This window comes from Arachis hypogaea, chromosome 19, assembly GCF_003086295.3.
Source record: "Arachis hypogaea cultivar Tifrunner chromosome 19, arahy.Tifrunner.gnm2.J5K5, whole genome shotgun sequence".
NCBI classification, from domain to species: Eukaryota; Viridiplantae; Streptophyta; class Magnoliopsida; order Fabales; family Fabaceae; genus Arachis; species Arachis hypogaea.
This window is the reverse complement of record NC_092054.1, coordinates 151,559,033-151,627,060: the sequence shown is the minus strand read 5'-3', so window position 1 is coordinate 151,627,060 and position 68,028 is coordinate 151,559,033. Positions and strand designations below refer to the sequence as shown.

The 68,028-nt window shown below is 36.5% G+C and overlaps 8 protein-coding genes, 1 long non-coding RNA gene and 1 other non-coding gene across 11 annotated transcripts; 3 read left to right on the top strand and 7 right to left on the bottom strand.

Moving 5' to 3' along the window:
- Window positions 1-24,236: 24,236 nt before the first annotated feature.
- On the bottom strand, window positions 24,237-25,463 carry LOC140182020 (uncharacterized). Its single transcript, XM_072228005.1, has 2 exons — window positions 24,542-25,463; window positions 24,237-24,454 (listed from the first exon to the last, which is right to left on the bottom strand). The coding sequence occupies exons 1-2, from the start codon at window positions 24,908-24,910 to the stop codon at window positions 24,338-24,340; spliced, it is 486 nt and encodes a 161-aa protein (XP_072084106.1). The 5' UTR covers window positions 24,911-25,463; the 3' UTR covers window positions 24,237-24,337.
- A 492-nt stretch (window positions 25,464-25,955) lies between these two features.
- Window positions 25,956-27,488, bottom strand: LOC140182019 (protein FAR1-RELATED SEQUENCE 5-like). The gene is made up of 2 exons (XM_072228004.1): window positions 27,402-27,488; window positions 25,956-26,805 (listed from the first exon to the last, which is right to left on the bottom strand). The coding sequence occupies exons 1-2, from the start codon at window positions 27,477-27,479 to the stop codon at window positions 26,101-26,103; spliced, it is 783 nt and encodes a 260-aa protein (XP_072084105.1). The 5' UTR covers window positions 27,480-27,488; the 3' UTR covers window positions 25,956-26,100.
- Window positions 27,489-28,965: 1,477 nt separating this feature from the next.
- Window positions 28,966-31,865, bottom strand: LOC112776140 (photosynthetic NDH subunit of lumenal location 5, chloroplastic). The gene is made up of 5 exons (XM_025820170.3): window positions 31,708-31,865; window positions 31,152-31,595; window positions 31,010-31,064; window positions 30,361-30,446; window positions 28,966-29,492 (listed from the first exon to the last, which is right to left on the bottom strand). Exons 1-5 carry the CDS (start codon window positions 31,750-31,752, stop codon window positions 29,340-29,342), a joined length of 783 nt encoding a protein of 260 aa, XP_025675955.1. The 5' UTR covers window positions 31,753-31,865; the 3' UTR covers window positions 28,966-29,339.
- Window positions 31,866-35,800: 3,935 nt separating this feature from the next.
- Window positions 35,801-36,802, bottom strand: LOC112776536 (uncharacterized). Its single transcript, XR_003190035.3, has 2 exons — window positions 36,418-36,802; window positions 35,801-35,978 (listed from the first exon to the last, which is right to left on the bottom strand). It is a non-coding gene; the product is annotated as an uncharacterized lncRNA (long non-coding RNA).
- Window positions 36,803-39,077: 2,275 nt separating this feature from the next.
- Window positions 39,078-41,186, bottom strand: LOC112779098 (exocyst complex component EXO70C1-like). The gene has a single exon (XM_025823352.1). The coding sequence runs from the start codon at window positions 41,184-41,186 to the stop codon at window positions 39,078-39,080; it is 2,109 nt and encodes a 702-aa protein (XP_025679137.1).
- A 3,263-nt stretch (window positions 41,187-44,449) lies between these two features.
- LOC112779095 (uncharacterized) lies at window positions 44,450-44,932 on the top strand. The gene has a single exon (XM_025823351.1). The coding sequence runs from the start codon at window positions 44,450-44,452 to the stop codon at window positions 44,930-44,932; it is 483 nt and encodes a 160-aa protein (XP_025679136.1).
- Window positions 44,933-50,291: 5,359 nt separating this feature from the next.
- TRNAQ-UUG (transfer RNA glutamine (anticodon UUG)) lies at window positions 50,292-50,363 on the top strand. Its single transcript has one exon. It is a non-coding gene; the product is annotated as a tRNA-Gln (tRNA).
- Window positions 50,292-51,780, top strand: LOC112775267 (delta(3,5)-Delta(2,4)-dienoyl-CoA isomerase, peroxisomal). Its single transcript, XM_025818797.2, has 2 exons — window positions 50,292-51,139; window positions 51,353-51,780. Exons 1-2 carry the CDS (start codon window positions 50,512-50,514, stop codon window positions 51,541-51,543), a joined length of 819 nt encoding a protein of 272 aa, XP_025674582.1. The 5' UTR covers window positions 50,292-50,511; the 3' UTR covers window positions 51,544-51,780.
- A 469-nt stretch (window positions 51,781-52,249) lies between these two features.
- On the bottom strand, window positions 52,250-58,306 carry LOC112775265 (coiled-coil domain-containing protein SCD2). Of its 2 annotated transcripts, XR_011876966.1 has the most exons (18): window positions 57,432-58,306; window positions 57,101-57,318; window positions 56,829-56,904; window positions 56,697-56,738; window positions 56,562-56,624; window positions 56,089-56,138; window positions 55,976-56,003; window positions 55,781-55,855; window positions 55,564-55,674; window positions 55,421-55,481; window positions 54,661-54,777; window positions 54,380-54,501; window positions 54,117-54,186; window positions 53,741-53,782; window positions 53,614-53,654; window positions 53,151-53,277; window positions 52,601-53,002; window positions 52,250-52,487 (listed from the first exon to the last, which is right to left on the bottom strand). XR_011876966.1 is itself a non-coding variant. In XM_025818794.3 (17 exons), exons 1-17 carry the CDS (start codon window positions 57,786-57,788, stop codon window positions 52,375-52,377), a joined length of 1,713 nt encoding a protein of 570 aa, XP_025674579.1. In that variant the 5' UTR covers window positions 57,789-58,306; the 3' UTR covers window positions 52,250-52,374. The 2 variants fall into 2 exon arrangements, 1 of the variants encoding a protein (XP_025674579.1); XM_025818794.3 differs by lacking the exon at window positions 52,601-53,002.
- A 636-nt stretch (window positions 58,307-58,942) lies between these two features.
- LOC112777599 (hevamine-A) lies at window positions 58,943-64,383 on the bottom strand. Its single transcript, XM_025821981.2, has 2 exons — window positions 63,800-64,383; window positions 58,943-59,642 (listed from the first exon to the last, which is right to left on the bottom strand). The coding sequence occupies exons 1-2, from the start codon at window positions 64,348-64,350 to the stop codon at window positions 59,147-59,149; spliced, it is 1,047 nt and encodes a 348-aa protein (XP_025677766.1). The 5' UTR covers window positions 64,351-64,383; the 3' UTR covers window positions 58,943-59,146.
- Window positions 64,384-68,028: the final 3,645 nt, after the last annotated feature.

Below are 68,028 nucleotides of genomic sequence, written 5' to 3'. Positions count from 1 at the left end.
TATGTGATCTTGAAGCTAGCATCAACCTCATGCCACTTTCAGTGATGAAAAAGCTTCAAATTGAGGAGGTAAAACCCACTCGTATTTCTCTTCAACTTGCTGATCTTTCTATTAAATTACCTGTAGGTGTGGTTGAAGATTTACTTGTTAAAGTAGGAACATTTATTTTTCCTGCTGATTTTGTTATATTAGACATGGAAGAGGAGGTAAAACCTTCTATTATACTTGGTAGACCCTTTTTAGCTACAGGTAGAGCTTTGATAGATGTGCAAAAAGGTGAATTAACCCTGAGGGTCAATGAAGAACAAGTGGTCCTAAATGTTTTTGAAGCCCTCAAGCACCCCAATGATTCTGAGGGGTGTATGAAAATAGATGTTATTGAACCACTTGTTCAAGAAGTACTGGAAACTGAGGTACTTGATGATGTTCTGGATCCTATTTCTGAATGTGAATTAGTTGAAGTTGATGATTCACCACCCCAAAAGGAGCTTATGAACACGCCAATTAAGGAGGAGGAAGCCCCCAAGCTTGAGCTCAAACCCTTACCCCTTTCTCTGAAATATGTATTTTTGGGTGAAAATGATTCATATCCAGTGATTATTAGCTCTTCTCTGAAGCCTGAAGAAGAGGAGGCGCTTATTTCAGTGCTCAGGAGCCATAAAACAGCTCTTGGGTGGACCATTAGTGACTTGAAGGGGATTAGTCCAACTAGGTGTATGCACAAGATCCTTCTTGAAGATGATGCTAAACCAGTTGTGCAACTACAAAGGAGACTCAACCCAACTATGAAAGAGGTGGTCCAAAAAGAGGTGATGAAATTATGGGAAGCATGTATTATTTATCCTATTTCTGACAGCCCTTGGGTAAGTCCTGTGCAGGTAATTCCCAAGAAATGAGGGATGACAGTGATCCAGAATGAAAAGAATAAGCTTATTCCTACAAGAACAGTCACGGGATGGAGAATGTGCATAGATTACAGGAGGCTCAACACTGCTACAAGAAAGGATCATTTTCCCCTCCCTTTCATTGATCAGATGCTTGAGAGGTTAGCTGGTCATGCTTTTTATTGTTTTCTAGATGGATATTCTGGATATAATCAAATTGCAGTGGACCCTCAAGATCAAGAGAAGACAGCATTCACATGCCCCTTTGGAGTATTTGCTTACAGGAGAATACCATTTGGACTTTGCAATGCTCCAGCAACTTTTCAGAGGTGTATGCTTTCAATTTTTTCTGATATGGTTGAAAAGTTTATTGAAATATTTATGGATGACTTTTCTGTTTTTGGTAATTCTTTTGCATCATGCCTTAAACATTTATCTCTTGTCTTGAAATGGTGTCAAGAATCAAACCTTGTTTTAAATTGGGAAAAATGCCATTTTATGGTTACAGAAGGCATTGTTCTTGGACACCGGATTTCAAGTAAGGGAATTGAGGTTGATAGAGCAAAGGTGGAGGTAATTGAAAAATTACCACCACCAACTAATGTTAAGGCAATTAGGAGTTTCTTGGGTCATGCAGGATTTTATAGAAGATTTATAAAGGATTTTTCTAAAATTGCTAAACCATTGAGCAACCTGTTGGTTGTTGACATTCCTTTTGTATTTGATTCTGATTGTCTGCATGCTTTCGAAACTCTGAAGGCAAACCTTACCTCTGCTCCCATTATAGCTCCCCCTGACTGGGATTTACCATTTGAATTAATGTGTGATGCTAGTGATTTTGCTATAGGAGCTGTTTTAGGACAGAGGTATGGTAAGCTTGTTCATGTCATTTATTATGCCAGTCGTGTGTTAAATGGTGCTCAAAAGAATTACACAACTACAAAAAAGGAATTATTAGTTGTTGTGTATGCTATTGATAAGTTTAGGTCCTATTTACTTGGTTCTAAGGTTATTGTTTATACTGACCATGCTGCTTTGAAGTACCTTCTAACCAAGCAGGATTCTAAACCAAGATTAATCAGATGGGTGTTGCTCCTTCAGGAGTTTGATATTGAAATAAAAGACAGGAAAGGGTCAGAAAATCAAGTAGCTAACCATCTCTCTAGAATTGAGCCTGAAGCAGGAGTACAACCACCCACAGCTGTGACTGAGACGTTTCCAGATGAGCAATTGTTCCTCATTCAGCAGGCACCATGGTTTGCAGACATTGCAAATTATAAGGCCATGAATTTTATTCCAAGGGAGTATAGCAGGCAACAAGTAAAGAAGCTATTGACTGATGCAAAGTACTACATTTGGGAGGAACCATACCTTTTTAAAAGGTGTTCAGATGGTATAATCAGGAGATGTGTCCCAGATGAAGAAACACAGCAAATTCTTTGACACTGTCATGGTTCTGAATATGGAGGCCACTTTGGTGGTGAAAGGACAGCTACAAAGGTCCTTCAGAGCGGGTTCTACTGGCCTACTCTCTTCAGGGACTCAAGAGCTTTTGTGAAGCACTGTGGCAGATGTGAAAAAGCTGCAAATCTCCCTGCCAACCATGAAATGCCACAGCAGGGACTTCTTGAGGTTGAGCTGTTTGATGTGTGGGGTATTGATTTCATGGGACCTTTCCCACCCTCACATTCAAACAACTATATTCTAGTGGCAGTTGATTATGTGTCCAAGTGGGTGGAAGCTGTGGCTCTACCCACCAATGATGCCAAGGTGGTAATGAGCTTTCTTCAGAGGTATATCTTTAGCCGGTTCGGCATCCCAAGGACACTTATTAGTGATGGAGGAAGCCACTTCTGTAACAGACAGCTGGACTCTCTTCTGCATAGATATGGAGTCCGTCATAAAGTGGCAACCCCCTACCACCCTCAGACAAGTGGACAGGTTGAAGTTTCCAACAGGGAGCTTAAGAGGATTCTGGAAAAGACCGTCAGTATTTCAAGAAAGGACTGGTCTAGGAAGCTTGATGATGCTCTCTGGGCATACCGGACAGCATACAAGACCCCAATTGGCATGTCCCCATATCAATTGGTCTATGGTAAAGCCTGTCACTTGCCAGTTGAGCTGGAGCAAAAGGCTTATTGGGCAATTAGGTATCTGAATCTTGATTCAGAAGCTGCAGGAATTAAGCGGATGCTTCAGTTAAATGAGCTTGATGAATTCAGATACTCAGCCTATGAGAATGCCAAGCTCTATAAGGAGAGAACCAAGCTACTGCATGACAAGAAGATTGCCATTAGAGTCTTCGAGCCAGGACAGAGAGTGCTTCTATATAATTCAAGGCTCAAATTCTTTCCCGGGAAGCTGAAATCCCGGTGGTCAGGACCGTTTGTGGTTACCAGAGCTTCACCATATGGTCATGTGGAAATCCAGGAAGAGAATTCTGACAGGAAATTTACAGTGAATGGCCAGAGGTTGAAACACTATCTTGGAGGCGAAATTGATCGCCAGAGATCCACTCATCTGCTGAACTAGCAGAGCTGATTGTCAAGCTAGTGACGTTAAAGAAGCGCTTGTCGGAAGGCAACCCGTTAATTTTGTATCCTTCGCTATTTTTCGTAGTAGTTTTTCTTAGTTATTTTATTTTTATTGAGTTCTTACTATTTTTCTGATCATGCAGCTATGTTCTTCCAGGAACCGAACACCTCAAGCTCTGATTAAAAAAAAAAGAATAGAGGCACACGACGCGATCGCGTCATTGACGCGAACGCGTCAACCAAGTGTGCATGAAAAATAAATTTGAACAGAGAGTTGCGCGAGAGTGGCGCAAGAATGATGCCTCTAGCACAAACAAGCCCACGCGGACGCATGGCTCACGCGACCGCGTCATTCATGATTTTTGCCACTTTACGCGACCGCGTCATCCACACGGACGCGTGACCCGAAAAATCGACGTAGAAGATGTCTGGACAGAGAGTTAAGCTGGCTTGAGGCAAGAAGTGTGCTAAAAGCACAAATTCGGTCACGCGGACGCGTGCCCGACGCGTCTGCGTCAATTGCATAAATGGCCATCCACACGAACACGTGCATGACGCGAACGCGTCGTAGGAAAATGTGGCTCTCAAGCCATGCAAACAGAAAGTCACGCGGGCGCGCGGCTGGCTTCGCGCAAATCGCACAAAATCTAGGGCACCCGGACGCGTGCCTGACGCTAACGCGTCATTATGAAGTTCCGCGACGCACGCGATCGTGTCATTGACGCGAACGCGTCGCTTGCGCCGCCCAGTGTTCTTTCTCTCTCTCTCCCAATCCAAATTCTCCCTTATTCTCTTATCCTTTTATTTTTTCTTTCATTTTAATATTTGTCTCTTCTATTTTCAGTTCTTCTTTGCTTGAGGACAAGCAAACCTTTAAGTTTGGTATTGACGCTTCGCTTATAGGTTTTCTGTCTATTCTTATGGCACCAAAGGGAGGCGAATCATCTTCACGGAGGAACACAACCTGAAGAATAAAACGACCGCTAGGATAATTAAGGTGGTTGAGTTCCTTTCATTTTTTCCTTCCCTCTTTTATATATTATGTTCCAGTTTCCTGTTATTTTTCTTTGTTTGTTGTATGATCCTTTATTAGTTAGAATCCTAGGACTAGTTTAGTCTTCATTTAATTTCTTTAATGCTGAAAAGATGTTTCATGTACCACTCACTGAACTTGAATCTAAAAATAAAAGAAAAAAAGAAGTGATGTATTGCATGAGAAATTGAGTTAATTTTAAAAATAGTCGGATTTACTTAAATGTGGTGGTATTTTCTGTGATTCTGAAAGCATGACATGAACAGTGCATAATTTTTGATAGTGAAGTTTATGAATGTTAAAATTGTTGGCTCTTGAAAGAATGATGAAAAAGAAAAATGTTATTGATAATCTGAAAAATCATAAAATTGATTCTTGAAGCAAGAAAAAGCAGTGAAAAACACAAAGCTTGCGAAAAAAAAAAGAAGAAAAAAAAAGAGAAAAAAAGCAAGCAGAAAAAGCCAATAACTCTTTAAACTAAAAGGCAAAGGGTAAAAAGGATCCAAGACTTTGATCATTAATGGATAGGAGGCCCTAAGGAATAAAATCCTGGCCTAAGCGGCTAAATCAAGCTGTCCCTAACCATGTGCTTGTTGTAACAACCCTGATTTTCGAGTACGCGAGAACTTTTCTAAAGGAACGGATTTCTCCGGAAGATCAGTAAGGGGAAAACCTTTGATATATCATCAAGTATCTCAATCCTCATTGTCATTATGTCATCTTTAAGTTAGAACTTTTTCCGAGACAAGCTCGATAACGCGGTCGCGAAGAACCTAGTTTTTGAACTGTATCAGTTGGCAGTTTTGATTCTGATTTTCGTAAATAGTCTCAGTTTGACAAACCGGACTCAATTCATGAGAGGAGAGAGATAATAGGATAATATTATCATTATATTAGTATTAGAAGATGCTTGAATGATATTATAAGATTACCTGGTCTGTTTTAGTTAAAAACAGAAAATCGGTTTAACCGGGTTTACAGTTTACTGGTGCAGCTTAGCACCAGCACTCTCTGATGACTTTAGCAATGCTAAGGCCTCATTATACATGTTCTATTCTCATAATAAATATTTTACTAGTGTCATTTATGCTAGTAGCTCAGAAAATAATTTTTAGAGATGTTTTTACAAGTGTTCCGATACACCTAGTTTTAGTAGTTATACACCTGAGATATTTTAATATTATTTTAATCCACCTCTAAGCCAACCAATCACAACTCACCTTACACCCCCAAGACCTCTAAGGCTGTCTCATTTCATCATTTTGGCCGAAATTGAAAGGAGAGAAAAGAGAGAAAACTTCATGAACACTTAATCTTCAAATCTTGATTTCTTCTGAACCAAAACTCAAATCAAAATTCCGATTTCACCAAAATGATCCTCTCTTCTTCCTCTACATAACCATGTAACTTATCAAGGTTGGATAACTGAATGTTGCTAGCTACTTGTGATGTATTTATGTGTGGTTGCTTATAACTGTTTTATCTGTTATCAGTTGTGAATTCATTATGAATGATTCCGTCTATTAATCCAAATGTTTTCAAAAAAAAAAAAACATCTCGCAAATTAACTACGTTTTTAACAGCGAATCAGGCTCATATGATAAATAATAGATAATAATTAGGAAGACAAATTGGTAGCGCTCAGTTTTCGGTATGATCTAGACATATTGAAAATTGGGTCGTTACAATTTTGGTATCAGAGCAGTTCGTTCCCAATAGAGCCTGGGAAGTGGACTGACTATGCTTCGTTGCATACTCTGCTTGTGTGTGTCCCATGCTGTTAGGGTATCTTCAAGATACATTTGGCATGAATGTCTATAAGTGCTCATTTTGGGAATGTTCGTACTTAACTTGAGATATTAAGACTGATCACCTTAATGTTGATTGTTTGGTGCGGATAAGATCTCAATGACTGTGAATAGGCATGGTTTAATCGAGCTCCAAACGATGAATTGACGTGAGCCACAACTATCTTCATAGCTGTTATGATCTTCATGGCTATGCCTGTGTGAGATTTGGATGCTGTAAGGAATGGACCAATCTTTTCGTCAGGATGGATTGAAGGAAATAGACCGCTTAAAGATAGATTTCTTGCACGCGGATGAAATTTTGAGGGCAAAATTTTCTTTTAGGAGGGTAGAATGTAACAACCCTGATTTTCGAGTACGCGAGAACTTTTCTAAAGGAACGGATTTCTCCGGAAGATCAATAAGGGGAAAACCTCTGATATATCATCAAGTATCTCAATCCTCATTGTCATTATGTCATCTTTAAGTTAGAACTTTTTCCGAGACAAGCTCGATAACGCGGTCGCGAAGAACCTAGTTTTTGAACTGTATCAGTTGGCAGTTTTGATTCTGATTTTCGTAAATAGTCTCAATTTGACAAACCAGACTCAATTCATGAGAGGAGAGAGATAATAGGATAATATTATCATTATATTAGTATTAGAAGATGCTTGAATGATATTATAAGATTACCTGGTCTGTTTTAGTTAAAAACAGAAAATCGGTTTAACCGGGTTTACAGTTTACTGGTGCAGCTTAGCACCAGCACTCTCTGATGACTTTAGCAATGCTAAGGCCTCATTATACATGTTCTATTCTCATAATAAATATTTTACTAGTGTCATTTATGCTAGTAGCTCAAAAAATAATTTTTAGAGATGTTTTTACAAGTGTTCCGATACACCTAGTTTTAGTAGTTATACACCTGAGATATTTTAATATTATTTTAATCCACCTCCAAGCCAACCAATCACAACTCACCTTACACCCCCAAGACCTCCAAGGCTGTCTCATTTCATCATTTTGGCCGAAATTGAAAGGAGAGAAAAGAGAAAAAACTTCATGAACACTTAATCTTCAAATCTTGATTTCTTCTGAACCAAAACTCAAATCAAAATTCTGATTTCACCAAAATGATCCTCTCTTCTTCCTCTACATAACCATGTAACTTATCAAGGCTGGATAACTGAATGTTGCTAGCTACTTGTGATGTATTTATGTGTGGTTGCTTATAACTGTTTTATCTGTTATCAGTTGTGAATTCATTATGAATGATTCCGTCTATTAATCCAAATGTTTTCAAAAAAAAAACACCTCGCAAATTAACTACGTTTTTAACAGCGAATCAGGCTCATATGATAAATAATAGATAATAATTAGGAAGACAAATTGGTAGCGCTCAGTTTTCGATATGATCTAGACATATTGAAAATTGGGTCGTTACACTTGTGGCATGAAGGTGTCAAGTGAAAAGCTTGAGACTGAGCAGTTAAAGTCGTGGTCCAAAGCAAAAAGAGTGTGCTTAAGAACTCTGGGCACCTCTAACTGGGGACTTTAGCAAAGCTGAGTCACAATCTGAAAAGGTTCACCCAGTTATGTGTCTGTGGCATTTATGTATCCGGTGGTAATATTGGAAAACAAAATACTTAGGGTCACAGCCAAGACTCATAAAGTAGCTATGTTCAAGAATCAACAGACTGAATTAGGAAAATCAATAACACTATCTGAATTCTGAGTTCCTATGGATGTCAATCATTCTGAACTTCAAAGGATAAAGAGAGATGCCAAAACTGTTCAGGATTGCAGTTATAAACCCCACTATAAGAGAAAACATGGGCTTAATCGAACTCTCATTCTCATGTAAATTCACATCCTAAGCTTATATTAGTTTTGGTTGCTTGAGGACAAGCAACAGTTTAAGTTTGGTGTTGTGATGCGTGAGCATCTTTCCTGTCTTTTCCTAGTGAATTTGCATCTAAATTGTATTTTAGCCACTATGGATGCTATTTTGAGTTTTGTACAATACTGTTTATTTTAGGTAGCATTTGGCGGAATTTGATGGAGTTTCTGCAAAGAAAGAGAAGAAGCCAAGGAGATGTCCAGCGAATACCGACGCGGACGCATGGCTCACGCGACCGCGCGGAATGGAGGAAGTCGCAATGACCCGATCGTGTGCCTGACGCGATCGCGTGGACTGGAATCTGCACAAATGACGCGAACGCGTGGACGACACGGACGCATCACATGCGCCACGTGCAGAAAAAGTAGAAAAACGCTGGGGGCGATGTCTGGGCTGTTTTGACCCAGTCCTTAGCCCAGAAATCACAGATTAAAAGCTGCAGAATGGACAAATCAAGTGGTCCCACCCATCAGCTGAAGACTTGTTAATTAATTCGAATTTAAATTCAAATCTTATTTTAGGAAAAGATATTATTTTAATTTTAAATTTTAGATATTTGATTTTTTTTATTTATTAGGATTAGATATAAAAGGGATCCCAATAGGGTGGTTCCAGGAGAACATTCAACAACATTATTCCATACAAATTTTCATTTCATATTCCATGAGTAACTAATCCTCCACTGTTAAGGTTAGAAGCTCTGTCTATTGTATGGATTGATAATATTATTTTTCTATTTTAATTCATGTTTTGATTTATATTTCAATAATTGTTTTCATTCTTTATTTTATGAATTTGGGTAGAACGGAAGTATGACCCATGTTCTATTCGAGTTCTTGTATAACTTGGAAAAGCTCTTTACTTGAACAATAGCTTGAAAACATATTATCCTGAATTTCTAATTGTTTGTATTTAACGGGATACGTGACATATAATCCCCTTATTTTTGGATAATTAGGATTCTTGTGGCATATAAACTAGAATTTGATCATCAACCTCTAATTGGAATTAATTGACCAAGGAATTGGCTGTTGATGAATTTTAGAGGAGACTAGGAAGGTCTAAGGAATTAGGGTCTAGTCATAAATAGTTTGCCATGAATTAAATCTTGCATAATTAAAATAGTTAATAAGAAAAGTCAATCCAGAAAATAGATAACTCTAAAACCTTAACTGTCTTCTCCATATATTATTCCCATCTCAATTACTTGCCCTTCTTCAATATTTTTGATATTGTTTAATGCCTTTTATATTGCATCTCAACACCAATTTTTGTTTGTCTAACTAAGTCTATCAAACGCTATTGTTGCTTAATCCATCAATCCTCGTGGGATTGACCCTTACTCACGTAAGGTATTACTTGGTACGACCCGGTGCACTTGCCGGTAAGTAAGTGTGGTTGTAAATATCGCACCAGTGTCCAAATAGGAAGTGGTTTACTACTTGTGAAAGCATAAATGGTGGCACAGTTTTAATGGGAAATGATCATGCTTGTAAAACTGTTGGGTTAGGTACTATAAGAATCAAGATGCATAATGGAGGAGTAAGAACCTTAAAGAATGTGAGGCATATTCCAGACTTGCGGAAAAATCTTATCTCCATAGGTTTGTTGGAGAAAAATGGCTGTAAAATAGTTACAAAAAATGGGGTACTAAAAGTTGTTCGTGGTTCTTTGGTAGTGATGAAGGGAGTTCATCACGGTAATCTTTATTCTCTTTTGGGGACAACAGTCACATGTGAGTTAGCAGTTGGAATCGGTGGAAGTAGAGATCAAACAAATTGCACAAGAATACGGCACATGCGGCTTGGACATATGTCAGAGAAAGGTCTATCATTGCTTTGTGAACAAGGTTTGCTGAAGAATATAAAGAAACCACAAATGGAATTTTGTGAGCATTGTGTGTATGGAAAGGCACATAGGGTGAAGTTTTCTATAAGCAAGCATAAAAGCAGAGGTTGTTAGACTACGTGCATACTGATGTTTGGGGCCCGGCTAAAGTTACTTCCAAGGGTGGTTCCAGGTATTTTGTTACTTTTGTTGATGATTATTCTAGGTATGTTTGGATTTACTTCCTCAAATATAAGAATGAGGTATTCGATACTTTTAGGCAGTGGAGAGCAATTGTTGAAAACCGAACAGGTAGGAAGCAGAAAACTCTACGATCTGATAATGGCACAGAGTACAGGGATGGGGCTTTCAAGGAGTTCTGTGACCGAGAAGGCATTGCAAGACACTGGACAGTTAGAGAAACACCACAACAGAATGGAGTCGCCGAACGACTGAATCGTACGCTACTTGAGAAGGCAAGGTGTATGCGCTCTAATTTCGGGTTAGGCAGAGAATGGTGGGCATAATCGGTTGCTACAGCTTGCTACATAGTTAATCGATCCCGATATTCTTCTCTAGATGGAGACACACCTTATAAGGTGTGGTAAGGGAAACATGCAGATTACAAGAAATTCAGAGTCTTTGCATGCACAACCTATTATCATGTCAAAAATAATAAGCTTGATGATAGAGCTAAGAAGGCAATCTTTTTGGGGTATCCAAGAGGGGTTCAAGACTATCGCCTTTAGAGTGTAAATGATTCTAAGTTTGTAATTAGCAGGGTTGTTACCTTTGATGAACGATCTATGGTAGCTTTGTCTAAAGATATGGTGCCAGATGATGGTGATGTTAGAAAAACTTCAAATACTCAAGTGGTGGAGATAGAGTCTAAATACCAACAAATAGACTCTAGTAATGTTCAGGTGGAGCATCCTAATGCTACTCGAGATGACGTAGAGGATGAACTTGATCATGAGGAAATTCAGCGAGAAAATGCACATGCATTACAACAGCAGCATCAGGATTCTTTGGCATCTACTAGGCCAAAGAGGAATTATAAATTTGTTCAGAAGTTCGGGTCAGACAAGCCTTTGAGATATTATGGACAGGTAAACTTGGTAGATTATGCACTCTCAGTGGAGGATGATGAGCCGGTCACCTTCAAACATGCTATCAAAGACAAAGATAGAGAGAGTTGGTTGGTCGCTATGGAGGAAGAGATTCAATCTCTTCATAAGAACAAGACATAGGATGTGGTCCCATTGCCCGTGGGAAAGACTGCAATTGGTTGTAAGTGGGTGTATAAAAGAAAAGAAGATCCTACTAAGTCAGATAGCACAAGATTCAAAGCTAGGTTAGTAGCAAAGGGATTTGCACAGAAAGAAAGTGTTGATTACAATGAGATATTTTCTCCTATGGTGAAACACACTTCCATACGGGTACTTTTAAGTCTTGTCGCTCATGGTGATCTTGAGTTGGAACAACTAGACGTGAAGACTACATTCTTGCACGGTGACTTAGAGGAAGAAATCTACATGTATCAACCTGAGGGTTTCAAGGTTGAAGGTAAAGAAAGTCAGGTATGTCACTTGAGGAAAACGCTATATGGATTGAAACAATCTCCTCGGCAATGGTATAAGCGATTTGACTCCTTTATGTTAAAACAAGATTTTTCCAAAAGTAATTATGATTGTTGTGTATACATTCGTAAGCTTCCTGGAGGTGATTATATCTATCTTCTATTGTATGTGGATGACATGCTTATTGCCTCTAAGAGCAAGGTAGAGATAGATATGTTAAAGGTTCAACTTGGTAAAGAATTTGAAACAAAAGACTTGGGTGCTGCACGAAAAATATTAGGCATAAAAATTAAAAGAGAGAGATCAAGTCAAAAATTATTCTTGAGCCAAAGAGGATACATTGAGCGCGTCATTGAAAGGTTTGAAATGAAAAATGCTAAATCAGTGGTAACGCCGTTGGCTCCACATTTTAGGCTCTGTGGTAAATAATCTCACACAACAGCAGAGGATAAGGCTTACATAGAAAATGTACCTTATGCTAGTGCAGTCGGTAGCCTAATATATGCTATGGTGTGTACACACCCAGATATTTCACAAGCAGTCAGTGTTGTTAGCAGGTTCATGGCAAACCCGGGTAAGGCACACTGGGAAGCAGTCACGTGGATATTAAGATACTTGAAGGGTACATAGACACATGTTTATGCTTTAGTGGAAAATCATGTCAAATCAGTGGCTTTGTTGATTCTGATTATGCTGGTGATCTAGATAGAAGACGTTCTACGACTGGTTATGTATATAAAATACAAGGTGCTCCAGTTATTTGGCGATCGATGTTACAAGCTACAGTGTCACTATCTACTACAGAGGCTGAGTACATGGCAGTAGCAGAAGGGGTGAAAGAAGCATTGTGGCTAAGGGGTCTTTTAGATGATTTGGGGTTGAAGCAAGATTGCGTGAATCTGAGTTGTGATAGTCAAAGTGCAATTCATTTGGCTAAAAATCAGGTTCATCATGCTTGTACCAAACATATTGATGTAAGATATCACTTCGTGGGCGATGTTATAGAGAAATGTAACATTTCTTTTATAAAAGTACACACAGATGAAAACTCTGCTGATATGTTGACTAAAGTAGTGTCAGGAAACAAGTTCCAACACTGTTTGGAATTGCTCAATATTGCTTATGTTAGGCATTACATGGAGAAATAGAGGAATTACGATTGGTTTGATCTTGAACAAGGGTACGTAGGCAGTCATTGTAAAAATGATGCAACCGGATATGAATACTACACTTCGTCCAAAATTTGAGTAGATTTCAAATTGTGAACGAGGTGGAGAATTGTGAGAATAAAAAAAAAAGACAGAGAGAAAACAAAGGGAGGCAGACAAGGATGGAAGACAGAAAATAGTAGATAGTTAAGGAGTTTTTATAGGAAACTATTTTATAGTACGCTCTCTTGTTATTTATAGAAGTCAAAATTCCGCTGCAGACTCTACAAGTTAAAAACATGATGATATATCTTTTGCAAATCCTCAAATTCTAGAGACAAGATCATGATATTTATTTTAATTTGCTGTTCATAGTTCATATTCAATTACTCATACATCTGTAGCCTATGATTTACCATTTTACCCTATAAATTTGCTAACTGTTGTATGATCAATAAGATGTCCTTCTTGATTGCACAACATATCAAAATCAAAACTTTTCAAAGTTGCATTAACTTTAATTTCATATTTGATAATGCTTTAGAAATACAAAATGAGATTTTAAAGTGATTCCAATAATACATACCGTCAAGGTGCCACGTCAAATGAAAAACTTTCATCCCATATAATTACATATGACTTGAGTCCAGTGCTTGAAATATCTCACAAGTAAACTATGATCATTGATGATAACCTCATATGTAATTGAAAACATGCCAGTAGCAGTAGCACATTTTTCCAACTCAAAAACTGCGCTAAAAGACACCTCCACAGCCTTATTTGGCATAGGATTCCACGTCTGGACTGTTAAATAGTTCAATAATAAAATAAATTTTTTTTAAAATTTTTTAATATTTACTAAATAGTTTTTATTTAATTTCTATTACAATTTAATTTTTATATATTATTTAATTATTAAATTTATTTTTTATTTTATAAATTATTATTTTATTATTCATCTATCATATTTATTAACAATTAGAAATAAAAATAACAACGAAATATATCTTCCATTAATCATGACCTTCGTAAATGTTTTGATATTGTGAATCAACTAGTTTTTTTTGTCCTTGATTCGTTACATCTATAAATAGGATAATCGTGTTTTTTGGTAATTCAATCGACGTATGGATTGGAACTGTTACGCAATCGATTGAATTGCGCTATAGAATATAAGTTTTTTCTTATTTAGTCGATTGAAATTTGTACATGATTAAAGTTTATATATATATTAGTTTAAAAAACTCATATTTTTATGATGAAATAATGTTATTTTTATTTATTTATTTAACAACCATGTCATACAAATATTATGTCTTATTAATTATATTTTATTTTATATAATTAATTTGTTTATAGAAAATATTTTTTTTTGTATTTGTTTGCATTTAGTTTATATGTTTGCATATATTAATGTTATTTCCATTCTTTAGAAGTTTGTGACATAAATTGATATTTTTTAATCCTTACGTAAAAGTTTTTTTAATTTTCTAGAATTCTCTAGAGAATTAAAATTTTATTTCATGTTTTGATATAAAGAAAAAATAGCACTCATTTCAATTCTAATGAGATTTTAATTCACATGTTAAGAACTATGTACAAATCATACTAAAATAGGTCTAATTTTTAATTCCATTTAATTTGTTCTTCTTCGTATCCCATTTGTGTAACTGCTCAAGCATCCACACTTTATCAAAGTAGAAAAAAAAAAGAAATTCCTTAAAAAAATTTAGAAAAAAAAACTGGAACAGATAACAAAAATGGCGAAATACGAAGTGTGAAGGCAAATAATTAGAGAAGAAACAGCAACGACAAGGAGAATTCATGGCGAACAATGAGCCAACAAGGAAGAAGAGCAAACAAGTGCTGTTTGAATGTCTTTTTACTGTGACTAACATGAAATTTTTTTATTTTTGTTTAAAAAATTAGTAACTTTTACTGTTATTTAATCGTAGCTAATTGAACAATTTTAATATATTAAAAATTATACTTCAGATAATATCTATATACTTTTAATACATGACGAAGATTGTCATAACAAATAAAACAAAATTTTATATATACAAATTCAATATGTTGTTGCATGATTATAACATACTAATCGATGTATTATCATACCAATCAATTGAATACGAAAATATCCTTAATCACGTACAAAATTCAATCGATTATGTTACAAAATCAATCAATTAAATTTTAAAAAAACTCATCCTATAGTACAATTTAATTGTATTGTATTACTATGCCAATCGATTTAATCAGAAAATATCATTGTTGCTTTAAGAAATTCAATCGGTTGGGTAATACTAATCGATTGAATAAGAAAACTTATATTCTATAGCACAATTCAATTGATTGTGTAATAATTCAAATCGATTGTGTTGTACTTCCAATAGATTGAATTATCAAGAAACACGATTTCCCTACCGTTTACAGATGTAACGAATCAAGGACAAAAAAATTTCATTGATTCCCATTTATTTCGTTGTTATTTTTGTCTCTAATTATTAATAAATATGATAGATGAATAATAAAATAATAATTTATAAAATAAAGAGTAGATTTAATAATTAAATAATATATAAAGGATTAAGTTCTAATTAAAATTAAATAAGAACTATTTAGTAATTATAAAAAATTTAAAAAAATATATTTTGTTATTGGACTATTTAACGGTCTAAACATTCTAAGACAGTTGAATTTTATGCCAAAAAACGTTTACTTAAATATTCAATTGCATTTGTTTTTTGGTTGATTATTTATAAGATGTTTATTTTTGAGTAATTACCTAAATTAATTTTTAAAATTTTTAAAATAGTATACTTTATTCTTTCAAATTTTAAAATACACAAAATAAATTTTAACGTTTATTTTTGTTAGATAATACGCCATCTTCTGATAATTCATACACATGGCCATTAAATATCTGTATGTACAATCTAGACAAATTTTAAAAAATCTCAAAACAAACTCTAAAAAATTTTAAAAATTCTAAAACAATCTCTTCGAATATTTTTTAGCTTTTTTCAATAACAACAACCTCTTATAATATTTTTATTAATTAGAATAATAAAATATTATTAAAAAATATCATAAATAAAGAATGCAAAAGATAAAAAATATATATACAAAAAAAATAATAATTTTATTAATTAACGCAAAAATACCATCAGAAATAACATTATTTAATTATTAACCTATAATATCTATATCAAAGTATGGTAGAAATCATAATAATAACTAAATCTATGAGACCATTATATTATTAAGATTATTATTTATATATCTAAATTTGTAAGATATTGACACCAAATAAAGTTAAAAAAATATTTTTAAATACAAAAATTTAATTTTTTTAACATAATTATTAATTATAGTAGTACAAACAACTTTAACTGTAAGCCTATTTTGTACAACATTATAACTAATGAATTTCAAAATTTTTTAAGAAACATGACTAGAACACCTGAATTTGTCATGCCATTTCTTTTTCAAGTGTTATAAAGTGTTAGGAGCTTTACATTTGAATTTTGTAAAGGTGATTGCTATGATGCTTAAAAATATTTTCCTAATTTACTAAAAAAGGTTAAAAATTAATATTTACTTTTAAAAATATAAAAGTAAATAATTATTAAATATTCAAAATTTACCATAAAAAATAAATTAGGCAAAAATTAAGTACTAAGTTAGCACCATAGAATTCACCTTTTTGTAAATCATCCACATTGACTTTATGGTTGATCAAAATTTACAAATTTGACTTCATAAATGACTTGGCTTCCATTGTATGCAAGTTCTAAAGTATTACCTTCATAAATATTTTCACAAATATTTTTAATTCCTTATGTATAAAATTTTATGTTAAATGAGAGTTCTTCTATATTTTCAAACAATGCTATTTTATTTTTTTTATTATTAAAAAATATCATAGAATATGATGTTTATAAATTAAATTAATATATTGTATAAAAAAAATAAATATGAATTTATTTATTCTATCTTTTTTTTAAATAATGTCTTTTCAAAATTAATATATAATTTATCTTAAAAATATATAAAAAATTTGTGTATATAAATAATTAAATTTGAGATAAGTAGATCGAAAAGTTTATAAATAATCCTACCTTATGCATGCTGCAACCTAGTAGCGAAACCGCAAATTTTAAATAAAATTTCGATTTGCGAGGAATTATTTCTTAGACTACTAAATTGAGAGATATAATGAGAAACAAAAAAATTTCTTTCCTAATCTTTGTGCACACTTAATGTAATTATATTTCGATAAAAAAATATGATATATACATAAAAAATTCAGTTATTAAATCGATTATTTTGTATTTATATATAAATATATATTATTTTATATATTTTTAATAATTTTATAATTTAATATATATTTTATATAAATAATTAATTTGATAAGGTTTCAAGAGTGAATTATTTTAATTTTTTTTTGGTAAAATATGATATCTTATCATTTAATTTTTTTTTGTCCCACTTAAAGAGTGTAAGGTGAAAGATCACACTTTACTAAACAATTGAAGAAAAAAATTGAGAAAATATATTTTTGATTTTTAGTGTATATCTATGAAAAATGAACACTTAGCTGAGTTGTCGAGTTTGTGTGTCAGACACATTTTAGATACGACACTCGTCCGGCATGTATTTTTCATGTTCTAAAATTTTCGTACACACTTAAACACGCTTATATACTATTATATATTAGCGTGTCTAATTTTATTCTTAATATATATTATTAAAAAAAATTTAAAAATAATATATATTATTATTATTTGTGAAAATAAAAAATTAGTTTAAAAATTTATATAATTAAAAAAAATATATATATATATTCTCGTATTTTATAAAATTTTGAAATTTGTGTATTTGTCGATATCGGTGGATCATAGGTGTATATACTATATACATATCCTAATTCCTACCGTTATGAAGAATGGTATGTGAAGTGGTTATGGAGTTTGAATTTAGATACTCTAAATTTTGAATTTTCACTTAAGAGAATAAAGTGTGATTTTTTTATTTTTAAATGATTTTTTTATATATTTTTTTATTCTCACTTATGAAATAAATAGTGAGAGATCACATTTTATTCTTTAAAATAAAATTTAAAATTAAAAGAATCCAAATCCATCAAGTTTTTATAGTCATGTAGATGTAGAAATACTTTGTTTTGATATTTAAGTGGGTGTAAATATTATTATCGAAATCGGAGATCCTCAGCTTTTGGGAATTTTTATAAATAAATAATTTAATTATTTTATTTATCTAAATATGTAATTTATAGTGTATTTTACTAATTTACATTACATTGATTTATTTTGTTTAGTGTAAACAAAATAATTATAAGTATATCTTGTCTATACTATAAACAAGATCGGGCCTGCTACACATACAAGAAAAAAGGCCCTACAAGTCATACAAGCTCCTAGCCCACACTTCATTCACACGCGCACTGAATTACTTTGAATGGAGCGTAACATTCACGCGCTCCACTCAACAGTCGCGTTTCGCGAAAATCGCTCCTTAATGGCGCACTCTTCCACTTCTCCAAGCCATTCGAAGAAAACACAACCGTTCCATTTTCGAGCAACATTGCAAACGGCAAAGATAGCAATCGTCGCGAAGATTTGAACTCTCCATCAACACAACATAGAACTCTCCATCAAGAATCTCGAGAAAAAAACGAAGTTATAATACTCAAGATACGTTACGTTACTATTTTACTCATCCTGTATATTTTCCACATTTCGAAATCGAAGAACTAAGTTTTACTGTTCTTTTACGTTCTTCTAAGTTTTACTGTTCTTCTTGCTCTACGTCTCATTTTACAGTTTATAATGTTCTACTTGTTCTAGGTTTTACTGTTATTCTTGGTTTTAGTTTATACTGTTCTTCTTAGTTCTTCTAGGTGTTACTGTTCTTGTTGTTCTAGTTCTTCTGGTAACTAATTTTTGGGGGTATATTTCATAGTTTGGTGGGTGTATATGGAGTAATTTGTTGGGTGTATATGGCATAATTTGTTGGGTGTATATTTCTGAACTGATATACTGTAATATAGTCAGCAGTTGCAACTGTTCTTATATTTGCTTGTCCATGTGTGTATATTGCTTGACCTTGTAATGTTGCTTGACCTTGTATATTAATGCATGTTTGAGTAATATCTAACTGATATATATGGGTGTATCTGACTCATATATATGGGTGTATCTTACTGATATCTATGGGTGTATCTGACTCATATCTATGGGTGTATCTTACTGATATCTGTGGGTGTATTTTTCATTTCAGAAAAAATGGCAGTGAGAAACCAAGCTGGAAAAAATGTAAGAACAAATATATGTCTTAGATGAAATCAGTTTTATATAATAGAAATATATCTGACTATAATTTTGCTTTGTTTATAGCAAACCAAAGACCTTAAGTGTGTAACACATTTGTTAAGTGAGAAATTCAAAAACATGAGTAAGGAGAAGAAAATGATTGTTAGGAATTTGGGATTCGGTGGCCTGATGCACATCCCACCACTAAGGGTGCATCACCAAATATTAAGGGAGTTGGCTAACTCCTTTAAATTAGGGGAAAACAGGCTGGAAACCGGCTACGATTCTTTTAAAATAAGACAAAAAACAATAGGTTCTGCGCTTGTCATCAACGCATCAGGTAACTCGCTAAAAATTATAGGTGTATATGAGTCATATTCAGCTGTATTTCAATTGATGCTTGGGTGTATTTGAACTGATTTTCATACTATGTTGTTTTCCTTTTTGTAGGAGATCTATTTCCTCAGAAAGTCAATTATAAGGATCTTTCTGAAGATGACAAACAAATTTTTAGAAGATTCCAGGGTAAGACCTTCAAAAATCTTACAGATGAGATGATGGATATTGGCATTGGTAATGAACAGGATCGCCTCATGTTCAAGAGGATTTTCATCCTCTATATACAGATGGCGTTCCTGTTACCAACGACAATAAACAAAATCTCACATGTGCACCTGGCCCCAATTTTTGAGATGGACTCAATAACAGAACGGAATTGGGGAGGACATATTTTGAGTTTTATCATCAAGGGCATAACCGATTACAAGCTGAAAAAAAAAAGGCAATTGACGGCTGCCTATTTGCCCTGATGATAATTTACTTTCATCTTTCAAAAAATAAAGACAAGAAGAGGGCAGAAAGACCTCTAGAACCTTGGATTGCCAACTGGAGTAAGGAGCAGTTGGTCGAAAGAATGAGGGCGGAAATAGAGAAAAATATGGTAAGTGAACATAATATGTTGGGTGTATTTTATTTACCTGAATGCTGCTAACTAAAATTTCTAATGTTTCAAGGGATTGTAAAGATGGCGGAAACAAGAGAAAAAATGAAAAAAATAGAGAAATAAGAAAAAAAACAAGAAATAAAAAAACAAAAAAAGGAAGGCAAGTTCAACATCATCATCGGAGACAGAAACAACTGACAGTGACAATTCTACCTTTGAGTCTGAGACTCAAGAAGACTCAGAGGATTCACTAAGAAAACAACCCAGCAAAAAAGCCAAAAAAGTAGGTAACATACTTGGGTGTATTTTCTTTATCAAGTTGGGTGTATTTTCTTTATCAAGTTGGGTGTATTTTGTTTATTAAGTTGGGTATATTTTATGCATTCATTTGGGTGTATTTTATCCCTTTTAGTATGTTTTTAAATAATGATTGTTTGCCTTCCATAATGGAGTCCAAAAAAAGAAAGAATAATCAGGAGGATTCTGATTCAGAATCTGAATCAACTGATGAGTAAAGTTCTGAAATTATTACTCCTTTCCTTTGGGTTTATTATCAAGATTTCATGTATTAACAGAGTGTCTCTTATTAACTTATAGAAGCGAAGAATCATCACCAGTGAAGAAGCAAAAAACAAAGAAAAAGAAAAAGGTCATTGTTGAGGATTCATCTCCTGAGCAAGCTCAATCCTATCATGGGTACAGTACTTTGTAAGCTATATTACCGTCTATCATCAAGATTATATTTGTTAACATGTTCTTTTATGAATGTACTGTCAGATCTGAAATAGGAAGTGAAGATCTAGATGAATTGTTAAGGGAAAACAATGAAAATTCTGCTGCACAGGGGTATGTCTTGTTGGGGTGTATATTTCAGATTTTAGGGTGTTTTCTTTGCTAATAATTGTTTCTTGTTTCGCAGGGAGAAGGAAGCTGACATGCGATCGACGGAAGGTCACTATGTCTCATCTGAAATGTAAGAAGCTTTATTTGATAAAATCTTGTTATCATGATTTAAAAGTATGGTATTTTGTGTGAATAACATGAACTCTATTATGTTTAGAATACCGGATGTAAACTTGGGAAGTGATGATCCTTCCTCTCAAGGACACACAGAACAAAGTAGCGTAAACAAACCGGCGGAGAGCATGTAATTTCTCTTTCAAATAACTGTTACTTTTGTCCTTTTATTACCTTCTACTTCTAATTCTGTATATATTTTTTAGAAAAAAAACCCTTTATTGTTTTATTCGAGAAAAAGAGGGCAGGAAAAAAAAGCAAAAACTGCAAGTATGTAAGTTCTCAAAAAACAAAGCCTGTCTTTCTTTTGAATTGTTCGGGTGTATTTTTGACTTTCTTAGGGTGTATTTTAGGTTGAGTCTGGTTGAAGAGTCAGCCAGTGAGCCGGTTGATTCGAATATGATGGTTGTGAGGGAAGAGACTCCGTCCGAAGGGCTTGCAATGTGAGTTTTTCAAAAATATTTCAACCTTATAACCTTTTTATTTTCAAAGGCATTGTTAACCTTTTATTTTTCTTCTTGTTTAGAGTTTCGATTCAAGTTTGTCTACCACTGTTCCAAACAACCACTATGCCGAAAATTGAAGAAACACCTGAGACAGAAAATGAACCAACCCCTCTGCTACAAATTGAAGGAACTACAAAAACGTAAGAAATAGTCTTGGGTGTATGTTTGGTTACAGTTTGGGTGTATATTTAGTTACAGTTTGGGTGTATATTTCCCCTGACTAGTTTTTTACATCATGATTAATTTTATGTGCCATGCAGCACTCCTGAACCCCCAACAACTTGAAGAAAGCACACCCACGCTTCCCCCAGCTCCATCTAAAATGTAAGTTCATCAGAGTAAAATCAATGTTTTGGTTATCATCTGTATATTCTTATTCTTATAATATGTTATACATGATCACGCAGTAATCCAGCCCCAGAAGACGTTGCTGCGCTGATGATGATGGCACGGACAGCATCGTATGTTCCTAAAACAGATCTGATGCCATCATTCAGCCTTGGCTTCACTGATTCAAGCCAAGAAGAAACAACAACGCAAGAGGGAGCGTCAACGCAAGATGAACACAGGGTAAAAACTCCAGAAACCCCAAAACTGCTAGAACAATTAGAGAATCTGGTACATAAAATTGCAATTGGTGAGGTGACAAAAAAAGAAAAAAGTTCGCAGATTCCAAAGGAGAGTGGGGCAGAGAGTTTCGAGAAGTTTGAAACTCCTGTCAGGACAAATGAAAATAGTTCTGACATGAAAGAGAAATGCTACCTCTGGGCTATACGAGTGATTACCTACGCAGATGGGCTAACTGATGAGTTTGACAACGTTTGCAGACTCCAAGCCCAAGATATATACACTCTGTCAAAACTCCACCTTGCATCACTCGCGCCTAAAACGCATATAGAAGCTGAGGTAATATTACAACAACATTAATGTTTTTATCACCAAAATTAACTACAATCCTGATTGATGTAAAATTGATTTCGGCATCTTTTTCTAGATTGTCTCTGCCATGTGCTTCATCCTAAACCAACAAAATATTCAAAGGTTTTAAGAAGAAGTATACTATCTCCCCCCTAATATTGTGGTAAGGGTTGCTTCAACGAATTTTAGGTGTATTTTCTGCATTTCTTAGGGTGTATTTTTTGTCTTATATTGGGTGTATTCTGTTTATTCATTTGGGTGTATTTTCTGTGTTCAATTGGGTGTTAGTTGTTTATGCATTTGGGTATATTTTCTGGATTCATTTGGGTGTATTTTCTGTATTCATTTGGTTGTTCACAATTTTTGCAGAACATGCCCCTTGCAAATCATCCACAGGGAGTATTCTTACAGCCTAAAAACAATAAGCCTTTCAGGATGGAAGACTACCCAATGTTTATACCCTTCTTGGACCTTCAAAAATTAAAATCACATCGTTATGTAAGTTTTCATTTCTAAAACTACTTATTACCATTTTTTACTTATGTGCCAAATAAACTAAAACAGTGTTCAATATGAACATATTTCAGATATTTGCACCTGTTTGCCATTCACAACATTGGTGGTTATGGTTCGCTGATACAAGAAAGAGGAAATTTTATATAGTCGACCCATATCACACAAAATCTCCTTCCGATGAGAGAACTGCGCTGAATACATTTGTTGTAAGTTGGTTCTGTGTTCTGTATATATATATATATATATATATATATATATATATATATATATATATATATATATATATATATATATATATAGTTGGGTGTATTTCTGTTCAATATAAGGTGTAACTATGTACTCCTTTGGGTGTATCCCTTTATTGAAATTATTCATGTATTACTGATTTGTTTTGTGTTTTAAGGGATACGTAATTTCACGAATTAAAGTATATGCTGGGGGGCACCTCTGAAATCAAGGGACAAGGACAGGGAAATTGTAGCACCATACCTTCACATCTTGGGCCAAAAGGCAAGGTATAAATCTTTCACTCTGAAAATTAAACTTTCCTATATGTAATTTGTAATTTATTTTTCTGTTTTCAGCTATGACTGTGCTATCTACGTAATGAAGTGGCTTGAGATATTTGAGCCCACAAACATTAAAAGGTGGAAGTATGAGTGGGACAATTGGACCCAGGTAAATATGTTTAAAACTAAATAACTCTGTATTACATTACTCAATTAACATGGTTGATTAAACAGAATATTCTTTTTTACTGTAGGACGAGGTGGACCACTTTAGAGTAGAATATGCTTCCCGGATTCTATTCTATGACATGAATCTAGACAAAGCTGAAGCCATTAGGGGAAGTAATGCAATAAGACTGTCCAAGCCATCCTCGTTGTTATCGAGTCCATATTGTCAGATAGATTCTGAGGATGTTGACACTGCTTAATGTAATTGTTATATAGTTCTGTAACAAATTGAACACATGCTGTAAAAATTTTCTAATTATAATCCAGTTTATGGTGAAATTTCTTTCAATAATTAAACTCTGTCTGCTGTATTCAAAATGTATGAATTACAGGTACTATAATATGAAGGAAAACATCAAACCAAATATACACCCATAACCTGCCATTTTTTACACCCAAAGAAAGTTGAATATACACCAAAAAATCTATCCCCCCTGATGCTTTATCCCTAAAACCCTGAACCCTAAACACTTAAAACCATCTATATGCAAACTGTATTTTATAACATAAAACCCTTAAAACATTGTAAAAAAAAAACAAACAGTATTTTATAACATAAAAATAAGGTTCTGAAGTATATATATGTATATATATGTAAAATGTGAAATATAAGAAAATTCAGAAATACACCCAAACGAACAATGCTTTTACACCCATATTCTGTAACTATACACCCAAAGAGTTATCCGCTGCTGCTGGTACCCTGAACTGATAATTCATAACACGTGCTTGATATTGGCTAGAATTTGAATGCACCACTGATGCAGCATCAAAGAGGTTTAACTGAATATAACAAACTCACATATTAGCTAAACTATTAACGAGAAAATTAAACTCAATCACCACGTATTTAAAGAACATCACTTTTACCTCGTTTAAAGCTTTCATTTTCTTCTTCTTTGTGGTATTTGCAATCTGTTTGTCCAACTTTGAACCTAGCCTATTTTTTGGACGTCCTCTTGTTCGAATCCTTGGGAGGCTTTGAAGCTCGTTAACGGATTCCAAGTTGGCGTCTTCGTGAGATAAAGATGTGTCCTTCCTTTTGGCTTTCAATGATTCCATCTCAGCCATGATGTTATCGTACGCACGGTGCAGAATTGCAGTCAGCTCCTCCGATTCGGATGCAAATTTGCAAATATTTTGCGAACGAAAAACCAATTGGTCAAACCTCTTGCTTCTTGGCTCCAACAGTGGCTGCTCTTGATGTGTGTGTGTCGCCTCTTTACCTTCTTGCTCCATCGTTCCAGTATATATCTAGGTGACACTTGGCTTACTCGTTCAAAGCTTAACACGCTTAGTGTGTGACGGCACAATATCCCTCTCGACTCGAATAATAAGCATTGGCATTTTACCTCGGCTGCTACTGAGTCGTAAGTAACCACAAACTTGTTGAATATTGAGCTGAAAACTTGTTCTCCGACTTCGTATACTGAATAGCCTAGAGCGGAATTCTTTAATCTAGTAATGCAATTCGCCTTTCCTCTAAATTGTGCTTGGACTTCCCTAAACTTTTGATGAGTGTACACATCTTGAAACTGAGCTTCAATGGAGGATTTAGTTGCACACGGTATGACCGTATAAAAATCTGTAGCATCTGATTCTCTCTCTGCTTGCTCCCTGCTTCCGAGGCAATTATCGTATTGTTTGACGAATTGAATAAGCGAGCTGTTCTGGGTAATAAACTTGTTAAAAAATGAATGCATGCTCTCGCTCCTTTGTGTGCTTCTCATCCCTGCCCAGAAGTGGTGATCCAGATAGATTGGAACCCATATATGACGGTCTTCATAGAGATCTGCAGAATACACCCAAACACAGACTATAAATGCACCCAAAAAAAATTCAATTTACACCTCTGCTGCAGATTTTAAACAAACATTACCTGAAAGCCACTTGTTGTCCACAAGACCAAAATTCAACAGAAAATCATTCCAATTACTATCAAATGAGTCTTTACTATGAGAGTCCCAAACAACTTGGCTCATTTCTTGTTCAATTTCTGCATGTCCCTTGTACCCGTTTAATTTGCTTGGAATCTTCTTCATGATGTGCCAAATACGCCAACGGTGAATTGTTGTTGGCATACAAGCCTCTAAAGCCCTTTTCATTGATGCGCATTGATCGGTGAGAAACCCTTTCGGAGCATTTCCTCCCATGCAACGAAGCCAACATTGAAATAACCATTTGAATGATTCAATTTCTTCGTTTTTCATCAAAGAGCATTCGAGAAGTGTTGACTGACCGTGGTGATTCACCCCGACAAAAGAACCACAAACCAAATTATACCTGAAACAAATTACCATAGTGCAGAATGGAAAATCATTAGGTACACCCAACAAATGCTTTGTATACACCCAAAAACACCCAATATACACCTCTGCCGCGGATTCATAAAAATACATTAATTCAGCATCATAAACAGGGACAGTTTGTTACTTGTTTGTATTGTAGGTAGTGTCAAATGAAATAACATCTCCGAAATACTCAAAGGCAGCTCTGCTTCTTGCATCGGCCCAAAAACTCAGCTTAATTGATTGATCCTCCTCGAGTTCAAGCTCAAAAAAGAAATTCTGATTCTTCTCTTTCATTCTTAACAAATATTTCCCGAATTCCTTTGTATCTTCTTGTTCAGAAACATTCTGCACTTCTCTCGTAATGTAATTCCTCACATCCTTTTCAATAAAATTTAACTCGCGGTGACCCCCGGCAGCCGCAACAAATGATTGGTAAGTTTTGCTTGGTCTGATACCAGCCTCCTTGTTATTCTCTATTGTACAACGAATGGACATGCTTAGTTCCCTATGCTGTTTGAGCATCTCTGCTTTACTTGGACAGCAAGGGTGTGAATGATCCAGCACAACTTTTGAAATGATCCAAGCACCAACATCATTTAATGTGTGTATATAAATTCTTGTAAGACAGTTTAAACCGGCTGTCGGATTCGTCTTCTCAGTCGGAGATATTTTAGATTTCCATTTTTCCTCTCTGCTACATGTAATCAATTGATTCTTAATCTCGTTTCCCTTCCGATTTGTGCTCCGAACTCTTGTAGAAAAACCTGCAGCCTTGGCGTAGTTCCTGTAAAAATTTCCAGCATCTTCAAGGGTGGTAAAGGTCATTCCAACCTTCGGAACAAACTGGTCATCAACAACAGAGATAGGATGCAGAATACACCATGTCAAAAACTAAAAATACACCCAATAATTACTGATATAATACACCCGAAAGGCAACAACTCAACTAAAATGATAATAAAAGCCATAAACTGTAAATACACAGGCTGCAGAATACACCATGTCAAAAAATAAAAATACACCCAATCATGTCTGATATAATACACCCAAATGACACAACTCAGCTAAAATAACAAAAAAAAAAACCATAAACTGTAAATACACAGGCTGCAGAATACACCATGTCAAAAACTAAAAACACACCTAATCATGTCTGATATAATACACCCGAACGACAACAACTCAGCTAAAATAACAGAAAAAGCCATAAATTGTAAATACACCCACACTTCCCGCAAAAATTCACCCAAAAAGTTCTGATCTACACCCGAGCGTCTGCTATAAATTCCAGATAATTAATCAAAACTAATACATTAGATTCAATCCACAGATTTATGTTCACGCGTTAGTTTCACAGTCAATGTTCACGAATTATTCAGCTACACAATGCTATACAAATTACTGCAACAAAATTCAGAGTAATCGTATGTAAATCAAACCTCAGGAAGTTCGTTAGATTCAAATTCATAATCCACTTCGCCCTGATTCAGCTGACAATCTGAGGTTGAATCATCCATTATCTTCAAAACGAGTTCAAACTTTGATTTCAGAAAACAAAAAATCGAATAGAAAACAAAGCTGGAGTTACAGAGAGAGGAACTAACGTAAATGACGAAGAACAAACCAGTGAGAAAGGAGGGGAAAAGAACGATCGAAAAAAGCAGGGGAAGACGCGCAAGAAGAAGAACGAGCAAATCTAGAAATAAGGAGAACGAAGAAGGAAACAAATCTTTTAAATTTGGTAGTTATATATACGCGGGATCTTTATATAGCGCGTGTATGGGACGTAACCCTTGCAGCGCGTTTTGGGGTTTTATTGGTTAATTAACTTGTAAAGCTTACAAGCCCTAATGGCTTGTATGCAGAGCTTTTCTAAAACAAGATATATAGAATTTAAAAAAATACACGTATCTCATTTACAAATGAGATACATTCATAATTATTTGATTTACCCAATAAACAAGATAAATCAATGTATTGTAAATTAATAAATACGTTACGAATTATATATTTCGGTAAATAAAATAATTAAATTATTTATTTAAAAAATGCCAACTTTTGCCTGTTATTGCACTCGGGTACTGCCGTACTGGTAGGGCTGCACATGGATTGGATAATATCCGCATATCCGCGGTAATTATCCGCATCCGATCCGAATTTTGCGGATATTATCCGATCCGCAGAGTCATCGGATTATATCAAATCCGATCTGCACTATGATAGAATCAGATTGCGGATTTGGCAGTGATATCCACGGATCCGATCCGCAAATCCGCATATCCGCACATCTCATATAAATAGCATAGTTTAAGAAAGTAAACCCTAATGTGATATGAATTTTAGTGTGTTATTTTATGAATTTTATATCTTGTTTTTAATTTTTTGTTGTACTTCAACTTAGAACAATTAAACTTAAATCTTGTGTATTTATTTTGTTTTTGTTTTTTTTTTTTTTGAACTTGATCCTTTTATTGATAATATTTTAAAAGTAAATAGGCTTAAACAGGTGAAAAATAAATTTTCTGAATTTTTTTCAAACAAAATTTTACAAAATCTTAAAATTATTTTTTTGAATTATGCGGATCAGATCGGATCGGATCCAGCCTGAAAAAATGCGGATATCGTATCCGATCCGATGAGTGCAGTGCGGATCGGATAGAATTTTAGGCTATATCCAATCCGTGTAGTTACTGGTCTAGTTACATTTGAATAAAATCAGAAAAATAAAATAAAAACAAATATCGATGACACGTAAGAAAAATCATTTCTAGACATGCCAATATGCCTTGCAATTATTACGAGAGCAACATCTATATTATAGATGACACATTATTTTCTAAATATTTTTCTTCGTTATATCCATTCCATTGTCACCAAAAAATAAAAACAAAAATCCATCCATTCCATAAAGTAAAGATAATGGTTTTGTTATAAAATGGCCATCACAATTATTTATTTGATCATTTAAAATGTTTTTAATATCATTATATTTGACTATTTATATTGTTTAATTTGCTATACTAGTAATATTAAAATTTGACCATGCCTCTCATACAATTTCAAGAATTTTATCAGAGTCCAATTCCAAATGGAAAAATCCACTTTGGCTTAATGATGTGGTCAGATTGGAAATGAATTTTTCTAACGTGACACGGACACCAACTCAAACTAAATCTACTGGAATACAGGTGCTAGCAGGTTCTGGGATCAGAAAGGAAACAAAAAGGTACTAAACTCAACTCAGCAGTGAAATGAAACTCTATATATAGAAATAAAGCCCCTCCTTTCTTTCTCTCTTTTTTCTCTACTCTCCCCATCCTTTGTCAACGAGCAACCGCCAATCAAAAGCGAGGATCAACAAACAAACAACCACCACATCAAGCAATTGGAAGCTCACCAGAGTCACTGATGGTAACCTTCTTTCTTGGACGGTCTCCCCGATCTGTCTCCTGCGACTCAATCAGCCTAACAATGTCCATGCCTTCCAAAACTTGGCCAAATACAACATGTCTCTGATCCAGCCATGGTGTCTGCCAATTCATCAGACAAGTTGATTAGGTCAAACCAAGGATCATAAACATTATCCCCTTTGTTTTTAATACGTATTTTAGAGTTTTTTTACTTTTCATCATAAAGAGTAATGAGTAATCAATGTCAGTAGTACTCAGAAAAATTGCAAAGCATATATGTGCAAAGGTTTAAAAATGTTGGTGATACTGATACTAAATATCAGGATAAACTATGACATGGATATAGGAAAAATTGGCAGAAAAGTCAACAATTGATACCAGCTGCAAGGCCACGGCCACAACATTCCCTTCACTCCCTTCCATCAACACTCTCACATACCCCCCACTAACCACTTACCCGACACCCTAGCAGCCCCCCTCCTCCCAATATAGGTTTACACTACCCATTATCAATAGAGAAATAAATCATAATCACAATGCCTCTCAGTGAAATAAGTCAATTCTTCCTAGTTCCAATGTGTGGAGAAAATGACAGTAACAACAGTGTCGAGTCCCAAGAAATGGTCACCATATGCAGTGAACTCAAACTCAGGTAAAGTCTAATGATGGTACCAGATATTTGATTTAATATTTCTATTTTACTCGTATTTGCAATTGATGTCCATAGCCCACAGGTTGAGATTGCAAGGAGACACTTTCAAGGTGAATGCAACTTGCAAGAGCAGGGGAAAACAGGGCAGTTGGACAAAAATAAAATAAATAAAATAAACAGAAAAGAGTAAGTTTAGTATATTTATTCCATTATAGTATTAACATGGATCAATTTGGTCACTGACATGCATCGGCCATTTGAGAACATGCCACTCCATGATTAGTGCATTTTGCCTAGAATAAGGGTAGACAAAAGAGTTGGAAAAGGATGATATACCTTCACCGTGCAAATGAAAAACTGACTTCCATTTGTGTTGGGGCCTGCATTTGCCATGCTCACAACTCCAGGTCCAGTATGAGAGACTACAGATGTTGTACATATCAGCATTGTATTTTAAATAATACTTCAACTAAATATTCAATACTCAAGATGAGAATAGAAGAAAACACCTTATTGAAAAAGTTTCTCCCCTTTTTATTTACATAAACAAAATGAAAATAAGTGAGACAATATTGATGCAAATGCTTCCATTAATTTCATTAATTTAATTTCTGAATAGTGAATACTACAATGGATTCTAGCACATGGTCAGGACTTTAGGGTCTCCTTAGGAAAGCAGACCCTCCCATTTCTCCTCCGTGCCATCAACGACACTCCCCTTCCACCCTTGATTAAAAAAATGTCCCAAACATAGCCGAATTGGCAATCTCTAGGGTTCTCAAAACACTACTGAAGTTGAGTATTACACTCAAAAATACACTCTTTCAGGTTTCAAGTTGCTTGACCATCGAAATTACTTGTAATTAACTAGTGTCAAACTTATTTAACCAACAGCCTCCCTATAGTTTGACCAAGTGGTCTGTACTTTGTAGATAAGTATGACATTTGTGTAATGAAGTGAAGACACAAGAGTGGGTAAACTCACGTTTAAAATTCTCATCTTTGAAGGTGCGCCCGTATATACTTTTGCCTCCAGTTCCCTGCAAGAAGAGAAGAGATACTTATGTAAATGCTGTATTAAATGAAACGAAGGAACATTGTTAATAGTAGTTAATACAGAGACATACATTTCCTTTGTCAAAGTCTCCTCCTTGAATCATGAAATCCTTGATTACACGGTGGAAGGTGGAGCCCTTATATCCAAAACCCTTCTCTCCAGTGCAGAGGGCGCGGAAATTCTCTGCAGTTTGAGGAACATCGTCACCGAACAGTCCAATCACAATCCTCCCAGCAAGCTTCCCAACGGGGTTTCCAATGCTGATGTCGAAGAACACCTTGTGAGTTACTTTGGACTGTAGTGGTGCATCCTCCGAACTCGCCCGCACAAAACCCCTTTGCCTCGTGGTTCTTACGAGCGGAATCGCATTCAGTCGCGGATGAAGAATCCCCCCGAGGAGCCTGTGCTTCGATGAAGTAGCAATCGCACTGCAACTGGAACTGGTGCTGATTGCGTTAAGGTTAGGGTTAGGGTTCAAACCTCTGATTCTGCTCCTGTTTCCTGAAACATTTGACTGAGCACCCAAAACACATATATTCTCAACGAAACAAATTGCGGAAAAAAAAAAAACAAATAAAGAAAAAGAAGTAGAAACGGAGAAATGAAAAGTTATCATCTTTACTTACGAGAGTTGCTGCCGCTGTTGTTGTGATGGTGAATGTAGCTGCCATTGATTTCCACCGTCTGAGTATCACCACACTGCGAAACCAATATGTAGAGTTTGATTGTTATTATCGCATTTTAGGATATAGGATATTCCCGTGCCGGCATGCACATGAATTCACCTTGAAATTACTATATTATCCCCCAATATTATTGACAAATACATAAATGACCATTTGTATCCATGAAAGATGAAAACGCTGATATATGTACTCACAGATCGAAATTAAACTTGTACCCACACAAGATGCCTTCTGTATGACAAAAGTAGCATGTCTTGGATCTACACTTAGTTCGTGGTTATCGGACTCTACGTGACTCTCCAACCCTCCAAAAGTCCTATCTACGTGAAAGTGAACGTTTGTATATGAAGGTGGAAAGGGCTTTACGCATTAAATTGAAACCCTAGCAACTTATCTTCTCCAATTTGAACCATACCCCCAAAATCAAATATTGTTGAAATTCAAGTGTACCTACAATCAGAAAGAATTATCTCGTAACCCCTGGAATATCTTTGCGCAGATTTAACTCTGCTGCAAATGATGGAAGTCACAGCAGTTCTGCAAATTCGAAAAAGATGAAGGAGAAGAAGCTCGACGGCAGATGTTTCTGTGGGAGGGAGGTTACTTTGATGGAGTCTGGCATGATTATGAACCCTAATAGATGGTTCATCAGATGTCTTTTATGAGCAGTAATGGCCAAACAATGTTGATGTTGAGGTGAAAAATTTTATTTTTGAATTTTAGTTGCATTTTGGTGCGTTTTTTTTTTTTTTTAAGACAAGAGAATACAAATACTTTGTTTGGGTGGATGAACTCGAAGAAGGATGGGAGGGTCTAACAAGATGTTTAGTCAAGAGAAAGTCGGAGCATTCTTATGCAATGCATGATGATAGATTGACTGTCACTGCAGTGGAGGAAAATCAGCAAGCATCCTCAATGATGGCTAGGAAAATAGAAAAATTTAAGGTTGAAATTAGGGGTGAAATTAGGGGAATTAGAATGTTGCTTTCAACCGTTGCGTTGGAAGTAGCGTTTTGTTTATTCTGTGACTTGTATTTGGTGATGAAATTATAAGATCTGTAAAATTGGGGATCTTTGTTCATGATAGTGAAATTTGTTCCTGATATTGGCATGATATGTTGTGTTCCTTATATTGTTCTGGTTTTTTAATTTATGATACATTGACGTAGACACGCATGCTTTGAACTTGTTGCTGCCATCTGAAATAATTTTGATAACGTTTATTTGTAGACAATGCCATTGAAAATGCACATGAATCTTCTTAAGGATCCAATAATAAGTTGAATCTGTAACATAGTAGCCTGATGGTTTTGGTTTTCAATATATGAGTTTGTTTCAAATTCAGAACAAGATGTTGTTACAAGAGTGATAAAATTAACAATAAGTTGGAGAACACTTATATATATAGATACTGCAGGTTCCAATGATTGTCACATAAGCAAAAAAAAGCAAGTATTGACAACTCAAATCACACCTTCAAAACCAGCATAACTAAGTCTACACTTCGACATACCATGAAAATGCATAACAAAATACAAGAGTTATGTATCTCTCTAAAGTATATCAAAAACAACAAAAAGCAACCATAACTAGTCTACGAAAATGGGGTCAAGTTATTGCTCCCGCTTAAGATACCATTTTTTCCTCCTCATCAACCGGTACATAAAAGGTTGGAGGCTTGTCCAGTCAGGGTTCGGAATGAAGGATTGTCTTGTAGGGAGAGACCTCTTTGTTGACCTTCTCTTGTTCACCTTTGGCCGTCCCTTAACCTCATATGAAGGATTGATTTGATTATTTTGGAGAGTCCTATTGGAGTTAGAGGATGGGACTGACTCAGGGATTGATTGTGAAAGTGGATTTCTATACGGATGTGGGATGTATTGGGTTTGTTGTTCAGGTGCAAGAGGTTCAGAGACATTGTCTTCAGAAGGGGAAACTGGGTCTGAACCATCAGTATGTATTGGTTGCTGGTCATGCTCAATAGGTTGCTAGGAAGGTTGGGACTGAGTTGATGGTGGCTCATCCGGTAGAACAGGTATTGGGAGAGGCTGAGAAATCTGTCTTGCATCAGGGGATGATGAATGTGGTGGATCTCCTAAGTGTTGGGGCAGTCTGACACTGTCCTCATTCTGGACCTCAACATCAACCTGGTTATTGTTTTCATGGGCCTTTTCCCTAGGCTGGGCCTCACCCCTTTCTTGGGCCTCCTTCACAACTTGGACATGCCCTACTATTTTAGCATCGTCATCATCTTTCACTATTATCAATCTTCTTCTTGGACTATTCTTTGGAGTTGGAATCCTTTTAGCACAGTTCTTTATTCTCATCTTTGATGGAGTCACATTCTTCTCCTCAACTAGCACATGCTGATCCATCGGATTCTCAGTATAGACATTAATTTTGTTACCGTTTCTTGCGGCTGCCTCGTACATTTTAACTATATCCATATCAGCCCTTAGTAACCTCAACCCATTATCGAGCTCCTTCCCAGGTTCTAGCCAGTAAAAGTCAGTAATAGACGTATATCCAATGTCCTTCAGCAAATCAGATATGAAAAAACTATTCAGGGTATCAACGTTAACCCTCTCAATCTCTATTATTTCTCCACCAATGTAACTAACCTTCCCACATGGCCCTCTCTCAAACTGTCCTCTATGATTAATTGACAGAGTTATATGGATGGTGGTCATTCCTGGAAGTAAAATTAAACAATACAATCAAAGAAAATATTTTTTGTAACTGCAACTAACACAAACCCTCAACCAACTATTCTAACAACTCTCAAACACATAAAATTAATAACATGGTTTGATAAGGTTTCAGAATCTGTCTAATTAGTGGCAATGACATATGAAATTTTTCAACAATTGCAAAGATGTACCTCTGTTCTTCACGAATGAAAGGGAGTGACGTCTTTGCTGTCCCCGAAGAAACGCCTGGTATGAGGCTTTCCTTGTTAATCTATGCACGATGAGAGTATTACGTGTTGGTGGTGATCGATTGGGAGTGCTCTGATCGTTTTCTCCGATTTGGGCATGGAGCCACGATGAACCTCTGCTAGGGCACAGAAGAATCTCCCGCAAAATGTGCTTCTTTTTCCAAACCTTTAGTGAAAACAAACGTTCACTTCCACGTAGATAGGGCTTTTGGAGGGTTGGAGAGTCACGTAGGGACGGATAACCACGAACCAAGTGCAGATCCAAGACAGGCTACTTTTGTCATACAGAGGGTATCTTGTGTGGGTACAAGTTTAGTTTCAATCTAGTGTGGGAACATATGTCAGCATTTTTATCTTCCATGAGTACAAATGGTCATTTATTCTTTGACAAATAAATCCTTGACCTTTTAAAATGGTGATAAATAAGTTTTTCATAAAATTTGATTATAAATACATCCCTCGTCTTTATAAATGATAGACAAATACATTCTTCCGTCTATTTATTTCTCTAAAAGCCGATAAAAATGGCTGATGTAGCATCGATATATTAGTAACAGAGCAACATGTTCGTTATGGTACTAAAGTGGCATGACCCAAAAAAAATTGAGGACAACTAAATCCCTGAACTAGTAAAACGACGCTATTTTTGGGAGCTACCTTAATTCTTCAAATTAAAGGTAGATTTTATTGCAACACCATTGTTGAAGGTTATTTGTTGTTAGGGTTGTGTTTCATGATCAGCAAAAATCATTTTCGAGCACGCAACGAGTCACATTACATTTTTGGTACCAATTAAAAACTTAAGACAGAAAGCAAAGCGTGGCACCACCGATGGTTATACACAAGCTGAGCTGACACTATCTCAGTTTGGACCTCAATCAGAAGTAAATTCCAGAAACAAATTTGTCCTCTTGATAAAAAAAATTAAAGAATTAAATTATCTTTTTTTCCTTAGGAACTGTTGTGCACATTTTTATTTTTTAAGGATTTTAGTTGTCTAATTAGTTTTTATCAACTATGTGACACATGATTGTGTTATGTCATTGTTCAAAATTGACAACAAAGTATCCCTGAGACAATCAATCAGAACCATGATGCAGTAAGCAAATATCAAATATCGAATGCAAACATTTGAGCTTTATTAATCTGATCCAAGTGTATAATATTTTTGCAGGGTAGCTCGAATCCTGCTAATGGGCAACAACAACTTGCTCTATCAAGCAGTCAAATATCATCAGTAGCACCAAATCATCTATGTCTGTATCTACAGTCCCTACAAGGCCAAAATAACATAATTCATTAAGCAATAAACATAACACAATTTGTAAACTCATACCACAATTTATTACAACAACAATGTACATAATCTGACTGTCTATTTTTCAAGACTCAACGATAACAACAACAACGCAACTTACAAGCAAACATACAAGAACAATTCACATATTAGCTTTTTTTGTCCTCTCTAAATAGGCCAGCTTCTTTTTTAAATTCACCAGCTTCTTTTTTACTTTATTCTTGCACAAATATTCTTTCACATCATCAATTTCATTGTCACAATTTAACCTATTTGTACTCTCAATTTTTGCAGCATGATCATTAAGCTAAATAAAGAACTTGCAGTAGGCTGAATTTATCAGTTACAAATTCATAAACAAAATAAATAATTCATGAACAACATCAATCTCATTCAACATTTATAACCATCTTACCTTAAAGAAGGGGCACATGAGAAACTATTTGTTGGGGTTGGTTGGCATCTTGAACTTGTAAAATATAGCATAGACTATTTACATTTGAACATCAGAGCAACGCCATCCTTCTCCTCTCTACCTTGCATACAACAAAAGGTAGAGGGCAATGAGACTCCTTGCGTGCTCAAGGAAGCTCCTTCGTTGGCCATGGAACACAACCTTAACCACAAAAACCCTCTAGCAATGGTGCTGTAATAGAGTCTGACATCAATTTGAAGAGTTAGGGCAGCTCAACAAAACGACATCATTTTTCTAATACAGGGACCTATTTGTCCTTTATCTTTTTGGGACCATGCCATCTTACCAATGTAACAGACATGTTGCTCCATTACTGACATATGGGCGCCACATTAGCCATCTTAATTGGCTTTTGGAGAGGCAAATAAACAGAGGGATGTATTTATCTGCCGTTTGTAAAGGTGAGGAATACATTTGTAATTAAGTTTTGTGAGAAACTTATTTGTCATGGTTTAAAAAAAAGTTAGGGACTTATTTGACCTTTTTTCTATTTTTTAAGTGAATAATCACCTTAAAAACAGGTTTGGTATGAAAAAAATATGGACAATCAGTATTTTGAAGACTTAAAAATCAACTAAAATAACGTCAAAAGGAAATGATAAATAGGTCTTTAATTTGTTATTTCAAAGACAAATAAGTCTTTGATTAATTAAAAATACAAAAATATCATTTATTTTTTAAAACACGAGATATCTAAGTTCCTCTAAAGGATCTATTTATTTTTATATATTTTACACGGATGGACTTAAATGTCTCATATTTTAAAAAGTGAAGGATGTTTTTATATTTTTAATTAGTTAGAGACTTATGTCTCTTTGAATTATAAAATCAATGACCTATTTGTTTTTTTCTCTAACATCAAACTTCCTTGAGAATTATATTAATTTTTAGAGTATATATTCAAATAGGTCTATAAAAAATTTCGCATCGAACATTTTCATCCCAAAAAAATTTATTATGTTGAGGTTACTGATACAAAAATAAGACATATAGATCATTGCGTCACACTTTTCAGGACCTATTTATCCAAATGAAAACAATAGATCTAACTAAGGTAGGAACTTATATATCTTATTTTTGTAAAGTTCAGAGACTTCGATATAATAAAATTTTCTTCAGAACAAAAATGTCCAATACGAAAATTTTCAGGACCTATTTGGATATATATTTTAATTTTTATTACAACAATAGAAGCTAAACTATTAAAAAAAATTGAAAAATATATTTGTATTGTTTATTATTATTATTATGACATAATTTGTCTCATTAATACTAGAAAGTCAATATTTTTAATAATAAAAAATAGATAGTTAATTAATGTTGGTTTATATATATATGATAAAAACAAAGAAAAAATATTGATCACTTATTATTTCTTATAAAGAAAGAAATATATGTTGAAGAAATTGTCAACATGTCTTCGAATAGTGCTAACGAATGGAGCGGTGGGGATCTCTTTAGTTGTTGATGGTTATGTCGGAGATGACATGTGATCGTTTTCGTGTTGTTGTGGTTCTTATTAAGTTTGTAAGTTTTTTTAGTTTGTTGATGGATATAATTGCTCTACTACTATTGTGTTGAGCTGTTTGCTTTCAAAAAAAAGAAGAAAGAAATACATTGAAGACGAGCTGACGAGTGAAATTAGATCGCATTGAGCAATAACTAAACACTAAAACATGACTTGCAAGTTGCATCATAAGGGAAAATCAGGGTTTCATAAGTGAATAATGTATTTGCGCATGTCAAAGTCAATCTTCCTTCTTTACAAAGAAGTTCACCACTGAGGTTGTAATTCTTTGGCTTCTGCAAATAGCTTATACAAATTTCCTTTTTCAAAGTATATTCTTACTTGTTAGTAAGAAACAATAGTTGAGAAACATTTTTGTTTAGATTGTTGGTTACAACCCATGAAATGAAAGGCACCCTCAACGACTATTAATCCATCTCCTTTTACTATGTCATGAAAAATGGATCAATAATCATGAGATATAACAACAAAACCAACTACAAACACAATAAAACAACAGTTTAACATGGTCACATCCACATCTACTAAACACAATTATCACCTATTAGTACAAACCGCAAAACATATTCTATAGTAACTGTTTTCCTAAAGATAACAACCAAATCCAAAACCTACTTTCAATGGCATATTATACTGGTCACCGAACATTTATATGTTTTACTATAAATTTTAATTTGGAATAACACATTGAAATTGTTCTAGGGAATGCACAGAGGAACAAAAATGCGGTACCACAGTAGATCTAAGTATTAAAAATACAGAAGATAGATTAAGACAAATTGCACTAATTTATACTAAATTACAATTGGTCCAGGATGCACCACAGTGATGCCAATAATAAAAAAAAAAGCGTCCCGAACCCCCTTAATTGAAGGAGACAGCAAAACAAATCACCTAACTAATTTGCTAATAAGATCATCAATAAATGCATTTTCATGACTTTGTTGATTAGTAAACACTATTTACATTAAAAATGATAAATATTATTAAGAAATGGAGATAGAGCACAACATCATGTGTGAAAATGAAGCATGGTTGATTATTGATGAGTCTTGTATAAAAATAAACAGTATCACGATTTCCTTTTAGTAGTACCCCCATCAAATAGTTCTTCAATTATAGCCTCAATATCTTCAGGATGATACTTAATATACTTGTCAACATGTCTACTAGAATTTAAATGGTGCTTGAATCTGCCATAAAAGGAGCGGTAAGCTGGGATCACCAAAGCAGCTATTGAAGCTCTGAGCTCAGACTTAAGCTGTTCATCACTAACCACCCAAGAACTCTGCGTTTTATATATATCTTCAAACGTGCTATTGAAACGTTTAAACTTATCTTTTAGCTCTTGTTTTGGCTTTTTATCTTTATTGGCTCTCGGGCTTAACACACTACTCGTGTTTCCTTGAAGTCCATCTGTACTAAGGCAGTTCAAAACCTTAGACCATGTTTCTGTCCGGTAATTTTTATGGTGCAGTTTTAACCCGGATTGCCTCTTTCTACACCAATTGTCACCCATGCATAGGTGAAGATCTTTGCACCCTTTCACCTTCTGCACTATGTACCTCCCATTATTCATCAAGAAAACACTTCTCAATGCAAAATCCTTATACAACATGGCCTTGTACTCAAGATTCAAGCTCAACAGGTCCATGATTGTCATTAACTGAATCGCCAAGGCTGAATTCTTAGGCGTTCCATCGTCCTCCTCTAACTCGATTTTGCGGATAGGACTGTAATAACGGCAAGTATGATAATCATCCTGAAGGCATTGTCGCAGAACTTGTTCCAATGTGTCCTTGTACTCGCAAGCATACTCCAGATAATTCATCACATAGCGCGTCAATGGATGAATTGCGCCGTTAGGAACCGGAACCCTGTCGTTGTCACCCTTAACGGAATTTTCCAAGTCGCGAAACATGGCCATGGTGGCCTCTGCTATTCGAAGCTTGGTGGTGGCTATCTCGTGCGCCAGCTCCTTCCTGCACCTCTCTAAGTAAGAACCGTCGGCGATGGCGATCTCCACCACGTCCCTCAGCGTCTCATACATGTCTAGAAACTTGAACAGCTTCTCTACGGTGAGCAATGTTAACACGACACCTTGTGCGAAGTTCAGGAAATGAATGATTACGGCGCGTGCAAGATCGCTCAAGAGGTTTTGAGATATGGATTGTTGATTGGGGAAAACTGAGGCGTAGAGCTTTTTTTCGCCGTTGAACAAAACGGTTATGCAATGTCGAACCGCGTTGTTCCACGTGGCAATCTCTCCTTCCAGCATTTCCCATTGCATTTTATGGATCTCTTCCATGCCTACGCTCACGTACCCGAACTCTTGCAGCGCGGTTTTGAAGGCGATCCTCCTGAAGCTGGCGAAAGCCACGCAACACTCCGTTTGATATCCCGCGGCGATCATGGCGCTGGCGATCTTGTTCATGAGTGAAACTTTCTCCGGAGAGAATGCAGGGAACGTTGTATCTTGATCTTGATCCTGATGAGACGATAGAGTAGGTATTATAGGAGGATCACTGAGATTTACAAGGTCAAAGGGAGAACAAAGCGCCGCATCATGAACTTGAGTAAGAGAACCGAAGGATGATGATTTTTTAGGAGGTTTAGGTTTGGATTCGGATCCGGATCCGGATCGAAAGCTGCCGTGGTAGCTGGAGGTAGGGGTGGTGGTGGTGGTGGATGATTTTGGATCCTGTAAAATGGTGCAGAGATGTTTCTCCAAGAACGACATAGCTTTTTCCAAGGAGAAGGTAGTTTTGTCCAAGACAGAGGGATCACAGGGGAAGGTAGAGAGAATAGCAGAGATCTTTGAGATGCGATCCACAACGGCGAGAAACAAGTCATCATCTTCTGCATCTTTGCCCAACTTGCTTTTACCGGTGTTGTATCTATACACCATGGAATCCAATATCTTGGTTAGACGGTGGACGCAATCAGGGACTTGTAGAAGAGGAGGAGTGGTGGCACTGGTTTCAAGGAAACCATCCACTTCCTCGGAAACTTGTAGGATGGTGTCGTGGTCCTGGAAGAATGCCGCCAGTTCCTCCTCTCCTCCGGCTGATTTCCATTGAGGACCGCCGCGAGTGGATGATGATGATTCCAAATCCTTGTCTCTCTGTTTCTGAGAAGCAGCGCTAAAATGATATGATGAAAAACTGAAGGATTTCTCCATACTAATAATGCTAACGCTATTGCATATTGCTACATGCCATTAGCTACAAATTTTTCTCTTGTTTGCATTGTTCTTGAGATTCATCAATCAAATTCAGAGCTCTAATGTCTTTCATGGACATGCATGGGGATCCGTATTGCTGCTCCTGTTTTTTTTTTTTTTCAAAAGAAAAAATTATGCCCTTTGATGTTTTTAGTTACTTGTGTAATTCTATTTCATGTTTTTTTTTTTTTTTTTACTTTCTTTTTTCTCTCTCTTTTCTTTTTTTTTTTGTTTGTTTTCCCTAGCTATTTGCCTATTTTGGTGATGACGTGGTAAAGTCTTTACCATTGACGTATATAGTAAAGTAAGAAACTATTCTAATATTTGCAAGAAATCTGTCCATCCATTTCTCTCCCAAAGCTCTTTCTTGCTGGCTTCAACTGCGCATAATTTGGATCTTCTGCGCCTCTTACGGGCTGCTTCCTCTTCATAGTTTCAAATGTTCCATTTTAGCTCATAAAAAGTAAATGACAATTATTTCGGTATTTTTTGAAAATTATAATTAAATTATTGTTTTTAATATAATTTGCATAATAAATTTAAGGTGTTTGCTACGGTTGATAATAAATTCATACGTACCGATACGTTTAAAATATGGATAAATAATACCAAGCCACGTGGAATTTATTTTTCACATCAACATTTAATTTTTATTTTTTTAAATATATATTATAGGGCAAAAAACCATAATAAGCCAATGCCAGGCCGAAATTACGTAAATAAGCCAAAACCAAAATCGTTTCAGTAATGAGTCAAACCATATATTAATATAATTCGAACCACAATGGTTCGAACTCCATTCATTAATAATTCGAACCAAGGCAGTTCGAATTACAGAGAGAAGCTGGTTCAAGTAAATCGAACAAGGTTGGTTCGATTTAGCAATGCTAGTAATTCGAATCTGGCTAGTTCGAATTATAGAGAGAGAAGCTGCATCATATAATTCGAACCAGGCTAGTTCGAATTATAGAGAGAGAAGCTGCATCAAGTAATTCGAACCAGGCTGGTTCGATTTAGTGGTAGACAGAGCAGTATATATATGGTTGTAAACGTGAGTTGCTCTCATTAGAGGGTGTAAGATGGCTAGTGAGGAGAGTTTTGTTGTTTTGGTTCACCACAGAGGATCCATTAAGAGGAAAACTCGTTCCAGTGTGAAGTTCACAGATAAGGATCATCTCTGTATTGTCTTGAATCCAACGACGAGCTATGATGACCTTGTTAGATCTATGCTGATGAAACTTGGTCTAGAAGGTGCGAAGCGGGTTAAGAAGTTTTTCTATCACATTCCAATCACGGTTCTGCAGGATACCGTGAAGTATGATTGTTTCATGATTGGTAGTGATGAGGACCTGCAAGTCATGTTTCTTTGTCGGAGGCAGTTTCTGGAGGTGAGGACACCAGAATTGTTCGCAAAGCTGGTTGATGTGGTATCCAGCTCAGGGGGTTCGAACCGGAATACCACCACGGTAGCCACGGCAGCCGGTTCCAGTTCCAGGCCTGCCGTTGCTTCTTCCTCCGTCCCTGTGTACGAGCCAGCGGTCCAACCTGTCGCCTCCCCGTCTTTTGCTGTTGATCTCAATGACGGCGTAGGCGACGAGGTAGGATCATTTGATATTCTGCCGAACGCTTTACAGGGTGTTCCACCGGTTGGCGTCGGAGACGGATTGTTGGGTGATGCAAAGGAGGACGACGTCGAGCCGGATATGATTGAGGATGACAGCGGCGACGAGGTTGGAGCGACTGAGCCTGCATTGGCGGTCGGTGGTTCTAGTTTTGGCACACAGTAGTATCCACCACATTTTTCCTCTTTGGACCTGGATGCCATGAGGCAGGAGGGGGTTTCAGGGCACTCTGTTGGATTCGGAGCTAGAGATGCGGAAGGGACTGCTGGTCTGACAGAGTTCCAGGTTGGTCAGCAATTTCAGGATAAAGATGAGGCCCTGTTAAGTGTGAAGACTTACAGCATCCGGCGAGGGGTACAGTACAAGGTAGTGGAGTCTAATTATCACCGGTATGTGGGCAAGTGTTCTGAGTTTGGGAATGGGTGCACATGGTTGATTCGACTGAGTCTCCGGCAGCGCAAGGGCATTTGGGAGGTCAAACGGTACAACGGACCTCACACTTGTCTGGCCACATCAATCTCGAGTGACCACAAGAGTTTGGATTATCATGTGATTTCGGCGTTCATTATGCCAATGGTTAGGGATGATGCATCCGTCAGCATCAAGGTGCTCCTGAATGCCACGACTGCACACTTTGGGTTTAGGCCTACTTACAGGAGGGTCTGGATGGCGAAGCAGAAGGCTATTGCCCTCATCTACGGTGACTGGGATGAGTCATACAACGAGCTGCCTAGGTGGGTGTTGGGAGTCCAGCTGACGATGCCTGGTACTGTTGCAGTCCTAAGGACGAGCCCCGTTCGAGTTGGAGGACAGGTAGACGAATCTCAAGCATATTTTCACAGACTTTTCTGGACTTTTCCACCGTGCATCGAGGCATTCCGTCATTGCAAGCCCCTAGTCAGCATTGACGACACACATCTGTATGGCAAGTACGGGGGAACGTTGCTCATCGCGATTGCACAGGACGGGAACTCCAACATTCTACCTGTTGCATTCGCACTAGTAGAGGGTGAGAATGCAGAGTCCTGGACATTCTTTCTCTCCCACCTTCGACAGCACATGACACCACAGCCGGGTCTGCTGGTTATATCGGACAGGCATAATGGCATCAAGGCTACGCTTGAGGCTCTTGACGGAGGTTGGTTACCTCCATCTGCCTACCGTGCATTCTGCATTCGACACGTAGCGGCTAATTTTGCCCTTACCTTCAAGGGCAAGGACGCACGGAGGCTTCTAGTGAATGCGGCGTATGCAAAGACCGAGGTTGAGTTTGATTACTGGTTTGATATTCTGCGGTCTGAGGACCCGGCGATGTGTGAGTGGGCGAACCGGATTGATTATTCCTTGTGGACTCAGCATCGTGATGAGGGGCGGAGATTCGGTCACATGACGATGAATATCTCCGAGTGTGTGAACTCAATCCTCAAGGGTGTCAGAAATCTCCCTGTATCCTCCTTGGTGAAGGCAACGTATGGAAGGCTTGCGGAACTCTTTGTTCGCAAGGGGAGAGAAGCTGAGGCCCAGATGGGAACCGGACAACAATTCAGTCAGCACTTGGTGAAGTGTATTGAGGCCAACTTGAAGACGGCCAGGTGCTTCATGGTGACTTTGTATGACCGGGATAACTCCGAGTTCACCGTAGCAGAGACCACTCCGACTGGTTCTTTCTCGTTGGGTAGCTACAGAGTATCGCTTGCCTCTCGGACATGTGACTGCGGGTACTTCCAGGCGCTTCATTTCCCGTGTCAACACGCACTTGCATGCTGTGCCTACTCACGGGTTACATGGACCTCTTATGTTCACAGCGTGTATCAGATTAGTTATGTATTCAGTGTGTATCGGATGGGATTCACACCTCTGATCCCGGAGGGCTTCTGGCCACCTTACGACGGGCCCACGGTGATTCCGGACCCTGACAAGAGGCGTGCGAGAGAGGGTCGTCCGAGATCCACTAGGATACGGACGAATATGGACGAGGCAAATCCGAACCGGCCAAAGAGGTGTGGCCTCTGTCGCCAACCCGGACACACACATCGGAGTTGCCCACAGCTTGGAGGATCGTCTCACACAGGAGGCCATTAGTAGCCATGTTGTTAGTATTAGTACTTATTATATTTAACTTTTCCTGTTAAATGTTATTTTTGAGCAGTTATGTAAATTAAAGATCTTTCTACATTGTACTGTGCATGCTGCGTTAAGTAATGAATATGTTATGTTTCACTTTGAGTATTGCTACAAGTCCCATAAATGCAAAATTTAATAACTAAATGTAAACATTAAACTGTTATATGATTCAATGATTATAAATAGTCACTGACCAATCCCGTAAACACCAGTTTTCAAAGTACAATACGATGAACAAACAACAAAGGAAAACAGCTATAAAATAACAACAAAAGTACATATGGCTATCATACATAAATGAACCCTAAGGAACAAAATACATCAAACGTGAATCATCTAAACAGATGCGAACCCGTACCACAACGACGGGGTACCCGTGCCCTCTGACCTCTGCGGATAAACGGCTCCTCATCCTCGATCTCATCCGCGTCCTCATGCGTGGCAGGCTATGCAGGTGGGGTAACATGGATGGGTGCCGCGGACGGCCCGGCAACAGACTCTGATGCAGTAGTGTAGGCGGATGGTGGTGTACCTCCCAAACCAAAATGGTCACCAACAGATGCCGTAGGAGGCTCATTCAGATCAACATCTAAAGGTGCCTGCGTGCCGGAGGTCTGACCACGTCTCCGGGACTGCACGTCCTCCTGCATGATGGCGGTAATCTCCTCTAGAAACTGCTGACCCCGAAGTCCGCATCTAGCGTATCTGAGGCAAGGAAGTCTGACCACTGTGATCCCGGAATAACCCATGGGGTACCCTCCTGCTGAGGCTGGTCATGGGCGGGTACACCAACGAAGTAATCTCCAAGAGGCCCCGACCTGAGTCCAGCGTCCCCAGGGTCAGCCCCGTCACCCATACCTGACCCATACCACTCACCTCCATGTCCGCAATCGTGGGTACTAACACCAGCAACTGCTACAGCCCCTGCACCATCCCCGCCCACGGGCCCATGCTGATCGTCGTCAGGGTCACGACCAGGGTGGTCCGCCGCAACACGCCCTCTCCGTCTCCCTCCCTGGCCTCGTCGTCTACCTCCAGCGGGACCCGCATCGTCATCATGGTCCATAGCATGCTCAAGCCACCTCCAGTCACGCTGGCTCTGTCGTGTCCCGACACGAGCTCTCCTCTCAACCCGCCGCCTGTCCGGCACGTCCTCAGGTCGATCCATGTCAGGAACTCGCCCAGCACCCCGCTGTGAGGCCTCAATTGGAATAGGAACCGCCCTCGGATCCCCCAAGTGCATCTCCGGAGACAGGAACCTCTTTCCATGCTGACTCCACCACTCGAGGAACTCATGCGATGGTCCAGGGTCGGCAACAACATCGAACCTCAGCACGGTCTCCGCACGGTCGTCCCAATAGAGATGCCACTTCTGCAAATGGTACGGGAACCATCGATCACCACCTCTGCCATCCTTCGACATCAGAAAGTCGATGTTCAGGGCGGGATTCGGACGAGGCTGCACCCCTCCGAACTGCGGAAGCACCCTATCTATCTGATGCCACTCTATGACGGCAAAGTAGATCAGCGACATCACAGACCGCCACAACGCCATATGCCGAGGCTCCAAAGCCTCTGGATGCACAACCTGAAGTACGTCGGGGCTGCTGTACGGCATCCAGATAAACTGCACGGAGAACTCTCCATTGTCAGGACAACTCATGGACCCAACTCATAAAGTGTGGTTAAATAAAGAAACTGTTTAAGTAGCATACTCACCTCTCTGTCCTGTAACCGGTCTATCCTCAGCCTTTACATCTGCACTCTAGGACCCTTCTCGCTACCGGAAGGGTTGTAACCTGACCACCTGCATCATACATGTGTCTTATGGCTACTTAAATGTGTGTTTAGGGTTTGTAATACATTATTAATGAACATGGAGTTATGCAAATTAAATTGAAATAGAGAAGGCTGAGTAGAGTACCTCGAGGCCAATGGCCAGCTGAATGTCTCATACCCTGCAGGCCTAAACAGAGGAAAGCACCAGAAGATCCAAGATTGAAGTAGCTGAAGTGGGCCCGCTAACTTGACCACATGTATGTTCGCTACTCGGCACATGCACCAGTACAACCATGCCAGTGCTGCAGAACCCCACTTGTAGGTACCCATCTCCTCCAGCCTAGCTACGTAGGGAAGCCATCTGATGTGAACGCGGTTGCCCGACTTGTCCGCAAACAGCTGCGTACCCAACAACATCATGATGTACGCACGGGCATATCTCCGCACAGTCTCGTCATCGGCTCCCTCGGGGCACTCACCAAAAGTCTCCTGAAACCAGCTACAGTTCACTGCGTACTTCTGAACCTGGCTGGGAGGAGGAGTCACTCCAAGCAACTCCTGGAACCATACCCAGGCTGGACGGCCACCCTGGATGTATATCTGAAACTCTGATAGGCAGCCACTCACGTAACGCCCGTCCACTGGCAAACCCAACTGGTATGCCACGTCCTGAAGTGTGACCGTGCACTCTCCGAACGGCACATGAAACGTGTGCGTCTCCGGACGCCATCGCTCCACGAATGCACTGACAAGGGCCTCGTCTAACTGGAACCATCTGTCGTTCAGCCTTGCAAGATGGTATAGTCCTGCCATCTGCAAGTACGGAACGTATCTGTCATCGAGTCGCATGCCCTGCTGCCGCCGCATGCTCCTGATGCATCGCTGAGACTGCGCATGACAAGCACCGCATTGTTAGAACCAGCTTCATAACCAATGCCAAACATAACCAACACGATAAATCATCAACAAAACATCATACTAAATCAAACCGCATAAATATCCATGAATGAGAACCACATGCAAAACAACTACCATAGACCACACAACTAAACCACTAACATAAAACAGCTTAACTAGAACCACTAACATAAAATAGCTTAACTAAAACCATTAACAAAAAACAGCTAACATATAACAACTAACACAAACCACTAAAATAAAACAATTAACACAAACCAGTAACATAAAACAACTAACATAAACCACCAACATAAAAAAAACCAACATAAACCACTAACATAAAACAGCTAACATAAAACAACTAAACCATACCACTAACATAAAACAACTAACATAAACCACCAACTAAACCACCACCATAAAACAACCAACACAAAACAACCAACACCTACCACTAACGTAAAACAGTTAGCATTAAGCAACTAACGTAAACCACTAACATAAACCACCAACAGAAACCAACTAGATAAACCACCAACTAAACCACCATCTAACCCGCATCCTAAACCTCTCAACTAAACCACCAGCAATACCACTACACTTTACCGCTAACATAAACTGCCACTAAAATAAAATGCAAAACCACTAAGTCACATATACCGCTAGCACGAAGTTATTTCTGTACTAACCTCGTCGTTGATAACCCCGGCTATATGAGCAACTCCGTCCAAGTGATATAACCGTACCGGATCGTCCCCCATCAGCAGAGTATTCCGTTCAGGTCTTCGTCGGAGAGAATCTGGGTCGTTTTCTCTTGGATTTGGTGGGGTAGGGAAAAGGAAGAATGGTTCGAATGAGGCTGATTCGAACTCCTTATATAGCCGAATCACGAGTAATTCGAACCAGGTGGGTTCGAATTACTAAGGAGCCACTTCAAGGGTAATTCGAACTACCCCAGTTCGAATTACGTTGAATTTGAGTTCGAACCACCTTGGTTTGAATTACGTTCAAGGTTTTTCTCACCCTAATTCGAACCACTCTGGTTCGATTTATTAAGGAATGTAGTTCGAACCACACTGGTTCGAATTACATTAAGATAGTGTTTGGCTGATTGCTGAAACGATTTTCGCTTTGGCTTATTTACGTAACATGATTCTTGCCTTGGCTTATTAGGGTTTTTTTACCCTATATTATATCACCACTTTTACTAATATACCCATTTAATTAAATAAAAATAAAAAAATATTTTTTATTTAATTTTATAAAAAGACTTAAACATTCTTCTTTTATTTGATTAGACAAAAATATCCTTTTAAATTAACAAAATTTTAAAATTCAATTAATCCTAATTTTATAGTTTCAAATAATTTAAACAACAAAACAAAAACATATTAAAAAAACAAAAAAATCAAAATTTCTTCATCTTCTCCAATTTCTCTAATCATTCGTGCCCCCTCTAAGAAAAATATATCAAAGAAACAAAAAATCGATCGTTCTTCATCTTCTCCAATTACCCTCTGAAACAAAGCAGTAAAAGTCCCAAACCAAGACCCTAGATTCTTTGTTGCTGCCGTAAGACTGCATCAGCAGAAGGGATCGATTTGAACATGTCACCGGCAACAAAGTTCAAATTCCCATCTCCTTTGAGGTTACCAACAACCTCCGGCTGGTCGAAAACGGTGCACTTCCACTGCGGAAACTCTTGATGAATAAGCTTGGAGACACCACCAACATCAACAATGGAGCCGAGATTCTCAAACACGTGCCTGCACTCCTTGAGCGCAATCTTGAACATGTATGAATCAGCGGCGAATAACCTAGGATTTTGGTTTGGGATTTTCACTTCTTTGCTTCAGAGGAGTAATTGGAGAAGATGAAGAATGATTGATTTTTTTTTTAATATGTTTTTGTTTTGTTGTTTAAATTATTTGAAACTATAAAATTAGGATTAATTGAATTCTAAAATTTTGTTAATTTAAAAAGATATTTTTGTCTAATCAAATAAAAGAAGGATGTTTAAGACTTTTTATAAAATTAAATAAAAAATATTTTTTTTATTTTTATTTAATTAAAGGGATGTATTAGTAAAAGTGGTGATATAATATATATTTAAAAAACAAAAATTAAATGTTGATGTGGAAAATAAATTCCACGTGAATTGTTATTATTTATCCATATTTTAAACATATCGGTACGTATGAATTTATCATCGTACCATAACAAACACCTAAATTAAATTATATACGTATTTAACACATAAAATAAATATTATATTAGCACATAATAAGGGTAATGATATGTGCCTTAGCTTCCTCTCAACTCATTGAAAGTCTCTAACTCACAAAGAAAAGGTGGTGAATACATATCCTTTTAATCTATTGAAAGATAAAAAAATTAGTAATAATTAAAAGTTTTAATTAATCCTTCTAATTTTTAAATGGATAAAAATTTATATGTATATTTAATTTTTGAAAACATAACAAAATAAAAAAATTCCCAAGTCTTTTTAATTTAGAATTAATAGGATAATTTATAATCATTTTACTATACAAATTACTCGTTTTTGTTTTTTATTTGCTAGTATATAAGGCATACAAAAGAGTATCACTAAATCTTTTCTGGATAAATAAATATAATTGGTTCTATGGTGTAGTGGTTAGCACTCTGGACTTTGAATCCAGCGACCTGGGTTCGACTCCCGGTAGGACCTATTATTTTTTTGTTTATGTTAGCTAAATTCTTTTTTAAAATCTTAAATTTGGACAAGAAAAATTTTATCTTTATGAAAGTGAAGTAAATAGAAACTAAGAAATGTGCCTGCCTTATCGGGAAGTGGAAGAAGAAAATTAGGGAAATCAATGGCGGAGGAGAAATACAAAACCCTAGAGGTAGTAGAGAAGAACCCCAAATCAGGGGTGTTCCACCTTTACTTGAATCGTCCGAGACAACGCAACGCTCTGACGTATGATTTCTTCACTGAGTTCCCCAAAGCCCTGTATGCCCTGGACCACAACCGTGACGTCAACGTCATCGTGTTATCCGGCGCAGGTGATCACTTCTGCTCCGGCATCGACATTTCCCAGTTGAAATCTATCACGCAGTCCTACCACGATGCCGGGGAGAGTCTCCGTCGGCAGATCCTGGCGATGCAAGATTCCGTCACGGCGTTGGAGCGGTGCCGAAAGCCAGTGATTGCTAGTATCCATGGCGCTTGCATCGGGGGTGCAATTGACATCGTGACAGCCTGTGACTTAAGGTATTGCACGGAGGACGCGTTCTTTTCGGTGAAGGAGGTTGATTTGGCCCTGGCTGCTGATCTCGGCACTCTTCAGAGACTGCCATTAATTGTTGGCTACGGTAACGCCATGGAGTTGGCCTTGACAGCTCGCCGGTTTTCCGGTTCCGAGGCTAAGCAGTTGGGCCTCGTTTCTCGCGCTTTCCCTTCCAAAGATGACCTCGATCAAGCTGTCTCGGTTCTTGCTCAGGGTCAGTGTTCATCTTATCGATTTTAGTCTAATTGGATGACCTTATTATGGAATTGATTTATACACTATAGAATTAATACTTAAGAGTCTATAGTCTGCTACACTACACTACTCGAGTGAAGTGGTTCATCTAAATTGTTATTGGCATCACTTCATATTTCATTCATGACATGGTAAGTTTCCTGATATAGTTGGTGATTTTGATACTTGACAGAAATTGCTGCCAAGTCTCCCCTTGCAATCATGGGGACAAAAACAGTGCTGCTTAAAAGTAGGGACTTAACTGTGGATCAGGGATTGGACTTTGTTGCAACCATGAATTCTGCCAGATTGTTGTCAAGTGATTTAACTGAAGCAGTAGCAGCACAACTGCAGAAACGAAAGCCAGTTTTCTCGAAGCTGTGACTTAAAATTGTTGGAGGGAGTGACATGCATTTCGTTTGTCACTAGATATTTAGGATAAAGATCTATAATCTATTTTCATATATGGAAGTGCCAAAGAAATATATTTTTTAAACATGCAAATTATTGTTGCACGTTTAAGATATAGTAGAAGCTGAGTTAACACTTCCTTTATGATCATTATCCTTCAAATCACGAACATACAGTTCAAAAAATAAATAGATGACATACATTCTCTTATTGAAGTATTTGTAGACCTTCTTCATTAGAGATTTCATCGTGGTCTTCTCCCGCAATAGTTAGTATCAATAACAAATGAGAAGCAGGAACCCCTTGAATATGAGAAATGGTTGCTGTTCCATGAAATTGTAGCAATGCTCCATTAAGGTGCATGCAAGAGGACCATATTTCCATCATTGAAGTTCGTCCATACCCAGGACTTGTTGCTGTCTCAAACTTAACCAACACAAATTTCATGCTGAGCTTCTACAATCGCTCAAAGTCATGTAAAACCAAAACTTTCCTAAACATCATATTGGGGACAGTTTTGGTTGAAAATATTATTGCATGTTATCTCATTGTGCTGACGGGCTATCAATATTATTTGCCTCATCCAAACAGGGGTAAATGAAATGCACTAGAGTGTCATAAGATCCTAAATTTTGTTGAAAAGTGTTATAAAAGTAGTTAAAAAGCTTAATGCTAGACGTGGGATAAACTCGCTTGAACACCATTGTGTGAGGCAAATTTGTAAGTGGAAGATTAAATCCAACATTCGTGTATATAATACGTCAAAAACCTATGAAAGGAAATTAACTAAACATTAATTTCAGGTCAAGTCGTTAATGTTGGTGCAATAGTATATTCGTGATCAACTTCTTTCCTGGATGCTTCCCAGAGTCGATGTTCAATCCCCAGTTTCCTGAGCTCCAAAAGTCCTTGGTCAACTGAAATTTGAAAATAAACGAATGACAAATTGGAAATACTCTCAAGTATAATAACAAGAATTCATTCCTATGAAGTATGGAGTGCAAAATGGGGACGAAAAATAAAGCATAACCTATTAAGTGCATATGCCAGCATAGTTGAATTCAGATGTGAACTAATTTAGCACCACCGGGGTGAATGGGTACAGAAAACAGAAAACAGAAATCAGGGAGAAGGAGCAACTATTTATATGGTAGATGCCTGGATGGTAGATGGAAAAAAGTGCAATCCTTTGTCTTATACAAGTGGCTACTACACCTGACCCGGGGAGAAAAATAGTGGCTACTACAAGCCCAGTAATACAAGTGTCCATGATTCACTACGACTCTCCCCTTCATTGTCGTTTCCCTAGTCTAGACTCAGGCTACTCCATGCACATAATGAGGTGTTATGCAGCTTTGTCTTGTATGATTAAAGTGGAACATTAGCAAAAATTCACTCGGATAATTGATAGTGAATTTTCCCCCTTTTTTTCCTATAAAAAAAGAATTCATTAAAATGGGGGAAGATTAATGGTGAAACAACTGATCATTCTACTTACAAACCACCTAAGATGGCACGAATTGATACATCTATATAATTGTGTACAAAGTAACTAATTAAAATAAATGTGTCATCACTACCGTCAACAGCATCATGCGAGGTAGGAGAATGCACACTTCGACCAATCCAAAACTGAAGACGTTCTTTGGCAATGTCCTCCTCTATACCATGAGCCTTTGCTCTTCTCCAAAAATATGTAAGCCAAGCCTGTCCATATAGAACAGTTTAATTTAGACGGCATGTTTCAGTACTGCAAATTATATTTCTTGTTTGGCATAGAGAATAGTGAGAATAAACATAAACTATTGGTCATCAATCCCTACTGGTTATAATCCACCAATCGATAAAATGAAAAGGGTTGAGAGATTAATAGGTGTTGTTAATGATTTAAAAATTGTACATGTAAATCAAACTAAAAGAACCGTTTATCTATAATGCAGAAGAGAATAACTTATAGAAAACACAAACAATCAAAGATAAAAAATCACGAATTAAGGGAGAGCTAAACCCCATTTGTTTACTCGGAAAAGGGGAGATCTGTACCTCCTTGAAAAGAACATCCTCAGACTCCTCTGGACTTAATTCTACATAAAGACAATGACATTTAGAATAGCCTTATTATTTGCAAGAGACATATTTATTCAGCAAATAGTAGGTGGGAGAAACTTACCAAAGGCTTCCATGAACTTCGGGTCCCCTGGTGATTTAATATCTATAATGTCAAAAGGGTGTGAATGTTATAATTTATTTATTAGTTAAAATGGCAAGCACATTTTATTGCGTATAGAAAAAGGCCAATAGATAGAAGTCAAATGTGCTTTCAAGGTCATATACTTCCCCTGTTGTCCTATAACTATAAAGTCGAAATATGCGTGTACTGGTTTAACAGATAAGGACAGAAGCACTTCGCTTGTAAGGCTGCTCACTTTTGCCATACCCTGGCCATGGAATGGGGTACTCACCCTTGTCTATAGGTAGACCGTAGACAGTCACTCAAACTAAGAATAGAAACTAACTAGAATAGTGATGAATGCGGGAATGCATACCTGAGACAGATTGTCGAGCAGAACTTGGACGACGTTGTTGGGCTAATACTTGCACAATAGCATCCTCAACCTTAAGTAAGCAACCAAAATGAGAAAGGAAAAATGATTTGACAGGTTATGCACGACAACTATTGATTGGGAATTCAAAGCAACAAATACAATGCCTTCTAAACAAAAACATGAAAATTTTAAATGGTTTAATTATAAAAATGTGCGGTAGAGGAATGTTAGGAAAACAAGAAAACCAATGCATTCAAAGAAACCTTTAAAGATGCAAGCTCCTTCAGTCCCATTTCAACTGAAAGCATATTCTCGATATTTCCTTCTCCAGTAAGATCATTCAAGTCTGGAACAAGTTTGCTCCTCTTATCTGGGGCTTCATCACCTGCTTAAAACTGATTATAATTATATCTGGAAAAACTAAGGGTTCATGAAACAGAACAGTAAAAATTATTACTAAAGAAGAAATAACATGAGCACATATTTGTCCTATAATGCTGACAAATTAGTATGAAATGAAGAGTAAGAAGTCTTTATTTCATGCCTTTTTCCCAGCATTCCTCCTTAGCTTTTTGTCCTGCAGAAAGGACAACCTCAAAAGGAAGAGGGGCTAATGATGACCAAAGTTCATACTTTGAAACTGCAACATCTGCACAAATGCCTATAATCCATAGCAAATGTTACACAAAATAAAATTTAGCAGTAATGACTTATTAAAATCAGCTAATTCATATTCATGCTAGAATAATAGATAAACACCCAAAACATTGTGTATGCTAACACGTATACTATGACCAAAGATTAAAATACTGACAATTAAAATACTAACACTACCGTATTCTTTATCAATGTCCTGATGATTCATTAAGTTTTATGTTTGTTGTTAAGTTCCTTGCCCAACCCTACCATTTTACTGGACATGAAATTTGAGTATGAAACTATTTACAATAAAGCACAACATAAACAACGAAGTTATTAAGATGCATGCATAAACAACAATAACAACAGCTAAGCCTTGTATTCAGTCGGTGAAGTCAACATAGATTAGATTTTGCCACAGTATCATAGCTTGAAACTTGTTAACAGTCACAACATTAAGATCTAAAAAATTCACAAACAGTGAATACAATTGAAAACGATGATAAAAATCTTCAAGAGTTCATTCAAGTTCGTTCCAAATTGATTAACATATTGAACAATTGATATTAAAATGGCTTCTAGGTCATGTCAGGAATGGATGCCATAATCCCACATCCCCAGAAGAAAATAAATTAAAAATAAAGCTAAACCAAACAGCAGCTTACCATATTTTGCAGCTAAACCCCAATACCGAGCAAGCCAACACCTCTTAAGAACAACTTCCTCCTGAAAAGACAACAATTTATCAGTAAGTTCCCCAAATAACTAGCATATCCCAACGGACTCCTGCAACTGGGGAATTACATACCATTTCTTTCTGAGTTAATATCATTCTGTGTGTCATTGACCGAAGAGCTTTCACTTCAGATTCAGCTCCATTTAACTGGCTCACAGCAGCTGCCACTTCAACTTTTGCATTCTATTGGAGAAGAAATCATTTCAACATATAACAACAAGAGAGGAATAATTCTTAGAAAAAATTATTTATGCTGGCAATAATCAAGGGGGGAAGAAAGCATATGCACCTCAACTGCAGCCTTCAGAGATGTGATTTCCTTACCAATTCCATCCTTAGAGTCTTTGGCATTTTTAAGTGCAGCCTGTATCCAACAAGAGATGGTACATGCTACTATTTGGTGAACAATAGCTCCATTCTCTGTGAAGTATACATACTTCTTTTATGATACACACATCTACACTTCAAGTTATTCCCACATTACCTCTCTTTGGCGCAATGCTGCTTCCTTTCTGCAATGTCATAATGCAGGTGTGTCATATATACTATTAAGTGAAAGAAAATCCACTTGAAAGAGTTAAGATATAATTCACTAACCTGCTCAAAAGTTTAGCTTCCAAAGATACACCTTCTCCAAGAGAAGCTACCTGCAGACTCCAACATAAAGAAAGATTAATTAATTAAACACCGCAAATGCAGAAATCTGAATTGTCTCATAACACACATACAAGAACAATCAAGTCTTTTGCAACTAAGTGGAGTTGGATACATGATGATCAAACAATGTTATGGTGTCCTCTACCTCAAACTACGAGGCTACCCTCCCATCAAACTACTCTTTACAAGTCTCTTCACACGTGACCAACCAATCTAGAGTGAGTTTCTACCATCTTTTTCACAATAGGCATGTAAACATAAATATAATAAATTTCAGAAGTAAAATAGAAGAAGCAAAAAAGTTTTATCATTTATACTTATAGGTGAAACTATTTAAGCATGTCAACAGAGAACAAGCAGACAATCATTTAGTAAACCTCAATCATATACCAAGAAAGAAATAAAGCAAGTACCTGTTTCTCAAGCTCCCTAACTCTGGCCTCTGCTTCCTTGCATCTCTCTTCCTCAACTCTGAGCTGTGTGTATCAGTTTCAACCAAGGTTAGTACTATCAGCATCACGAGGGAGAAAGAGATAATATTAAAATACCTTGTCAAGAATGCTTTCATTCTCTTCCTGGAGCATATCAACCTGCAGACAGAGAAGACACCTCAATTCGAAACATACAAATCCTCTTTATGGGAAATGCATACCAAAGGTGTGGTACAAGAAGCAACTAACCTCATCAAGAAGTGCAGAAGCATCACGGTTTCCTCCTGAATCTTTTGGTTGAACAAGGCCGGAGTCAAACGGAAACCTGTAAATATTCCGCTAAACTGAGTTACATGATAATGCAGATAGAGGAGCTCAAAATTGCTATTGCAGTTTTCATATTAAAATATCCAAATCCAACTAAGGAAGCATTCGCGTCTTATCAGAACTAGAAATAAACAATTTGTAATGCAGAGGAATGAGCCAGAGTGAGCGTGAGAGTGGTAGTTAGTTAAATTTACCTTTTATCCTTTGACTTATTGGAGCGAATGAGAGGGTCGAGTGGAGCTGGAGCTGGAGCTGGAGCTGCTGCGGCCAGAGTAGGAGTCCTGAGGCTGAGCGGTGGTCTATTCACGGTAGGTGATTGTGCCGGTGCCGGTGCCGGTGATAGTGCCGGAGCCGGACGAAGATACGACGCTGATGCTGGTGCTTCTTCCACAACCACAGGATTCTGAGGTAACTAATTAATATAGCAATTCACAGCATTAAAGAATCCAAAGTATTTAGTTAGTCGGTTAGAGTAACAAGTAGCAACTAAACGAGGAAGAAAAGGAAAAGGAAAGAAGAACCCACCGCAGGAGAGGGAGATCTACGAGTGCGGGAGGTGATGTTGCTGGTAGATTTGATGGCATTCCTGGATAGAGAGAGAGGTGGAGGAGCAGCGTAGCGAAATCCGAGATCGTCGTCGTCGTCGTCATCATCGTCGTCGGCGGTCTGGGAAGCCATGACCTGTGCGAGGCGCTGAGCGGCGGCTTTGGCGGCAACATTTTGATTCCTCTTGACGGTTGAGATTCCATTGTTTCCGGTGAGAGTTAGGGAGGAGGAGCGAGCATGGCCAGCAGCACCATTACGTGAAGAAAGAGAGCTAGATTCACTGCTCCACTGCCTGACAGAAACCGGGCTCTCACTTCCTTTACGCTCCATCACCATAAAAAATGCTTAATGCTAAATGCTAATGAAACCTCTTCGTCTTCCTCTTCCTGAAAAGAAATATTCCCAGTCAAGTGACTGTGAGCCTCTTTAGTCTTTACTTTGGTTTACACTTTACACTGCTTTGCTTTTTTACTCGATTCTCATTTCACACTCTGTTCCTTACTTATCAAATATGACAAACTTTTTTTCTTTTTTTGAATGGTACAGCTGAATGTTAAGAGGTCATAACTCATGACTCTACTACGACCGGGACACTGCAACGAGAAAGAGGAACCCATTATAAAGAAGGGTCCCGCACACACTATAGTCTTCAATGTTTTTTGCAGCAACTCTCTCTCAGACTCTCACCGCCATTTTTTGGCTTTTTGGGAAGTTAAATTAGTAAAGTGTGCAAATTAATTAGAAGGGACACGTTATACTTATACTAAATTACTAACCAAAATCAACACTATACTAATTAAAATCAAGCAATTTTTTTTTTTTGGTCATATAAACACACTCACACACTAACCTAGCCACCAACCACTGCTAGGATACTTGTGTGGCTTTGGTTTGAGGCAAATAATTTTGCCACTGAATCACATGCCTCAGCCAAAATCAAGCAATTTGTGTCACTCGTTGTAAGAAAGTGTGTTCTTTTTTCATGGCAATGGTTTTGGGCTTGTCAACCATGGCTATAGTAGATACTCTAGTTTGGGCAAGATCCTTCTTTTGTTTGGGCCAGACTCCCAGCTACTATAACATTTTTGAAAGTTGAAAGAAGTTTACAAAAACTTTTTATCAAACCAAAAGCCCAAAACCTATTGAAAAATAATAATTTAACAGTTAATTCAGGTCCAAAAAAAAAGGTTAATTAATTCTTTCTAGTTGTTAAATTTGTATTTCTTTAAGCTTATTTTATGATTTCAAAAGTTTTCTGAAACCTTTTTTTATCACATGATTAACAAAATTGTTGAGATATGTGGAAACACGTAAATTAGAAGTGAATCAGAAGTTTGTTCTCTATCAATGCGAGTATACCCCACCGACCATACAATCACTATCAAATAATTCATATCTAAACTTCTAGATTATGTTGTTTAATCAAATTAAATATGATAAATTTTGACTAGAGATAGAGATAACGCAATTAACTAAAATTAGAGTAGGTCTACGTATGAAACCTTTATATTATTATTATTATTCAATTCAAAGCAAAAACCAGTACATGCATAACAGCATCAACATACTTTGATCACAAGAATCAAAGCCTGAAGAAGCTAAGGTGATGATGATATTGATTGCACATAACTCATAAGTAATCATCATTCATCACCACCACTTATTATTCCATCATTACATAGCAGATATTCATTCTAAAAGGGTCTTAGTTTCGGTACGATGCGGTTGAAAGCTGCAGGTACACATTGAGATACAGTGTTTGATAACGTTGCCATCAATGTTTGGGACACCCTAACACTATCATCAACTTCAACACAATCCTTGATTTGATTGCCGTAGTGGTTAGTAATATCGCGGTACCTATCCCAAAGCATGACGCCACCATAGTTAGGAGTGTGCTTGATGTTTGGAAGAACCTTAGTACACAGATCTTGCGGTGAAATATAGCCACCGCTGGGAGCTGCATCAGGTGCAGCGGGTAGCCCCATAAACACCGTGTTATTGAGCTTCACATAGGAGGTCCATGTATTCCATGAAGATAAGAGCAAAGATGCGTCGCCGTTACTATATTGGCATGGAGGGTTGTTGTAGAACTGAACGAATATGTAATCGAAAAGCCAAGTTCTAATGGCGGTATCAAGGTAGTGATCTGTGAAGGAACATTCTGGTGCTGCCGACAAGTAAAAGTACCTACAGAAGTAACACATCCAAAATATTTTGGTATCAGAAAATCTCGAGAGTCAATAGATTTTAACAAATTTTAGTAGGTAATTGACTAGTATAAATACTAAATTATTTAGAATAAATAAATTTTGTTAATTTATATGAGAAAGTATAGAGATAATGATTTTAGTATACAATATGTATAATAGAAGTAAAATAAAAAAATTAAATAATAATTAATAATTAACTTTTTTATTAATTTTAAATTTTAAATTTTAAAAAATTAGGATTAACAATTAAATGTTTTAATATGTACTCTAAAAACTTAGTTTGTATGGTATAGGTTGGATATTTTTTGTCATCTTCTAAATTTGAAGAACTTGTTCTTTTATCATAGCACAGAGCATTCGTTCAAGTTCTTTTCGGGACTTTGATGAATATGGCGAATAAGGAATAATGACATCTTCAATCTTTATGAGACTTGGCCTCCAAAAAAAGTGATTTGTCTGGCATTAGCTTCAGAAATGGAGCTTAAGAATATTTCTGAATTATAACGTACGTCCCTTCCCTTTATTCTAAATGGTTTTTAGCATTTTCAATCCATTGGTACTTTCAAAATTAATTGTGATGTTAGTTATCCTAGTTCAAGTGATAGTGTTGGTTTTGCTTGCGTTATTAGAGATTGTAATGGGAGTTGGCAAAGGGGATGTTTGGAAATGATTGAAAGTAATAGTATTCTTCAGGGGAAATATTTGCTATTTCGATAGGATATCTCTTAGTTTGGGATGTGGGTCAGCGAGATGTTATTTGTGAGATGGATTGTGTGGAAGCGTTTAATCTTGTTACTAATCACCAATATGGTTTTGGGTTTATTGATCCGTTGGTGCTCAAAATAAGGAATATCAGGCATTAAAATTGGTGTGTGGACTTTCGTTTAATTATGAGAGATGCAAATACAGTGGCAGACACTAGGGCAAAGATGGCGATGAGGTCACAACTTCATCATGTGAAGCTTCCTTCTCCTTGGGAGGAGTTTAAAAGTAATCTTAAGCGAGGTTGTCTTTCTATTTAAGCATTTCCTTTATTTTTCTTGTATTTTTTCTTTGTTTAGTTTATTTAAGTCACAAAAAAAAAACGTTTTAATGTTTACAGTTATTCAACGTCTCATCAAAACCTCCCATCCATCTATGCTTGACATTGACGTCGTAGCAACCCCCGGCCGACCGTTCTGGGGTTATGGCCAACCAAAACCTCACCTGGTCTTTCCGTTGGCGTATCGGATTTCTCGGCAGGCCCTTCCTTTCTCCCCTGTCGCCACGGCCACGTCAGGTTGCGGCGCAACCGGCAACCATTCAACGCTGCACCCCTGGATCTCGTCGCAGCCGCAACCAGTCACCACTGAACCTCCGTTGGCACACCGTGGTAGCAAATCCGAGAATAGGAAATCCCTCTCTTCTCCTCACACAAGCACGACGGGTGAAGAAAATTTTGCTACACCATCATCAATAACCATTGATGATTATATTCCTTCAAATGGCAATTGTGCTTTATAACTCCCACAAGATACCAATCAGGTACAAAAGTGAAAGTCTTTTTTTTATACGGATGTCAGTGGATGGTTATTTTTATGCCTAATGCGGATAATTATTTACGTAAGTACAATTAAAATAATTTGAATATTCAATATAGTAGATATGCAAATGGTTGTTTTAATGAGCATTTAGATGATTATTTTATTGAATTTGGTTGAAGCATAAAGACTAAACATTTTGAGGGATGATTAGTTTTACATGTAATCGGATGGTTATTTTAATTGGGGGAGGGGGTTCATGGCGCTGTTGGAGCTGCTGGGGGAGGTCACGGTGTTGTTGGAGCTGCGGAGGTTCACATTGTTAAAATTTGAAATTTGAAATTTGATGGTTATTTTTGTCATATATTACAAAGTGCTTTTTATTTTTTAATCCACCATGGGTTAATAAATCAGTACATTGTACACATTGTCAAAATTTTTCATTGTCTCTCTAGCAGAGTTCAAGTTATATTTATTTATGTGTGTAAATTTTAGTATATATAAATATAAATTATATATGTGATTTTTGTATGCGAATCTTTTTAAATATGAATGTAAATTATCTATTATATTATATATATATATATAATTTTACAACCAAAATGTGCCACATGTCACTTTTTCATTGCAATTAAAATCAAATATTTTCCTCCAAAATTAAGAAATTCTCCTCTCCTTCTTACTAATTTTACAACCAAAATGTGCCACATGTCATTCTTTCATTGTAATTGAAATTAAATTTTTTCCTCCAAAATTAAAGAATTCTCCCCTCCTCCTTACTAATGTTACAATCAAAATGTGTCACATGTCACTCCCTCATTGCAATTAAAATCAAATTTTTCCCTCTAAAATTAAAGAGTTCTCCTCTCCCCCATCTTTCTTTCTCTATTTTTCTTATTCCTTCATCCATTCTATCTATTTTATATATCATTATCAATATCAATGACTAATTACTAATTTAACAATTAAAATGTGCAACATAATATTTTTTAATTGCATTAAAATTAAAATTAAAATATTAAAATTAAAATTGAAATATACCTATATTATGTATCATATATTACTATCTAAATTGAGAGAAAATATTTTTTTCATTAATAAATTCCCTTCCTAAATTCTCGCATCTACTTCTCTTTATTTTTCAATTTCTCTCTACCAGTTTTACTCTATATATAATTTATATTTTATATTAGTAATTTGACAAATCAAAATATGTCATCCGATAGTTTTTCACAATTAAAATAAATTTTTTCTTCAAAAATTAACAAACTCTCACTCTCATTCTTCATCTTTATCTTTCTCTTTCTTTTCTCTTATTCTCTATTTTTCTATCTTTGTGTTCTACAGAAAACAAAATTAACAAAATAATATAATTCAAATAAAAAATATTATTATTATTATATACATATATTTTTTTTAGTTTTTTATTTAGTTTTAAATTTTCACCGTTTATCTTTCTAATCTATATTTCATTTATTTTCTTTCAAATATTTATTACATATAATTTGGAGAGAATACTAATGTTATAATTAAAAGTTAGAATCAAAATTCAATTGTTTTAAAAAAATTAATTTTGAGTTAATTTTGTAATTATTAGTATAATTTTTTATACTAATATCTAATTATATTTTTATATGCATTGAGAGAAAAAATATTATTTTTAAATAGCAAGTATAAAAATTAATTATTTTTATTTGTGCAACAGACTTAATACCTAATTAAATGTAAAAGTATACACGTTAAATTATTTTAAATTTTAGATAACGAATATTAAAATTAATTATTAATAAAAAAAATAGACTTTTTCATATAAAAATAATAACTAAAAATCTTATTATTTGATTTTTTATCTATATATACCTTAGTTTTCTTAGCCAAAAACTTTTGTCAACTTACGACTTTTTTTTATAAAAGTAGTTTGATTTTATAAATCTTTTGTATCATGTATACTGTCAGAATAAAGTAGACTATAATTTTAAAAAATTTATATTCCCGTAATATTATTACGGTTAAAAATGCTAGTTATTGACTAAATATAAATTCTATTTTTTTATTATCAATAATTAATATTTAAAAGTATTAATTAAAAATATAATACTAGTTAAATTAAAAATATTAAATTATTGATTAAAATCGTTGACTTTTAAACTTTTCTCTTGCATTGATATTTTGATGATTAATTTAGTTGCGATAACTAATATTATAAAAGAGAAACATATGACTCTTAACACCATGAATGTTATGATGACTATTATTACGGTGATTATAGTAATTATACTAAAATTAAAATAATATTTTTTTATTTTTTATAATATTTTTAATTAATTAAATAAGTTTTATTCTTTTATTTATTATATTTTATGTTAATAGTTTATATATAAAATTTAAGATTAGTTATTTTTATTTTTATTTTTAATAACAAATTAATTTTTAACAAAAATTGCACTCTTATTTTTTCTAAAAGTTATTAGCATGTACTATATGCTTTTTAATATAAAAAAATAAAAACAAATGATGTTGCAAAAATGTAAAAAGATATGAAATTAATTTTAGTAATATTTTTTAAGTGTTGGTAAAACTTGTATAATAATGATAAATATTTGTGAGTATGCACCTGTCTTGCTTTCTGCGTGTATCGAGTTCTCTAGCTAAGTCATCCCAATAAAGGTTTGAACCACCTTCAATGTCCAAATCAATGCCATCAAGGTACACACTCCCAAATGGACCCTTTCGGCCACTCAGGAAGTTGTTGTAAAGATAGTCGGAGACGCTCTTGGCATCTTTCGGCGAGCATAAGGAGTAGAACCCATCGGCTCCTCCAAGGGAAAGGAACACCTTCACACCGTTTCTTTGGCAATGTTTGATTTCTGGTGCGAGTTTTTTACAACGGGACCATGATCTACAGTGGCCAGCAAAGTTCCATTCTGGAGTTCTGCCACAACCGAAAGTGCTGAGAGAGGCGAGGTTCACAATCTCGAAGTTTCCGGTGTCGCATGTGGAGGTTAAGGTGCCGTCGCCATTTTTCTGCCCCCAGTATGTGGCTATGCCATCTTTGGCGTGTGCAGAGGAGAGGGTGAGGAGGAAGAACAGGAGCAATGCTAGTGCTTGATGAGTTCTACTACTCTTGTTGGAAGCCATAGCGGTTTTGTTGTTAGCGGAGAACATGGTGCATAGAGATTGGGAAGTAACCTATTTATAATTGTTACACCTTCTCCTTCAATAATAAAGATGTTAAAAATATTTTTTTATAAAATTTTTGACAAAATATTTGATGGAGGTATAATGGATTACTATTTTACGATTTATTTTGGATTGAATTGAGTGGATTTTATCCATTATTTTTACACTTATTCATATAATTAGCATATTTTATATTTTTTTTAAATTTTGTGCTATGATTGAAAACTTTTTTTTTTTTACCTTAAATTTGCCAATTTTAATCCTCTCTTATTAGTTATTATCATTCGATGTCGTGATATGTTTGTTAAGTGTTTTCAGGGTTTATAGGGTAGAAATGACTTAGAGGATGGAAAATAAGCATGCAAAAGTGGAAAGAACATAAGAAATTAAGGATTTCAGAATTTGATAGTGACGCGCACGCGTGGATGACGCGTACGCGTGAGGAGCGTCACGTGCTGCAATCAACAAAAAATATTGGGACGATTTTTTGGCTGCTTTTGACCCAGTTTTAGGCCCGAAAATATAGATTAGAGGCTGCAGAGTGAAGCTGGAAGGGGAAAATCATTCACTTCATTCACACAATTTTAGGTTTTTAGATGTAGAATTCTAGAGAGATAGGCTCTCTCCTTTCTCTAGGTTTTAGGGTTTTAGTCTTGTTCCTTCTCAAATTCAGATTTCTATCTTGCTTTAATTTAGTTTTCTTCTATTTTTATTTGTTCTAGTACCTTAGTTATCTTCTCTTGTTGATTTCTTTCACTTTGTTGCCTTCATGTTATGCACTCTTGCTACTCTTGATCTTTATTAATGCAATTCATGTTTTTATGTTATTAATGCTTTCTTTAATTTGTGTTATTGATTCCTTGCAATTGTTGGTTTTAGATTTTACATTCTCTTATTACTTTTCTATCTTTTTATCTTATGCCTTCCAAGTGTTTGATAAAATGCTTGGTTGGATTTTAAAATAGATTTTTATGTTCTTAACTTGGATGATCAATTAGAGACTTTTGAGTTATCAAAACTCTTTTGTTGAATGGTAATTGAAGATTGCCCGTTAACTTGAACTTCACTAAATCTAGTCTCTCACTATGAGTTGACTAGGACTTGTGAACTCAAGTTGATTGTATGCACTTGACCTTCTTCTATTGGTTAGAGGTTAACTAAGTGAAGGCAATTCACATTTACCATCACAATTGACAATGATAATAAGAATATGACTTCTAATTCTCTTTTCTTGCTAAGAGCTTTCGTAGTTATTATTTAATTTTCTTGCCATTTTTACTTTCTTGTATCTTATTTCAAAAATTCCAAAAATATATTTTTCCATAACCAATAGTAAGTACACTTTCCTGCAATTTCTTGAGAGACGACCCGAGGTTTAAATACTTCGGTTAATTTTATTGGGTTTGTATTTGTGACAAACAATCTAAACGTTGATTGAGGTTTAATTGTCGGTTTAGAACTATACTTGCAACGCGATATTTTTGTGAAAAATTTTTATCGATATTTTTTCTCCGTCAAGCTCCCAAAAAAAATTTTATATGATGGAGTTGCTTAAAGTATTTATAATGTAATCCAATTTATTATGATGTATTTACTCATGACTAACAAGAATTTTTATATTTGTAAAATAACCCCAAACATTTTTTTTTTGTGACTAACTATAGAAAGAAAAAGAACAAAAGATAGAAATTTGAAAACGAAACAGAGACTCACGCCGGAAAGAACCAGCATTCATCAACCCAGAAGGAACAACGCCCTCGCAGCAAGCAACAGTCGCAATATGAACCAGTAGTGGAGGCGGCGCCAGCAACAGCCAAGCAGCAACGAGTGTACCACCAGATTGATGGTAGCAGTCGTGGCACATTGAGATGAAGGAAGAAGACAATCTATAGCGCAGCGGTATCGTGAGGCCAAGCTGGCAGAGCATATGGTAGCGGTGGCATCGGAGCGGCATTTGCGATCAGATTCTCTTTACCAATGGAGGCATGGGGCGGCACATGAAAACTCTGAAAGAGTATAAATTGGGTTGCACATTTTTTTCGGGTTGGGTACTCTGTCTTTCTTTGACTTGTCCCAAGACCCCCCAAAAATGAATAATCTTCTTTGGGATTGTTTTATAAAGTGTTAAGTACGATTTTGGTTCCTAACGTAGAGGTCAAAACTTTATTTCGTCCCCGACCTTTTTTTCGCTACAAAATGGCTCAAAGGTTTAACATAGTTTTAAAATCGTCCTTCGAACGAAAATACCCGACCCCTATTCTTCCCCAAAATTAGAAGCAGAAGCGCAGAGGCATAAGCAAATGCAGAAACAAAAGCAAGTAGAAGCAGAATGTAGAAGTAGAATAACAACAATCAAACAACAACAACAACAATAACAATGGATAATGGAATCAGAGCAACAACAAAAGCAGAACTGAAAGCAGAAGTAAAAATAAAAGCAGGCAAAAGTAGAAGCAACCAAAGCATCAACAACAACAATGGAATAAAAGGAATAAACAGAAGCAACCAGAAGCATCAACAACAACAACAATGGAAAACAGAAGCAAAATACCTTCCTTTAAATTTGAAAAATTAAAAAAAAAAAATAAAAAATTGAAACAGCACTGCAGGGGAAGGGCTGCGGCGGTGGTGGGGGAGGAGGGACTGCGGCGGTAAACTGCGAATCGCGAGAGGAGGAAAGCTGCGGTGGTACTGGCGGATCGTGTGGAAAGGGCTGCGGCAGTGGTGGCAACGCCGTGAATTGCGACGAGAACAGCGATGCGGTGGTGGCGAGCTGCAAATCGCGACGAGGAGGGCGCTATGGTAGTCGAAGGCGCTGAAAATCGTGACGAGGGCAAGGGTGTGGCAACGAGAACGGCTCCGTTCCTCTCTTCTCTTTCTCTCTCCCTTTGCTCTCTCCTCTCTTGCCGTTAGTGGGTTGATGCGTGAGCATCTTTCCTATCTTTTCCTAGTAAATTTGTATTTGAATTGTTGAGTTTAATCAAGATTTGAATACCTTTTAGCCACTATGAATGTTACTTTGAGTTGTGTGCAATTTTGGTTATTTCAGGTAGCATTCGGATGGATTTGATAGAATTTTATAGAAGAAGAGGAAGAAAGTGGATGATGCTGTCAACCCTAACCTCCTTGCACTCAAATAAGAATAACTTGAGCTACAGAGGTCCAATTGATATGATTTCAGTGGCATTGGAAAGCTAACTTCCAAAGCTTTTCAACGATATATAATATTATACACTTTTCTTCTAGCTATATGGTCTTGGTGGCGCCTAACTTGGGATTCTCCAAATTAGGCGCCGGAAGAAGCACTTGCCTTTCAATTGCTTGCTGCACCCTCAACGCCTAACTTCACTGCCAAAGCTTGAAAGCGCACTCCAATCTCTTCGGCCATGGCAAAGTCTAAGCACCAATCCAAGGATAAGCTGTGGTCTCCACGTGTGTTGAAGCTCAGCAACGAAGGATTTTAATTTTATTTTGATTAAAACTTTATTTTAATTACAAATAGGAAAATATATTATTGACTTTTAGAAAATATATTTTACATTAATCAGAATTAGATATAAAATGGAAAAGAATCAGTCCTTCGGGCTCCTCTCTCTTTTCTTCTCTCTCATCTCATTCCGCACTTTACAATTTTACAGAATCCTTAGCTTGTTTTCTCTCTGA

Bases quoted from the DNA above. Each gene is read 5' to 3' on its own strand.
- LOC140182019 (XM_072228004.1), bottom strand. From the start codon at position 27,479: ATGGATGATTCAACCTCAGATTGTCAGCTGAATCAGGGCGAAGTGGAT. The intron at 26,806-27,401 runs GTTTGATTTACA...GTTGATGACCAG, and splicing joins AATCTAACGAACTTCCTGAG to TTTGTTCCGAAGGTTGGAAT.
- LOC112777599 (XM_025821981.2), bottom strand. From the start codon at position 64,350: ATGTTCTCCGCTAACAACAAAACCGCTATGGCTTCCAACAAGAGTAGT. The intron at 59,643-63,799 runs GTGCATACTCAC...TTACTTCTGTAG, and splicing joins ACACGCAGAAAGCAAGACAG to GTACTTTTACTTGTCGGCAG.
- LOC112779098 (XM_025823352.1), bottom strand. From the start codon at position 41,186: ATGGAGAAATCCTTCAGTTTTTCATCATATCATTTTAGCGCTGCTTCT.
- LOC112775267 (XM_025818797.2), top strand. From the start codon at position 50,512: ATGGCGGAGGAGAAATACAAAACCCTAGAGGTAGTAGAGAAGAACCCC. The intron at 51,140-51,352 runs GTCAGTGTTCAT...GATACTTGACAG, and splicing joins TGTCTCGGTTCTTGCTCAGG to AAATTGCTGCCAAGTCTCCC.
- LOC112776140 (XM_025820170.3), bottom strand. From the start codon at position 31,752: ATGGCAGCTACATTCACCATCACAACAACAGCGGCAGCAACTCTC. The intron at 31,065-31,151 runs GTATGTCTCTGT...CTCTTCTTGCAG, and splicing joins GAGACTTTGACAAAGGAAAT to GGAACTGGAGGCAAAAGTAT. The intron at 29,493-30,360 runs GTATATCATCCT...ATGAATTGGCAG, and splicing joins TTTTCATTTGCACGGTGAAG to ACACCATGGCTGGATCAGAG.
- LOC112775265 (XM_025818794.3), bottom strand. From the start codon at position 57,788: ATGGTGATGGAGCGTAAAGGAAGTGAGAGCCCGGTTTCTGTCAGGCAG. The intron at 55,675-55,780 runs GTGCATATGCTT...CTTCTCCAATAG, and splicing joins CTCTGAAGGCTGCAGTTGAG to AATGCAAAAGTTGAAGTGGC. The intron at 54,187-54,379 runs GTTTCTTTGAAT...TGCTTACTTAAG, and splicing joins AGGAGCTTGCATCTTTAAAG to GTTGAGGATGCTATTGTGCA.
- LOC140182020 (XM_072228005.1), bottom strand. From the start codon at position 24,910: ATGGAGCAAGAAGGTAAAGAGGCGACACACACACATCAAGAGCAGCCA. The intron at 24,455-24,541 runs GTAAAAGTGATG...TGTTATATTCAG, and splicing joins AAATGAAAGCTTTAAACGAG to TTAAACCTCTTTGATGCTGC.
- LOC112779095 (XM_025823351.1), top strand. From the start codon at position 44,450: ATGGTGACTTTGTATGACCGGGATAACTCCGAGTTCACCGTAGCAGAG.